Source organism: Sardina pilchardus, chromosome 3 (genome assembly GCF_963854185.1).
Source record: "Sardina pilchardus chromosome 3, fSarPil1.1, whole genome shotgun sequence".
Taxonomy (NCBI): Eukaryota; Metazoa; Chordata; class Actinopteri; order Clupeiformes; family Clupeidae; genus Sardina; species Sardina pilchardus.
Genome location: NC_084996.1, coordinates 8372174 through 8443622, shown reverse-complemented (window position 1 = coordinate 8443622; position 71449 = coordinate 8372174). Strand labels below are relative to the sequence as shown.

General features: G+C 41.4%; 4 protein-coding genes across 6 annotated transcripts; 2 read left to right on the top strand and 2 right to left on the bottom strand.

Moving 5' to 3' along the window:
• The first annotated feature begins 19278 nt into the window (after positions 1 to 19278).
• On the top strand, positions 19279 to 33772 carry LOC134075830 (uncharacterized). Its single transcript, XM_062530890.1, has 19 exons — positions 19279 to 19536; positions 21110 to 21272; positions 21385 to 21534; positions 21661 to 21821; positions 22135 to 22311; positions 22984 to 23125; positions 23802 to 23989; positions 24159 to 24300; positions 24837 to 25007; positions 26370 to 26416; positions 26531 to 26845; positions 28655 to 28817; positions 28942 to 29091; positions 29206 to 29366; positions 29714 to 29890; positions 30283 to 30424; positions 31381 to 31568; positions 31743 to 31884; positions 32689 to 33772. The coding sequence occupies exons 1-19, from the start codon at positions 19342 to 19344 to the stop codon at positions 32862 to 32864; spliced, it is 3150 nt and encodes a 1049-aa protein (XP_062386874.1). The 5' UTR covers positions 19279 to 19341; the 3' UTR covers positions 32865 to 33772.
• Positions 33773 to 41034: 7262 nt separating this feature from the next.
• On the top strand, positions 41035 to 41945 carry tac4 (tachykinin precursor 4). Its single transcript, XM_062530888.1, has 5 exons — positions 41035 to 41145; positions 41368 to 41461; positions 41575 to 41607; positions 41732 to 41785; positions 41905 to 41945. The coding sequence occupies exons 1-5, from the start codon at positions 41035 to 41037 to the stop codon at positions 41943 to 41945; spliced, it is 333 nt and encodes a 110-aa protein (XP_062386872.1).
• A 2030-nt stretch (positions 41946 to 43975) lies between these two features.
• On the bottom strand, positions 43976 to 56769 carry LOC134076530 (histone acetyltransferase KAT7-like). 3 transcript variants are annotated; one of them, XM_062531638.1, is made up of 15 exons: positions 56562 to 56769; positions 55377 to 55524; positions 54376 to 54579; positions 52883 to 53122; positions 51823 to 51905; positions 51472 to 51555; positions 50916 to 51014; positions 50571 to 50681; positions 49583 to 49774; positions 49215 to 49304; positions 48851 to 48991; positions 48320 to 48413; positions 47677 to 47823; positions 46488 to 46594; positions 43976 to 46211 (listed from the first exon to the last, which is right to left on the bottom strand). In XM_062531638.1, the coding sequence occupies exons 1-15, from the start codon at positions 56574 to 56576 to the stop codon at positions 46113 to 46115; spliced, it is 1854 nt and encodes a 617-aa protein (XP_062387622.1). In that variant the 5' UTR covers positions 56577 to 56769; the 3' UTR covers positions 43976 to 46112. The 3 variants fall into 3 exon arrangements, with proteins under 3 accessions (XP_062387622.1, XP_062387623.1, XP_062387624.1); XM_062531639.1 differs by having other exon boundaries at positions 50592 to 50681; XM_062531640.1 differs by lacking the exon at positions 54376 to 54579.
• Positions 56770 to 57274: 505 nt separating this feature from the next.
• Positions 57275 to 62335, bottom strand: LOC134076531 (glucose-6-phosphatase catalytic subunit 1-like). Its single transcript, XM_062531641.1, has 5 exons — positions 61992 to 62335; positions 61658 to 61767; positions 61202 to 61307; positions 60252 to 60367; positions 57275 to 58436 (listed from the first exon to the last, which is right to left on the bottom strand). The coding sequence occupies exons 1-5, from the start codon at positions 62231 to 62233 to the stop codon at positions 57904 to 57906; spliced, it is 1107 nt and encodes a 368-aa protein (XP_062387625.1). The 5' UTR covers positions 62234 to 62335; the 3' UTR covers positions 57275 to 57903.
• Positions 62336 to 71449: the final 9114 nt, after the last annotated feature.

Sequence of the window (71449 nt, the reverse complement as noted above, 5' to 3'; positions counted from 1 at the left end):
AGAATCTTATATTCCCAGTGAGATTCATCACTGGATTATACGATCTGTTCATTTCTCCCAACGCCCAAAAAAGATTTTGTTTTATTTTTCGTGCATGTCTGGTTGTCCCTTACATCATAGCAGTAAAGTCATATCATATTGCCCTTTAAATCTTAAGTCCAGTAGAGAGACCATGGACTTGACCACATATTATTTCAGAACAAATACAACTTTGTCATACAACTTTGTGATGCATATTGGCTTTGTTGTTTGATGTTTAGAATTAGGCAATTGTGTGTCATGTTTCTGAAATGACAATGTTGGTCTTTCAGCCATGCTGATCCAAGGCTGCTATAAGAAGACGGACTGTGAGGAACTGCTGAAGAGCCGTAGGGTGGATGGCATGTGCTGCGACACCGACTTCTGTAACTAATGAGGGGAAATGAGAGAAACATCCTCATTCACACACAGCTACAGAAAAGGGGGCTGTTCATCCCATAAATCAAGTATCTGGTGACCGTGACAACAAAGACATCCTGTTTACCAACCAGATGAACAGTGATAGGCATTATTAATGAGGCATAAAAATGCTTGTTACCGCCTTTCGATGTGAAGAGAACCGTAATCAGACGCTCAAATAAAGTGTAAAAAAAAGCCATCTTGAGTTTCGGACCTATTCTTCACTTAACACGATCGAATAACTACTGGGGAGATTTTTCACTTTTATATATGCGAGTCTGTTAACCTGAGAAAGCCTTTCACTCGTGTACTGATCCGGGGAGAAACAGCTGGAGGAAGGGGAGAGGTCTCTGGGGATGTTTTGTGTGTCAGACAGTGGCGGTTTGTAGAGCGCACGGCTTCCCCCCCCCCCCCCCATCCTACAGACAGCACCAGACTCCAGTTTCTCATATCATCCATATCATCATCATGGGGCTTGGCACTCTTTGGTTTCAGAGCCATCAGTGTGAAGACAAGAAGCAGTTTTTTCGAGAGTGAGTGTGTGTGTGTGTGTGTGTGTGTGCGTGCATGCGTGCGTGTGTGTGTGTGTGTGTGTGTGTGTGTGTGCGTACCTATGAGTATGTGTGCACTTGTACAGCACTGTTGTTGTTTAAATGTGCTATATAAATAATTTGACACTGACATTGTCTGGGATATGCTCGATATTGATATGCAGACTTGTTGAACAGAACTGTGAGGGATTTGTATAACTCCAACATGTGTCTAACTCAGTCACCTCATCAACATCTTAAATGGCATTTTCAACAACGGCGAAAATCTTGAAAATGTTCAAGGTCAGTTTATCAGAGTGACTAGTTGCATCTCTGGCACAATTAGCCATGGCCACACAGCTGGGCTATTCACACCCTGTGTAATGCATGACAGCAAATGTGTTGTGCAAAAACATGGCGACATTCGTCAGCTGAAAGTGAAGAATTCTGAAAGGTTTCGGCACTAATATTTGTTCTGAGGAATTTTCTGGTGGAAAAGTGTTTTATGTACATAATCTTTGTTCAGTGAACACATACAAATGTCTGTCAGTTGACAGAAATGTTGTGACTATGACGCTCGGGCCTAACTATAAGTTTACCAGCAAACTCCTAACAGGATAGCTAAGTGGTTAGCGTAATGGTTCAATACGAGTCTGAGGTTTGATTTCTGTGTAAAGCGTTTTGGCAAATAATTTGAAGAAGAAAGCATTTCTCAAACAGAACTTTTGATAGCAACCATAGTTCACACACCAAAGTGTAAATAGCACACATTACATACACCAGCATACAAATAGCATCCACTTGAAATTATACAGTGATGCAAAAAGTGTACGTTATTTGTACCAGGGTGAAAATAGTCTGTGACTGTTTGCACCCATGGTGGTAAAATTACCCTTGGCCACACAATGTGATATGTGACAACAAATGTCTTGCACATGCACAAAAACATTATTTTTTTTTTATGAAAGAAAGTGGAGAGTTGTGAAATGTTTCGGCACTGTTATCTGTTCTGATGAAGTTTCTGGTGGTGTGTTACTTTCATAATCTTTGTTCAGTTAGTTAAACTGTCAGTTTGTTAATAATAATAATAATATTAATAATACATTTTATTTATATTGCACTTTACTTCAAACCAATGATCTCAAAGTGCTACAATGCGCACGCGCGCACACACACACACACACACACACACACACACAGACACACACAGACACACACACACACACACACACACACACACACACACACACACACACACACACACACACACACACTAGTTAGTTAACAGCAATCTCATGATCAGGATAATGGTCAGGTAAACTCTAATGGAAACAAGTTGCTTGCAATCAGCTGCAAAGACACATCTGATGGTTTTAGAGGTAGTTAGTGGTGTGTGTGTGTGTGTGTGTGTGTGTGTGTGTGTGTGTCTGTGTGTGTCTGTGTGTGTGTGTGTGTGTGCGCGTGCGCATTGTAGCACTTTGAGATCATTGGTTTGAAGTAAAGTGCAATATAAATAAAATGTATTATTAATATTATTATTATTATTAACAAACTGACAGTTTAACTAACTGAACAAAGATTATGAAAGTAACACACCACCAGAACACAAACACACACACACACAAACATTCATATTCCAGAGAACTTTTCAGCTGTGATAACCCAGGATTGTAGGGTGCTGGGGACACAGAATTCTCTCATTTGTCTTATCCTGCCACCTATAGGTACCAGAGAGAAATCATCACTGTGACAACTGTGACATAAGTAATCAATGTTGTCCATAGTCATTTCCCTAGTTCTATCTGTCCAGCGTAAAATAGTCCATTCTCTCCTGTACAGTTCTTTATGTAGACATGCGACCAGTTGGTTAATCATGCCTGAAGGTTTGGAGGTTGTGAGCGCCACCCCCTGTTAGATAGTAGTCAGTAGAATTACTAAATTAATCTTTCCGCTCATTCTCTCTGTCTCTCTCTGTCTCTCTCTCTCTCTCTCTCTCTCTCTCTCTCTCTCTCTCTCTCTATTACTGTGTTTTTTGTGTTCCTCTGTTTCTCAATTCTAAATTGCACAGCTTTTACAGTAAACAACAAGACCAGTAAACAGTCACCTTTTCCCTGACTGAGCTGATAGTGTTCATACAGAGTTCTCACTCCCTTACTCTAAATTCCCACCATCCCTCGTCTCCTTCTAGTCCTCCTGTGTCTGCATTCTGTCTTGGTCTCTCCCATATTGCCCTCTACCTTAAACTGAGCTCTGGCGGCCACCCTTCCCCACCTCTCCGAGCATCACTGTAGCAAGGCAGCTCACTGCTCCGAGTGTGTGCTTCATCCCACTGTGTGTTCACTGTGTGCTGTGTGTTTGTCTTCTATTGACCAGGCTGTGCTGTGCTGTGCTGTGCTGTGCTGTGCTGTGCTGTGCTGTGCTGTGCTGTGCTGTGCTGTGCTGTGCTGTGCTGTGCCGTGCTGTGCTGTGCCGTGCTGTGCTAGATTACATGTCTTCTATTGACCAGGCTGTGCTGTGCTGTGCTGTGCTGTGCCGTGCTGTGCTAGATTACATGTCTTCTATTGGCCAGGCTGTGCTGTGCTGTGCTGTGCCGTGCTGTGCTAGATTACATGTCTTCTATTGGCCAGGCTGTGCTGTGCTGTGCTGTGCTGTGCTGTGCTGTGCCGTGCTGTGCTAGATTACATGTCTTCTATTGGCCAGGCTGTGCTGTGCTGTGCTGTGCTGTGCTGTGCTGTGCTGTGCTGTGCCGTGCTGTGCTAGATTACATGTCTTCTATTGGCCAGGCTGTGCTGTGCTGTGCTGTGCTAGATTACATGGGGCTCAGCTGTATTGTACTTTAACATAATTTCCAAACTATTAACTGGAGTTCATATCTTGATTTTGCTAGATGTCTTCAGCTCTGTCGGCCACCCTTACCCAACTACGCCCATGCTCACATCCACTGCTGAAATGCCCTTGAGCAAGGCACCTAACCCCTGCTTGCTCTCCGAGCTCACTGCTCCGGGTTAGTGTGTGCTTCACCCCACTGTGTGTTCACTGTGTGCTGTGTGTGTTCACAAATTCACGGATGGGATAAATGCAGAGACCCAATTCCTTGTGTACGCAAGCATACTTGGCCATAGAAACCTGATTTACTGATTTACTAATCACGACCCCCACCACAACCGCCTGCTGTCTTCCTTCCCGGTCCTTACAGCGCCCGCCCCTGATGGGCTCTCCACTGCGCGAGTCTCTCTCCGCGTCTGCTCCGTAGATGCCGCAGATCCTGCTGTGGACTGGGACTGTGTGCTGGCTCAGCAGCAGGCAGCTCTATAGCGAGCGTGCTGTCACTTGCCGAAACCCCTCCCGCTCTCTGCTCTGGCGTGCGTCGCTCTGAGCGAGGCGTGGGGAGGGGAGGGAGGGAGGGAGGGAGGGAGGGGAGGGAGGGCCAGACGGACGCCCAGCCCGACCACAGACACCCTGCGCAGACTGGGACTTGTTGGATGACGTCGGCAGCGCCACCTAAATGCCATGTGTCAGTCATCCTGTGGCGTGGGGGAGCCCAGGGGCAGAGCAGAGCAGAGCAGAGCAGAGCAGGGGCGGGCACAACAGGAATGCTTTTGTTTAGGAGGTGTGGATGGACAGTCGTGCGTGCGTGCGTGTGTGTGTGTGTGTGTGTGTGTGTGTGTGTGTGTGTGTGCAAGTGCACATGCAATTATTTGTGTAGGTATGCATGTCATCTCGGGAAACTGTGTCTGTGATAAGGGTGTGTGTGTGTGTGTGTGTGTGTGTGGTGGGGTGTTTTTTATTGCATGCCTTTGTCTAGGTTTATATGAGGTTTGTCTGCATGCTTTTCTGTACATGTGTGAGTGGTATACGATATGTGCAAGCGGCTGAGCTTAGTTTGTGTGTGTGTGTGTGTGTGTATGTGTGTGTGTGTGTGTGTGTACGTGCGTGTGTTTGTGTGTTAATAAAAAGGGTCACATGGTTCACAAGATGACGAAGCAGAAAAATGAAATTATTTGCACCAATAATATTCTGTGAATATGTTCATAATTGCTGCTGACTCAGATGGAGGCCTGGCCCCTGATTTGGCAGACTCACACAATTTTGAATGACCAATCAGCTACTTTCTCTAGTATGAGAAGAGAAAACAATGATCCAGAGGTTTGCATGTTAGCTTCATATCTCAACAACAGAGCTTTTTGAAATTAGGTAAAAACTGTTTCCTCACATTCTGTTGATGCATCTAGGTCATTTTTAAACAAAACACAAAAAATAAGCATAGTGCCTGTAATGAATATAGAGCACTATTAACAATAAGCTGTCTAAACGTGTTCCAGAGCACAGGGCCTGAACGCCATACAGCAGGGAAGGGTGACAAACTCCCTCCTAACAGGACGGAGCATTGAGCATTACCCAGCTATTTCAGGTTGAAGAGTGAAATTTCCTGACTCATTCAAAAGTTTAGTTTAGTTTATTCTCTCTTAAAAAGCAATACATTCCCCAAGATGATGTGGGTCAAGCCTGAAATTCAAGAAAAAATCCTTCCTTGTCTTTACAGTATATTCTTATATGTGTCTCATTCCAACTTATAGTCTTGTCTATTCCAAAAAGTATTTTTATACAGTAGGAGGCCAAGTCTATAATTTAGAAGGAGCAACAACTCACAGGGATATAAAAGTAGTCTTCTATTTAGATCCTGACATATAGAGAGAGGGGAGACAAAGTCTCCATCAGTGTTGATACCTTTCATCCTCACCGTGAATACATGCTCATATTCAGACAACAAAAACTAGGAAACGCAAAAATATATGAAGAGCAACAATGAAGAGCAACATGTTGAACCAGCTTGAAATGGCCGAAAGAGTTTTATAGAATGTGCCCTTCATGTCAGAGAGTTTAGACTGTGCCCTTCATGTCATAGAGTTTAGACTGTGCCCTTCATGTCATAGAGTTTTCTAGACTGTGCCCTTTATGTCAGAGAGCTCTAGGCTGTGCCCTTTATGTCAAAGAGTGGGATGTTTTCTTTGATGTTTTCTTTATGCTGCTACACTAAGGGGTTCATATACAGTAAGCCATTAATTGTCAGTACTGTATGCATTTTGGGTCTTCTCATCTTTTCTTCTATATTGATGTACTTTTACACACAGCTTCACATGACCTGGTCCTAGGGCTGAGTTGTGTTTCTCAAGTGACTTAAAATTACTTAGAGGGCCTGAAATGTGGTTTGTTCAAAGATGGTTGTGACACAGTAGAAAGAAAAAGCAATATTCTTCTAGCCTCTGTAACTCTGTGCCAGTGCATCACACACTAATTCTGATTATTTCCAGGAAACGACAGGGCCCAAGAAACTGCTGCTTTCTAAAGAGGTCGATTGGATTTTTGATGGTAGACCAAAACAGGTGGGAGCAGTGCCCCCTGAAGTAGGCACAGTGCAATATCAGGGGGAGGCCGAACTGACCCATCCCAGATGAAGTTAAATATTTATTCTATTCTATTTATTCTGTACAATCCAGAATTATGTGTACAGCATGCAGATAATTATATCTACAAACTGGGAAATGTATTGGATGGGAGGAGAAGGACAAGTGAGCGTGGTTTTAGAACTACTTAAAATATGTCAGTGAAACAACAACCTGTATACAGTAGGCCTGTTCTCAAACTCGGTCTTAAAGGATATGAATGAAAACATCCATGAATGAAAAGCCAGTAAAGATGGAGAAGTGCTGGAAGATCGCCATTCCAAAATCCCACAAGTGGACGTGAGGCATCACAACAGCTTATCATTAGGCGAGTCAATCCTCGTTAGGAAAGTCAGTGAGGGTATGTCACCATCCTCTTTAATCAATACCAGACTGCAGTCTTTTTCATTTATTTAACAGAGAGCTTTCTATAGCTTTTTAATTTCTTATTCAAATAAACATAACAATGAAGGCCTTATCCAATGCAATAAACGTCCTCACGTGGTTTTCACTCCTCATAGTTCCTTGTTTGGTAATATCTACGTAGCCTATGTAAATGCGAGGACATCTCTAAAGTCTCCAGACAGGTTTATGGTTCAAAGTCAGCGTTTACAGCCTGGCAGCTCTTGAGGCATGGCGGAGGCTTTGCGGGTCGCAGTAATGACAGGCTGAGCGGACGACCACCCATAGGTTTGGTGAGAGGCTGTGGGCGGACCCACCCAGCCACACTTAGAGGACAGAGCTGCCATCTGTAAACACTGCTCTGGGGTTTGCTGACTGGCTGCGCAGGGTGCATGTTCTAGAAAGCATCCGTCTGACTGCACTGAGATACCAAACCAAGGGGGGAAAATTAGGGAGAAGATGGCAATGCATGCGTACGCGTGTGTGTGTGAGTGTGTGTGTGTGTGTGTATGTGTGTGTGTGTGTGTGTGTGTGTGTGTGTGTGTGTGTGTGTGTGTGTGTGTGTGACAGTGAGAGTGTGTGTGTGTATGTGTGTGTGTGTGTATGTGTGTGTGAAAGTGAGAGTGTGTGTGTGTGTGTGTGTGTGAACGCAACCTTCACAACCTCATCTAGAGGCGCCACTGACTCATCTTAGTCCCAGCCAGTGATGGGGTCATCTGGTTGGTCTATACAGGCACGACAGACACCATCAGCTCGCGGTTGGCTCCAGAGTTGCAGATGTCTGCACCACGCTCATTTTCCATGAACACTATCTCTTAAAAGAGTTCACATAAACAATCCAGGTAATTTGAAGTTACTTCTTCAAACATTACTTACTTTTAACCTCACTATACTGTAGGTATTGTAAGTAATTATGTTACAAACAAATACTCAGAATAAGTCATCAAGCGTAAAGTCAAATAGAAATGTAAAAATGGGTGATCCAGAAAGCCCCAAGCCTGAGATATGTGCCTTTCTCTCCCCCCTCTGGCCGTCACGTTACTTCTTACTGTGAGTCACATTCCCACAACTCAATTACAATGACCAAAATAAATAAGGACTGGTAAAAGGCAACTGTAAAAGTATTGACCAAAAACTGCGGTGAGTGCTGGAATTCACTAGCTGTCGGGAAAACAGCCTCTTTACAACAGTGACCAATTTAAAACTCAGCTCCTCTTCTGCATGTGAGAGACCTATACAACTAGGCCCGAAAAGGCCAACTGTGTTGGAGCGAACATGGTGAGTGAGCCAAAGCTTTGGAGCTTTCCGTCTGGGGGAATAAAAACAATGTCCCAGACTGAGCAGAGAAACTGTTGCGACAGGGCCTGACCGAGAGAGAGAGAGAGAGAGAGAGAGAGAGAGAGAGAGAGAGAGAGAGAGAGAGAGAGAGAGAGAGAGAGAGAGAGAGAGAGAGAGAGAGAGAGAGAGAGAAAGAGAAGAAGAAGAAGTAGAGCATATATATTCTTAAGCCACCCACGCAAAGCACTAGCGGAAGAAAGCTGTGGTGTGTGGTGTGTGTGTGTGTGTGTGTGTGTGTGTGTGTGTTTGCGTGTATATTTGTGTGACTGAGTGTATACTATGTACGTATGTGTGTGTGTGTGTGTGTGTGTGTGTGTGTGTGTGTGTGTGTGTGTGTGTGTGTGTGTGTGTGTGTGAGAGAGAGAGAGAGACATTTCAGGGCCTCTACTGGCTGAACTGGCTGTGGTGTTTTTGTCTTAATCCCTCCCTCCCTTCATCCTGCTCCCTCCCAGCTCTGAGAGATGTCATCTCTGACCACAAACACGGAGGTGGGAAGACACTCAGGCGCTACTGTCGCCTCAGGCTGTCTGGCACCGGAGAGAGAGAGAGAGAGAGAGAGAGAGAGAGAGAGAGAGAGAGAGAGAGAGAAAGAGAGAGCGAGAGAGAGACGAGGGAGAAAGAAAAAAGAAAGAAAGAGAGAGGTTTTACCGGTGGAACAAAATATTTATGTGTGTGCATGTTCCACTGCATGACAAAAGGAGTATCTACTAGAGACACAGTCCTCCGAAATAATCTTTTGAGTTTTGTCTTTTGTCATGTCTTTTCTGAACATGTTGGGTATTGGTCTAATCTCAGGCTTTAATGGGCCAGCACACTTGTTTGCCCAAACAGTACACAAATATTCAGGACATGGCCTCGACCTGCCGCCAAGGCTTTGTTGTTTCTTCACATTTCCTCAGTAATACCTTTAACATCAAATACGCAGCAATCCTTTACCTGTGAAGCCTGTAAAGACAGGCTCAGAATAGGTTTTTTTAAAAAAAAAAAAAAAACATCAAAGCAAGGATTTAAAGAATCGTTTTCAATCAAAGTCGTTAATCATTTTACCCTTATTCATGCTAAGAATAATAGGTGAACTGTAAACGTTTATACTCAATGTAGCAGGAAACAATGTAGCAAGAAGTTCTAACTTTCAGAAATGGAAAAACTCAACTAGAACAAGGGGGCCCTCTGGTGGTAAATTAAGGAAGTGCAATTTAACTTCTTGGTGGAGATGTTGATGTAGTGGTTCTACATCAAATTTTTTCTGCCATTCCCCACTTTGGAGGTGGGGGATTTTCAATCCCCACCTGACCCCATTACCCCGGCAAAATGGTAACGTTAAAATGTTATTTTCACATTGTGTTTCCACATTACTTTTCCCATCTCAATCTGTTGAATCTAATTTGCTGTTATAATCCATAACGCCTGTCTGTAATATGTCCATATGTTTGTGTGTGGCCTTGTCAAAAAAAAAGAGAAAGGCAGAGAAAGAGAAAGATTGCCATTTAAAAAAAACGAATTTCCTCCTTTTCATCGTGTTTCTATTCCCCACTAGTGGGGCCCACCTTTGAGAACCCCTGATATGAATGGGTATGAATTCTTCATTTAAACCTACATAGAGGCTCGAGTGTGTCAGCTGCATTGATCCAACATGTCTGCATAGGTTTTTTAAATATTGTGACAATATTTGACTGATGCTGGGGGTCGATGGATTGCTTGCATGTAATGTCTGTAAGTTGGATTCATACACATTCAAACAATTAAGTTCATCCTATTTTCTGTAGACCTAAAATAACTAACACAGTAGGCCTATCCCTAAAAAGTGATTTAGTGATTCAGATTCCTTAACTCCCCAATGGCTGATTTAAACAAGGGTAGGCCTAGGAATGACATGGGCTACTTGAAGTGACAGCCCCCTTTACGCTGAGGGTGTTCTCAGTTTGACTTTAATTGGGCACTACCGCCTCTGTCTCCCGTGGACTCTGATGAAGATGTAACAACATCAAAACATTTGCCTTATAGACTCATTCAATATTTGTTAGCATCCAAATCTTAGATGGGATCAGAAAAAATGGAGCAACTAGACCTGGGCCTGGTTTCCCAGATTCGTTAAGAAGCTCTTAAGTATAAGAACTTCTTAGGAGCGCTCTAAGAAGCATGTCACAAACCAGAATCATTTTCATGAGAAACCCCATATTGCCCATTTTCACTGTGACTAGTTTACGTAAACCAGATCTATCATGTGCTATGCCCACAATACAGATCTGCCCATGAGAAAACTCATAACTGTTCATTTTCACTGGTTTATATCAAATCTGTTATATGTGGTACACATTATAAAGCTATGTCATTTAAGAAAATGTTATATTTGGCCACAATGGCCAGTGCCTAGATACCTTCCTCTATTCCTCTGATGGCAGACAAGAGTCTGCAAAACAGTCCTTGTGACGACCTAAGGTTAGCCCACCTTAGCCCCTATTCCATGGTTCCCTTCCTCCTAATGTGGCATTGGGTATCATCACCAAGTGGGGACAAACTGAGAGGCTCTCTGTACCGGCCTGTAATGTATTGGATGACTAGCTTGTACCTGACAAATAAATTGTTATGTTCTGATCCCCGTCATCTCGGACTCTCCACGACGAGGGCTGATGATCAGCTAAGGAAGAGCAGAACTGACCACTGCCCTCTTTCACGGCCGATAGTTTTCTAATTAAAGGGATGCAGAACTGCTTCTGCCGAAGTTGGTTTGTGACTATGCTTCAAAAGGGAAAACCTCCCATTTAGTTCCCCACTTGTAATCCTGAACCCTAGCCTAGAAATCTAGACGCACCCTAGCGGCCAAAAATATTTTTGCCTAGCGGGATGGTCTAGGATCGCACCGTTGAGGCCAAGCCTGCGCTAGGCTCCAGGCCAGCCTAGCCAATCAGAACGCTCGACGAGTTGGGTGTGAGACCATGTTGCACAACCATAGAGAAAAACGAAAGATGGATGAGGCTAACGAAGCGCGCTCGTTTTAATCGCATTTGGAAGAGTTAGACGTGGGCTTTTCTTTGAAGGTTGAGCAGAAAGAAGCACTCAAGTCATTCGTTTTAAAGAAGGATGTATTTGCCGTTTTGCCGACCGGCTACGATTGGTCATAAATGCTGGCCTATTATAACCTGACTCTCGCCAGATCCTTGTAGTTCGCTGTCTGCTTCACACAAGGATCTGGGACTTCTCGATAGGAGACGTATTTCTGAAGGCGGGTCCTTGTAAAACATCCTTGCATGTGATTTGATAAACCACTTGCCTGTTATCTTGAATGAGGTGCTAGGCTTCTTCAAGCTCTTGCCAAACCCGGTCGGAAGAAGAGTAAAAACATCCTTGCCACCAATAAATGTCTTCAAAACCATTCTCTGTTCATCTTTTAAAGAATGAATACTCAATAGATTCGACAAGACGGTTGAAATAGCAGAATCAATGTCAGCACAAGACTCCTCGCTGCGTGCCGCCATTGTTGTTTGAATCAAACACTCGCTTCGGCGCTCCTGATTGGTTCATAATTTTTTGCTCCCTGGAAGGAGTTTGGATTGCCCTCGAGTCCAGACCCTTGTGTGGCTCAGCAAAACGCCTCTGGTGGAGCATGGCAGAACTACAAGGGTCTGGCGAGAGTCAGGCTATATAGGCCTATTACGTGCAGAGGCAGTTTGAAAGACAACTGTTCATCCCACCCACAGGCTTCGATTCTGTGAATGGTCCAACCCCAGACTATACATTTCTGTGTAGTTTGGCTTGCCAGGCTACCTGAACCCCACATCAGGCAAAGGAACCATGGAATAGAGACTCTGGTGGAGAAAAGCTACCAGCTAGTCCCCACTTGTTGACCCCCAAACCCCAGATTAAGGATTTTGGTTCAAATAGAGATAGCCTCTCCTTTGTATCAACCCTTTTGTACATCCCAAACCTGTCAAAAAGGGTCCCTCACAACAGACACACACACTGATAAATGCTTCCTGAGAGCCTCACAGACCTAAGACAAGCACGCACACACACACACACACACACACACAAACACATATAGCCTACACAGGAGTAGCGACCTCAACTGTTATACTACAGTGGAAGTCCTGTAAACACATGACTGTTGTGTAGAGTGGACACAAAACACAACAACATGTACTATCATTGTCACCCAAGGACCGCAAACCATACCGTAATAAATTGGTATTAGCTAATGGCGACTGTTTGCCTGATCCTGAGCTGAAAATAGAGTTGGGCAAGTGGCCAGAGATTTATTAGCATGACATACTGCTATCTGGTTGACAAGTGTGTATGCAGTATGCACAAAAAAAGTAGTATAGGCCTACATATGTGGCCATTTTTCTTGATGTTTCAGTCAATTCACACAAACACACAATTTAATGGGATAGAAAGTTTTATGACCCCGATATGCGTACACCTTTACTGAGATGTGAACTGTGAAGGTGTCTATAGCTAAGTCTGGATGGAGAAAATGGGTCACAACATGACAAGTCATTTGCTGTACTGTACCTTTCTGAAATAAAAAGGTATAAACATCATACATCTGTTTGCTCTGGTGATTCCTTCATGTTCACTACATTACATTACATTACATTACATTACATTTGGCTGACATTTTTTAACCAAAGCAACTTATAACATGGCAAAAACATTTTTAAGCTTTTAAGAGCAATTCTAACAACAATTTTAACAAGAACCACAATAAGTGCATCAATGAGTGCAATAAGTGCATCATGAATTCAGTGGTATTAACTGTCCCAATGCTTTTGTCCATATAGAGACTACATATCGGAGAGAACGATAAACATCCACCATAAGAATTCCATATCAGTTATGAGTAAATGTGGGAGATATGTATGGAAGCCCGTTTCCGCCACTTGGTGGAAAAAAACTGGCAGATACTAAGTCATAATTATGAGATGCAAAGTCGTAATTATGAGATAGAAAGTCATAATTATGAGATAAAAAGTCATAATTATGAGATGCAAAGTCATAATTATGAGATAAAAAGTCATATTTATTAGATAGAAAGTCATAATTATGAGATAAAAAGTCATAATTATGAGATAAAAAGTCGAAATTATGAGATAGAAAGTCATAATTATGATATAAAAAGTCATAATTATGAGATAGTAAAGTCGAAATTATGAGATAAAAAGTCATAATTATGAGATAAAAAGTCATAATTATGAGATAGAAAGTCATAATTATGAGATAAAAAGTCATAATTATGCGATAAAAAGTCGAAATTATGAGATAGAAAGTCATAATTATGAGATAAAAAGTCGAAATTATGAGATACTTTCTCATAATTATGAGATGGTAAGTCATAATTATGAGATTATAATAAAGTCGTAATTAAGATTATAAAGTCAAAATTTTGACTTTATTGGTTGGTAGCCTGCCTTGACCTCGCATCACTTCCTTCCCGTTCAAAACTGTTGCCGGCAGTGTTGCGCACGTTCACACTCTTCAGTAGCCGGCCTACCTAAATCTAACAAGTTAGGATTATTAAGTCAAGTCAAGTCAAGTCAAATTTTATTTATATAGCACATTTAAAAGCAACAGCATTGCACCAAAGTGCTTTACATAGAACAAATAAATAACAATAATAATAATAATCAATAATAATAACAATAATAATAATAATAATACAATATTAGTAGGCAAAAGGATGGGCATTGTGATAATATTAATGAAACATAGAAACTAAAAATAAAAACAAATAAGAAATTAAAGAAAAGTTAAGAAGTTAACACAACAGTGGAGATAAACAAAAAGGAAACATTTGAGGGAGAGGTGGAGAGGTCAGGGAGTGTTAAAAGCTAGGGAGAAGAGGTAAGTCTTTAAGTTGGATTTAAAGCTAGTAATAGTGGGGCAAGATTTGACAGTATCAGGAAGGCTATTCCAGAGTTGGGGGGCATAGACAGAAAAAGCTCTGTCACCTTTGGATTTAAGTGAAGCAGAGGGAATAGAAAGAAGACATTGTGAGGAAGAACGAAGAGGTCTAGGAGGACAGTAAGGAATTAAGAGATCACAGATGTATTGAGGTGCTAAGTCATGTAAGGCTTTATAAACAAAGAGCAGAATTTTAAAATTAATTCTTTGTTCAACAGGGAGCCAGTGAAGTTTAGCCAACACAGGTGTAATGTGGTCATGTTTCTTAGATCCAGTTAGCAATCTTGCTGCAGCATTTTGGACAATCTGGAGTCTGTGCAGGGTTGACTTAGTTAAACCTACATACAGTGAGTTGCAGTAATCAAGTCTAGATGATATGAAGGCATGTATAAGGACTTCTAAATCACTGTAGGAAAGACAGGACTTAAGTTTGGCTATTAATCGAAGCTGGAAAAAACTCCCTTTGACCACACTGTTGACTTGCTTGTTAAAAGTCAAAGCAGAGTCTAGGAAAACACCTAGGTTTTTAACAACACTGTGGTGGTTAACAGACAGAGGGCCAAGAGCCTTGCTAAGAGTGTTGACAGAGTTTGATGGTCCAAAAATGATCACTTCTGTTTTATTTTCATTAAGCTGTAAAAAATTATTAGCCATCCAATTCTTAATGTCACTGAGACAAAGAAAAAGGTTGCTCAATGAACAGGATTTTTCAGGTGCCACTGGTATATAAAATTGGGTATCATCCGCATAGCAGTGGTAACGAATATTGTGACGGTTAAAAATGGACCCCAGGGGAAGCATATATAAAGAAAATAACAGAGGCCCTAAAATAGAACCCTGGGGGACACCACACTTAATGGGAGCAGATGAGGACAAAGCATTACCTAAATGCACTGAAAAAGATCTATCAGTTAGATAGGATCTGAACCAAGTTAATACAGTGCCTTGCAGACCGACTTCAACATCCAGGCGTTTTAAAAGGATATTGTGGTCAATAGTGTCAAAAGCAGCACTAAGATCTAATAGGACCAGAAGGGCACAGGAACCAGAGTCAACAGAGAGCATTAAATCATTATGGACCTTAAGTAATGCAGACTCTGTACTATGAAGTGGTCTAAAACCAGATTGAAACTTGTCGAGGATATTTGAAGTGTTTAAATAGGAAGAGACCTGAGACAGAACAACTTTTTCTAAGATCTTTGATAGAAAGGGCAATTTAGATATGGGCCTATAATTTTTCAAATCAATAGGATCAAGGCTAGGTTTTTTCAGGAGAGGTTGTACAATAGCATGTTTAAAGCCAGAGGGTACCACTCCATTAGCCAGAGAGCTGTTAATGGTACTCAAAACAAAAGGGCAAATGGCTGCAAAAACTTCCTTGAAAAGGTGAGATGGAAGAATATCAGAGTGGCAAGAAGAGGGCTTCATATGAGAGACCACATCAGACAGCTGTGAGGAGGAGACTGGTTGGAACTGTTGGAGGCGGTTAATAACAGACTGGCACAGAGCAGGATCAGAAGTTGAGGGTGAGATGTGAGATTTTATGATGTCAATTTTGTCAATAAAGAAATTGAGAAACATCTCACAGGTTTCTGTTGTAGCAGGCAGAGAGGATATGGTGGAAGGAGGATTAATGATAGAATTAATTGTGTTAAACAACACTTTAGGTCTGTGGGCATTTTTGTTAATAAGCTTAGCATAGAAATCTGCCTTCGCTGCTTTGACTGTGTTTTGATAAGCCTTAAGAGAATCTCTAAATATATTGTAGGAAACCTGTAGTTTATCTTTTTTCCATTTCCGCTCTGCTTTCCTGCAAGCCTTTCTGAGCGAACGGGTAGTGGAATTAAGCCAAGGAGTAGTTGACCTATTGGGTTTACACTGCTTTTGTTTTAAAGGAGCTACAGAATCAAGAGTGGCAAGACAGGAAGTATTAAAAAGAGTAAGTAGATCCTCAGTGTCTGTGCAGGAGGAAAGCGAATCTAAGACAGCAGGTGAAAGAGAGAGCATGAAACTATTAGAGAAATGTGAAGCTGTGGTGGAATTAATAGCTCTGACAAGGGAGTAGGATGAAGGGGAGGGAGGGGTGGGACAAAACAGAGCAGATTCAAATAAAATCATAAAATGATCAGACACACCAGTATCAACGATATTAACATTGGAAACTGAGAAACCAGAGGACAATACTAGGTCTAGTATGTGACCCTTCTGATGTGTAGGGGCCATAACTGACTGCACAAGGTTAAAAGAGTCAACAAGGCCTAAAAACTCATTGACCAAAGGTTTAGATGGGCAGCATATGTGGATGTTAAAGTCACCCAAGATTAATAACTTATCAGCATGAGAGGCCATATAAGATAGAAGATTAGCAAATTCTTGAATGAATTTACAATTAATTTTTGGTGGACGGTAAACTAAGGCACAAAGTACAGATGCGTTAATCTTAAACAGCTGTAGTTCAAAAGTAGAAAACACATCAGTAGGTACAAATCTACATTTGAAACTGTTCCTAAACACTGTAATTAGCCCACCACCACGACCACAGAGCCTAGGCGAGTTTAAGAAGCTGCACTGAGGAGGGCAAAGGTCACCAAGTGCAATGATGTCATCACCAGAGAGCCAAGACTCAGTGATAAATAAAAAGTCTAGATGGTGGGAGGTAAAACGGTCATTAAGAATAAATGCTTTGTTTGAAATAGAGCGAGCATTTAAAACAGCAAATCTAACCAGAGAAGAGTCCTGCTCATGACGGTCTTGCAATGAGCCACAGCTAGGAAGGTTTACCCGGCTGTGCGAGACCTCCTCACCGGAGTCAGTGGTAGCAGCGTCGGGTACAGCAGTGGCAACAGCAGAGGCAGCAGCAGGCACAGTCCGTATGGTGATGAGATGTTCGTGGAGGACTTTCTTTCGGAGTGCAGAGTTGCCAACTGGATTGAAACGCCCAGGAGAGCCGCATCGAGACTGCAGAGTCGGGATGGCATCCTCCGTCGCTCGATGGATGGTAAAGGAGCGGCGTGACCCTCTGTGCGTGTAGCGCTTCCTCCGAAGGATCCCTGAAGCCTTGCAAAGGTGGAGCACATCTGCATCGATGGAAGAGGTGGCAATAGAGGTGGCAATGGAGAAGGCGTGCTGTCGAAGTTCCTCCGCGGTGTAAAGAAATCCACCCATGTACAGTAGTCTACACAGACTATGTGAGCTGTTGATGTGAGCTATAGATGGGCGCGCAACAACGCAGGCAGACACAGCACAAAGCCTCGATCTCCCAGGACAAGCTAGTCAACCGACTAACACGGCAATCTCAGCGATCCGCCGGAAGGATGGAGAGGGAGAGAGACACTGTGTAGCCAAAGTTTCGAAACCGCGCAAGCTCCAATGCAGCGCAACTCGCAGTGAGTAGGCCTAGCTGGTCAGTCCAGGGCCAGGTGTTAGCGGTATTCCTTCAAGGACAGGACGTGCGGGATCCACAGAGACCAGGCAGGCAGATGAGGCAGGCAGGCAGACAGGTAGGCGGCACAGCAGTAGCTTTCTTGCCTCGCTGATGACCGAGCAGTGGTAGCAGAGCCAATTAAAACAATATTTGAGATGGGAAAGTGCTAAATTTCCATAAACTTTATTCAGTGAACGGGTAAAGCCGTCCGTTTGTAAGCAAAATCAAGAAATACGATCTTTTAGTTCTGTTTACCGTTACCTAGCAACCCCAACAACAAGTGAGTAAATAATTAGTATTCTTCTACTTTATCACAGTAGGGCATAGTGCAGCGGATTAATAACAGGTTTATCATGTCTGAGATGTGGGGTTCGAATCCCAGTAGACCTCCCTTTTTTTGCATATCAAAGTACGATCGATTACTTCTTTTTTCTTAGATGACGTTACCTCGCGGCAAATAAGAGTTTGTGCTTTTTGAACCTATAATAAATATATATATATATATTTGACAGGTTCAAAAAGCACAAACTCTTATTTGCCGCGAGGTAACGTCATCTAAGAAAAAAGAAGTAATCGATCGTACTTTGACATGCAAAAATCGGCAGGTTTACTGGGATTCGAACCCTACACCTCAGTCATGTTAACCCGATCATTAACCCACTGTACTACACCCTGCTAAGATGGAATTGAAGAATACTAATTATTTATTCACTTGTTGTTGGGGTTGCTAGGTAACGGTAAACAGCACTAAAAGATCGTATTTCTTGATTTTGCTTACAAACGGACGGCTTTACCCGTTCACTGAATAAAGTTTATGGAAATTTAGCACCACTTTCCCATCTCAAATATTGTTTTAATAATCCTAACTTGTTAGATTTAGGTAGGCCGGCTACTGAAGAGTGTGAACGTGCGCAACACTGCCGGCAACAGTTTTGAACGGGAAGGAAGTGATGCGAGGTCAAGGCAGGCTACCAACCAATAAAGTCAAAATTTTGACTTTATAATCTTAATTACGACTTTATTATAATCTCATAATTATGACTTACCATCTCATAATTATGAGAAAGTATCTCATAATTTCGACTTTTTATCTCATAATTATGACTTTTTATCTCATAATTTCGACTTTTTATCTCATAATTATGACTTTTTATCTCATAATTATGACTTTCTATCTCAAAATTTCGACTTTTTATCTCATAATTATGACTTTCTATCTCATAATTATGACTTTTTATCTCATAATTATGACTTTTTATCTCATAATTTCGACTTTCCTATCTCATAATTATGACTTTTTATCTCATAATTATGACTTTCTATCTCATAAATATGACTTTTTATCTCATAATTATGACTTTCTATCTCATAATTACGACTTTGCATCTCATAATTATGACTTAGTATCTGCCAGTTCTTTTCCACCAAGTGGCGGAAACGGGCTTCCATAGATATGTGATATTTTCTGGAAAATTAAAACAATTCTGCAATTATTATACTTATTATTATTATTATTATTAGCCTATTATGCCATGATTATATTTTCTTCATAAATCCACCCATAAAGATGACATGAAGGAAAAAACTTATCCTTATCCTTAAATATCCTTATCAACCAAATGTAATAAGTAGGCTATACTGTATGTTCTTTCAAAACTCATTGAATGTTCTAACAGAACAAATAAAATACAAAAGATACAACAAAAACCGGATGTCTCAGCAATCTATATTGTTATTTCATCATTTCCTATCTTTTTGCTCTCTGTTGCATGAGAATTTACGATTTGAGCAGCAGTCACTCCCTCTGACGTCAGGTAAACAATAAAACGAGCCTACCATCCAGGGCAAAGAGCTACAGATCAAAATGACAGCAATATTTCATATTTTTGAACTGTTTGACATTAAGGGTTTTCTGCTTTTTGTCTCCATTTTCCTACTGGTGTTTGATTACATCAAAACCAAACGACCTAAGAATTTTCCTCCAGGACCGTGGTCATTGCCCTTTATTGGAGACTTGCATCACATCGACTTCAAGAAATTCCACCTGCAGTGTGCCACGGTAAGTCACATGTCAAGTCCAAGTTAACGCGACCGTATTTTTGGCCTTTTTGACTAGGCTATCGATTAATATCGAAACTTGGATAGAGAATGGCAATGCATGGGAGTTACTAATGTCAACAAACCTGAACATCTGACACCTTCGATATGTTTATGTTCTAAAGACGTCAAATAGTAGCCCATAATTACATATTGAGTGAGCGCACATGGGTGGCTATAAAAACGGTGCTTTCACTTTACAACTAAACACGGCAGAGTAGCCTACTTGTGTAATCCTTGAACCAGCTCCTTACGTGATTGCATTGACGATGAGGCACGCATGTTGTTATTTGCACCTCTAACAACTAGCCTACTTGGTTATCCCCTCAAACCGCTTTGAAATGCCCGAATGATTGTGTCAAAGAATGGACATGACAAGGACTGAAATCAACGGAACAGATTAATGAATAGCACAGAAGGGGTAATTTGCTCTAGGGGTCATGCAAGGCTATGGTTGTTTTTCTGTGTGTGTGTGTGTGTGTGTGTGTGTGTGTGTGTGTGTGTGTGTGTGTGTGTGTGTGTGTGTGTGTGTGTGTGTGTGTGTGTGTGTGTGTGTGTGTGTGTGTGTGTGACCAGATAGCAAGAGAGGGCCACTGTCTGCTCACTGGGGGCAAATCTGACTGTCCGCTGGTGGATTGCCGACAAATGCCCCAGTATTTTGCAACTATTGGTTTAAAATCGTTTTAATTGATTCACTTGTACTTCATCCATCAATTTAATAACATGTATTTTTGTAATATTCATGCCAAGTTAAAGTGATAGTGGCAACAGTCCAACACCAGCCGTGTCTCTGCCAATCTCATTATGCTATCTGATCTGTGTAGCCTACATGTTTGCGTGTGAAAGGTGGAGGTATGCATATCTAGATCAGAGTCTAGTCAGACCAATCCAACTCTACAAATTACACAAAGCTGAAAGGATCTACAGTAGATGTCTGTGGCACTTCTAAACTATAGGCTAGTTGTTGCATTCTACCACCTCAGTATTTTACAGAAAACCTAGAGACACAGGCTCTTGTTCTATATTTTATGCAGTATGTGATCAGAACTTTTTTCCTTAACCAAAAGTCCTGGATGAGAAACTTAAGGAACAAAAACTATTCTGATCATCATCATTTTTGTCCAGGCTAAGGGTGCCAACAGTTTCAGCCACAGCTGTATATTCAGTCCATAATGAGATAATTAATACCTTGGCCAAACTCACTTGAATTTATTGACAGAAAAGGATGACTGCCAGTAAGCCAGGTGGCCCACATTTGCATTTTGTCCTGACAGGTTATTATAGCGTGTGTTCAGAATCATGACGGATATTTTTGTTTCCTATAGTCATCAAATACTGTTACTGAATAACACATTAAGAAAAAAATCACTGGCAACATTTGGTTTACATGTAAACCCTTCATTCCCCTATTTGAGCTTTATTTTAAATAATCCCAAAATGTCATCAAATCCAGATTTGGTTTTCAAAGCTCCTTTGTGACTGCTGCATTTGGTATATTCTGTCTGTAACACCTGCAGTAATATTGTGTCTTCCAGTTTGCTGAAAAATATGGCCCTATTTTCAGTATTCGTTTTTTTGGACCAAGGATTGTTGTTCTCAATGGACAGAAGCTAGTGAGAGAAGCATTGGTACACCAAGGAGAAAACTTTGTTGATCGGCCATCCTTACCAATATTTGCTGATGTTTTGGGTGACAAAGGTAATTTTGCACCAAAGATCCCAAAGATCCCAATTTGACTACTTTGTACACACATTATCATGCTTATACTGTTCTGTTATTTCCATCTTTTTCGTCTGGTTTCTCTGCTTAGGGGTGGTTGTGTCCAACGGATATGCTTGGAAACAGCAGAGAAGGTTTGCTCTTCACACCCTGAGAAACTTTGGGTTAGGAAAGAGAAGTCTTGAACCCTCCATTCTTCAAGAATGTAGATATCTAAATGAAGCGTTTGTTGATGAGCACGGTAATTGGTTAAGAAAAAGATATATAATTATTTAAACTTGATACCTAGTCTGTGTTTATATTCTTTGTTGTTACATACAGTACATTGGATAGACGCCCATACCTTCTTTTTGCTTTGATTTTGCAGGTAAATCCTTTGACCCACAATGGCTCATTAACAATGCTGTGTCTAACATCATTTGTGTGCTGGTGTTCGGGGACCGTTTTGAGTACTCCAACAGTGAATTCCAGTCTCTCCTGAAGAACATCAATGAGGTTGTCTTCCTGGAGGGAGGTGTTTGGGCTCAGGTGATCTTCTCCTCAAACTCTCAGCTCTTAATATTTTAAAGGTGCAGTCAGCTGCCCATTCTGTAAAAAAAAGGGGGTAAAAAAAACTGTCCCTGATAATACTGAAGGGAGGGGCGGGCTATCTCTCTGGTTTGGTTTGTTTTGTTTGGTCATTGGTTAAAATATCATGTGCAGAGTGTAGAAATGTAAATATGAACATAAAGATGAACAAATACATCATGCGCAACCAGTGACAGCACCTATAAGGAAATGAAACGTGAAGACTATTGATGCTCTCGGTCATGAAATAAACCTTTCCTTTCTTTCTTCTCAGTTGTACAACATGTTCCCATGGCTACTGCGCAGAGTGCCTGGCCCACATAGGAAAATATTTTCTCTTTGGGATGAAGTGATTTCCTTTGTAAGGAAAAGAATTGAGGACCACCGAGCAAACTATGATCCCTCAAACCATAGGGACTACATTGATTGTTTCCTTGGAGAAATGGAAAAGGTGAGTTTAATCACCCCAACAATTATGAAGAGATTGTTTTGCTTTTCAAAAAAAATGCGGTATACTATTAGATTCAGGATCTGAATCCACTCAACAATCACTCTTGAAATACAGTATGCAGCCATATGTCTGATTTGTTTAATCTCGCTCCCTCACCCCAGAGCTTTTAATGATCTCTCTGTCACACATATCCTCTTCACTAGTTCACATTCCGAAATTTGCACAAAGACATAAAAGCATAATAGAAGAGCATGTTTGGCAAAGTCTCTGGCCAGGGTCCTGAAGTGCTTCGCGGAATCACGCCGGAGTCAACTGCGCAGGCAGGAGTCGGGCAGGATTCCGCCATGCACCCCTTTATTCTTTACCTATGGAAGACGGGAGGTGAAAGGGGAGGTGGTGGGTTGCGAGCGGAGTAACGCCGTTGCTGAAGCTTCAGCAGGTAGACTGAATAAGTAGCCTGACTGATTGAAGATGGAGGCGTGGCAAATTCCGTCATGCTCCCGTTAGTGAACGCCATTTCGTCCATCTGCCCCTCTATCAACACACTTGTTCTAGTTTTAACATCCCCCTTGTCCCCAATCACACTTTACCTCTATCTATCTCTTGCCTTTCTCTCAATACATTCTCTCTCTCTCTCTCTCTCTCTGTCTCTCTCTCTCTCTCTCTCTCTAGTGGAATGATGATGAAGCAGCAGGCTTTAATTTGGACAACTTGTGCTTCTGCACTATGGACCTGTTTGTAGCAGGCACTGAGACCACATCTACTACTTTGTACTGGGGGCTCCTGTACATGATCAAATATCCTGAGATACAGCGTGAGTATTTGTGTCATTCAAGATCACACTTACTAAAACAGAGATGCGCTGCTCAGTGCGCAGATTTGAAGGAAAAGCCAGGGTCTTAAAAACAATCTCTAGGGTCTATGTTTGGATGATAATGTGTGTAAACTTTCACTGGGGATCTAAATAACGTTAATCAAAGTAGTTTTGAGTTTGACCAGAATATATTATGCCTCTGTACGGAAAGAGCATACAGCAACAGCCTTGGGGGCAAGTTCGTTACATCAAAGTATATTGTTACTTTAAGCCACTGACAAGGCTCAACATATCATTACACTTCTACTGTATGATACCGTGGAGAGGGTCTATGAATCATTTTTGACTAAGTAAGTATATAGAAAGGGTATAAAAAAGGATTGTTTGTGCAGTCAGTTCATTTATTACCTTGCTGTTTTTCTGGTCACCACCATCTTATGAGAAGAAAGTCTGTACAAATTGATTACCGAACACTCCATTTGAGTCCATTGACAGCAGCTTGTGTTGCATTCGGTAATGAACTTGTATGGACTTCTAACAAGATGGCAACGACCAGAATAAAAATTCAGGTTGTGCATTAACTGCACAAAAAGTCCTTTTTTTATTATCTGCACTTTTTTTCTGCAGATTTGTAAAACATAGTTGAATAGAACGTTTTCTCGTGTGTCATCTTTAGGAAAAGTGCAAGAGGAGATCGACCACGTGGTTGGACCCTCTCGTCAGCCTTCCACGGCTGACAGGGAGAGCATGCCTTATACTGATGCTGTGATCCACGAGACCCAGAGATTTGGAAACATCTTGCCTTTAAACGTGGGCAGATCTGCTACCAAAGACACCCAAGTTGGCGACTACATCATTCCCAAGGTGATCTATAGGCACATTGTGCTGCATATAAAATGGTGTCCTGTCAAATGACTTCCAATAAATCCACATTTATTTAGAGTGGATATTTATTTTGAAACTAGTGAATGGCCGAAGTGTGATAAAGCCCAGACATGCCTTTTATTACCATGAGGTTTTGCATTGTTTGCAGGGCACAATGGTTACAGGCAATCTGACTTCTGTTCTGTTTGATGAGACTGAATGGGAGACTCCTCACACCTTCAACCCAGAACACTTCCTGGATACAGAGGGGAAGTTCAGGAGGAGGGAGGCCTTCTTGCCTTTCTCTATGGGTGTGTATTGAGCTCAACGCATCAGATATGAGCCAAAAACCACTGTAGACTTAAGGCAGTAATAATGACACGTAAGCTCATGATATTATTGTATTATTACAATATTATTTACCTCCGCCAAGGAGGTATATGTTTTTTATTCGGGACCGCCGTCTGTCTGTCTGTCTGTCTGTCTGTCTGTCTGTCTGTTAGCAAAACTCAAAAAGCGATGGATGGATTTCAATGACATTTTCAGGGAAGGTCAGACATGACCCAAGTAAGAAACGAATACATTTCGGGAGTGATCCGTAATTCCGTCGGGATTCCGGAGGCGTTTATGTATTTAGCTTAGTGGTGTAATGGCATGGTATGGCCACGTGGTGGTGATCTGAATAGTTTAGGTTCAAATGTATGACAACCTAGGAAGAACAATGCAGGCGGAGGTCTGCGCTCTCTGAGTGCTTTTCTAGTTGTTGTTGTTGTTGTTACTGTATCCTCCGCATGTTTGTTGATCGTTTGTTGATGTTTGTTGTGATTCTCTGTGTTCCTGTTCTCAGGGAAGAGAGTGTGCCTGGGAGAGCAGCTGGCCAAAATGGAGCTGTTCCTGTTCTTCACCTCGATGCTCCAACGGTTCTCCTTCTCAGCACCAGAGGGAGTAGAACCCAGTCTGGAGTTTCGGCTCGGAGCCACTCACAGTCCTCAGCCCTATCGACTCTGTGCTGTTCCTCGCTGAGATGATCCGCTTAATCCGACCTGTATTTTCATGACTTGAATGAGATTGTAATATATCATAGGCCTACATGCTATTGATACTTCAGTAATAAACATGAACATGTAATACGTGTGTGAGTGTGTGTGTGTGTGTGTGTGTGTGTGTGTGTGTGTGTGTGTGTGTGTGCCTACCTGATTAAGATCGCTACAACTAACTCAGAATGCTGCAGCACATCTAGTCTTCAATCAGCCAAAGAGGACACATGTAACTCCTCTCTTAGTTACTCTCCACGGGCCCTAGCCTAGAAATCTAGACGCACCCTAGCGGCCAAAAAAGTTTGGCTTGCCAGGCTACTGGCTCCCTATATGGTGTCCAGAATTAAATTCAAATATCTCAGTTTAGCCTATAGGACATTGACTGGATCTGCTCCCTCCTACTTGAATTCAATGATCAAGGTTTATATTTTTTTCATCACTGGTTCCATGTTGGTGGAATGGGTTGCCCAGTGCTCTTTCCAATAGTAGTTTTGAATCTTTCAAGAGGAGTCTTAAGGCATATATTCAATATGCACTTATGCGTTTCTTATGATTATGGTTTGTATTTTATAGCGTTGTTTTGTTTCCATTAGGCCACTGATTAAATTGACATGCATTGTTTATATTATTGATTACTATTCCATAGTTATTGTTATTATATAACTGACTGAATGACTGTATTGTTTACTTACTATTCTCCCATTTAGTTATTGTTTATTTTCATAAGCTTTGCTTATATTGATACTGTTTATTGTTTATGTTGCTATTCTCTTTAGTCGACACTACATGAATGAATATTTATTATACGATGTGTCAACAAAATAGGCATGAACTTTACGAAAGTTGACAGACGAGGGAACGTTTCTCGCGTATCGGGCCTTCCACCTGCCTCTTCTGCCTTCGGTCTTGCGTCCTCTGGCTGCAAATAGATTAATGAAATGTCCTCGATGACGTTACTGTGTCAGTATCCCTGCATCTTCATGGACACCTGCTGGACATTTTGTGTTTGTGCCCATGTGCTTCTGTTTGTTTTGGGGTGGTGACTCCGCCCCCAACTGTCGGCCATTTTGTAATCACCTGCGCATTGTTTGCTTATCATTAAGCCTGTCTGTTTTGTGTTAAGTCCTAATGATTAGGCCTACTTATTCTGTGCTCTGTCAACCCCAGTTTGTCAGATTGTTCTTTCAAGTTCGTGTGTGACTCTGCCTGTCTGGATTTACTCTGACTCTGCCTGTCTGGATTTACTCTGACTCGGCCTGTTTGGATTTACTCTGCCTTTTGGATTTTTCCTTGGACTGCGCTCTGGTTTGTCATCTTTTCCTTGCTCCGTTTTTGTGGCCCAGGGCCTGCAATTTTGTTCAGTTTTTCGCCGTTTGACGGGACGCTCTCTGTTGGACTACTTTGTGATTTTCTCTGAATTAAAAACCCTTGAACTTATTTCTGCATCTGGGTCCAAACTTCTTACAATACCTGACATACTGTGGGCTTTGAATGATTTCCGGAGTACGAGCTGGAGGACCGAGGGCTGAGGGCTGAGGAGAGACGGTTGAGAGGAGAGCTAATAGGCAGCCAGCCGTACCCCACATCCAGGAAGGTCAACAACACAGACCTTCGGGTTAGAAAAATGACAGTAATATTTCATATTCTTGAACTGTTTGACATCAAGAGCTTTTTGCTTTTTCTCTTCATTTTCCTATTGGTGTTTGACTACATCAAGACCAAACGACCTAAGAATTTTCCTCCAGGACCGTGGTCATTGCCTTTTATTGGAGACATGCATCACATTGACCACAAGAAATTCCACCTACAGTGCGCCACAGTAAGTCTCAAGTTTTTCACATCAATTTCATTGTTTAATTCTCCATAGGCTATAGGCTATAGGGTAGTTTAGAGCAAATGTCATTACTCCCAATCCAAGGTGTCAGTAGGCCTATTCTTTCACACGAACTTAGATCTACGTCACAGACCACTTGTAAGGGCAAACAATATCGGATTTTTGGTTGATTTGACCATCAATTGACTTTCAAATAGGCACTTTAGGATAGACCTAGCAATACATTATAGAAATGACTAACGTCAACTAACCTGGACTGGAGTAAGTCAACAGGCACCTTCGATATGTTTAGTGTTCTAAAGACTTCAAATAACCCGTTACCATAGCCTATATAGAAGCAAGAAGTGCACACACACCAATGGCTATAAAACGGTGCTTTTATTATATAATTGAATATGACACTGACAATACTTTTACTGTATAACGCCATCAAATGCCTACAAATGCCCGTATGATTGTGTGAAGGAATGGACAGAGCAAGGACTGAAATCAAGGGAACAGATTAATGAATAATGGAAAGCACAGAAGGGGTCATCGAAGGCTATGACTGTTTTCAGGTGTGTGTGTGTGTGTGTGTGTGTGTGTGTGTGTGTGTGTGTGTGCGTGCGCGCGCGTGCGTGCGTGCGTGTGTAGATATACACACATCTGTTGATCTGCTGACATTTTGTGTGTGTGTGTGTGTGTGTGTGTGTGTGTGTGTGTGTGTGTGTGTGCATCTTTGTGTGTTAAAGATGGAGATTACAGTAGAGTCTAGTCAGACCAGTCCAACTCTACAAACTACCCAAAGCTGAAATTATCTAGATGTCTAGTTGTTGCACTTCTACCGCCTGAGCATTTTGCGGAAAACCTAGACACAGGCTTTTATGTAAAAATATTTTATGCAGCACAGCACATAACAGAAATACTGTATGTTCAGAATCAGAATTACAAATTTAGCTAACTTTGTTGGTAGAAATGTCCTTTGGACCGATTAAATTATTGCATCATCATGCTCACACATGAAAAACCTAGGCTATCCAAAGCAAGAAAACACTTGTGTCGTTTGTTATTTTATTGTGTCTGGTCAATACAAGTGCAGTTTCAGTGACAAGTCATGGATCTTCCAGTAGGACAATCACCCAAAACACATACTGTATCTAAAAGCACCCAAGAGTGGTTATGGAAAAAAACTACTATTCTGAAGGGCCTTCTGTGAGTCCAGGACTCCAGGCCTAAATGTCATTGAACATCACCCTTCAGACTCAAGTCAGCTAGATCAGTTTAGTCAGGAAGAGCCGGCAAAACTACTCATTGGGAGATGCAATGGTCTCATTCAGAGCCGCAGAAAGTAATTTTTGGGGGGAAGTGATTGTCTTTAGCAGCGCACTATTAGTTGAAGGGGTGCCATCATTTTTGTCAATACCAAGGGTGCTAAGAGTTGTATACTACATGACAATGGGATAATTAATACCATGGCCAAACTCACTTGAATTTATTTACAGAAAAAGCTACCTGCCAGTAAGCTATGTGGCCCACACTTGCCTTTTGTCCTGACAGGTTATCTTAGAACCATGACTGATATTTTTGTTTCCTCACTAGACATCAAATACTGTTACTGAATAATAAATGAAGAAACAATTCACTGGCCACATTTGGTTTACATCCAAACCATTCTATAATGTCATTCCTCTGAGCTTTATTTAAAATAATCCCACAAATGTCACCATATTCGGATTTGGTATTCAAAGATGCTTTGTGACGGCTGTATTTGGTTAATTCTGTCTGTTATACCTGCAGTGATATTGTGTCTTCCAGTTTGCTGAAAAGTATGGCCCTATTTTCAGTCTTCGAATTATTGGACCAAGGATTGTTATTTTCAATGGACAGAAGCTACTAAGAGAAGCATATGTCCACCAAGGAGAGAATTTCGTTGATCGGCCATCCCTACCTATATTTGCTGATGTTGTGGGAGACAAAGGTGATTTTCCACCGAAGAAGTACTGTTGATTGATGAAGATCCCGTTACGACTACTCTGTGTGCACACTATCATGGTTATACTGTTCTGCTATTTCCGTCGTTTTTGTCTGGTTTCTCTACTCAGGCGTGATTATGTCTAACGGATATGCTTGGAAACAGCAGAGAAGGTTTGCTCTTCACACCCTGAGAAACTTTGGATTAGGAAAGAGAAGTCTTGAACCCTCCATTCTTCAAGAATGTCGATATCTAAATGAAGCGTTTGTTGATGAGCAAGGTCATTAATTAAGATATATAATCATTTAAAACTGATGTTAATATTCTTTGTCATTAAATACAGTGAATTATTTTGGATAGATGCCCTTACATTCTTTTTACTTTGGTTTTGCAGGTAAATCCTTTGACCCACAATGGCTCATTAACAATGCTGTGTCTAACATCATTTGTGTGCTGGTGTTCGGGGACCGTTTTGAGTACTCCAACAGTGAATTCCAGTCTCTCCTGAAGAACATCAACGAGATTTTCTTTCTAGAGGGAGGAGTTTGGGCTCAGGTGATCTTCTCCTCACTCTCTCCGCTCTTAATATTTTAAAGGTGCAGTCAACTGCCCATTCCGTGAGTACACTGTAAAAACAAACTGTCCCCCAAGCAAAAACAAAACTCTCTGTGTGGTGTTTCTATGGAAATACTGAAGCGAGGGGCAGGCTACAGTATCTCTCTGGTGTGTTTTATTTGGTCATTGGTTAAAACATAATGTGCAGAGTGTAGAAATGTAAATATGAACATAAAGATGAACAAATACATCATGCGCAACCAGTGACAGCACCTATAAGGAAATGAAACGTGAAGACTATTGATGCTCTCGGTCATGAAATAAACCTTTCCTTTCTTTCTTCTCAGTTGTACAACATGTTCCCATGGCTACTGCGCAGAGTGCCTGGCCCACATAGGAAAATATTTTCTCTTTGGGATGAAGTGATTTCCTTTGTACGGAAAAGAATTGAGGACCACCGAGCCAACTATGATCCCTCAAACCATAGGGACTACATTGATTGTTTCCTTGGAGAAATGGAAAAGGTGTTTAATCACCCCAACAATTCTGAAGAGATCACATGTTTTTCAAAAAAAAAAAAAAAAAAACTATATATACTGTACTATCAGATTCAGTATCTGAAACCTCTCAACAATCATACTGGAAATACTGTACTGTATACATCCATACATATATCTGATTTACATGTAATGATCTCTCTATCACACATATCCTATTCATCTACCCATTTTCCCCTCTATCTCATTAAACTTTACCCATTTATCTCTGGCCTCTCTCTCTCTCCCTCTCTCTCTCTCTCTCTCTCTCTCTCTCTCTCTCTCTCTCTCTCTCTCTCTCTCTCTCTCTCTCTCTCTCTCTCTCTCTCTCTCCCTCTCTCCCTCTCTCTCTCTCTCTGTCTCTCTCTGTCTCTCTCTAGTGGAATGATGATGAAGCAGCAGGCTTTAATTTGGACAACTTGTGCTTCTGCACTATGGACCTGTTTGTAGCAGGCACTGAGACCACATCTACTACTTTGTACTGGGGGCTCCTGTACATGATCAAATATCCTGAGATACAGCGTGAGTATTTGTGTCATTCAGTACTTATTAAATATAGATTAAATAGAAGAAAAAGTCAGGTCTAAAAGCAACCTATAGGGTGTATGTTTGGATTAGTCTGGCTATCACCATACTAAGCCCAGTATTTTAAGATTGAACATTAGTATGGGGAGGCTGCACTTTATTTTTACTGCACAAGAGGCGTGCTCTCTCGGAGGAGGGGCGAGACTGTCGAGCTCTATCGGCATCGTTCAAATCAAGTTAAAGTTTATTATGGCCATTTCAACAATATAAAAATATAGTTGATAGGAATGTGTTTTGGTATGCTCACATTTAACACACATAATGACAACACAACATCACAAGACTGAAGACAAAACAGGCCCATAAAAAGCAGGGGTAACAACACTTAATACACATAGAAAAAGTGCATGGTTTACAGAAAAAGCAGCAGTAAGGTTCAGTTGTGCAAAGTGCAAAGAGAGGTAAACCGGGTTATGAAGTAACCCATTAAGTGCATGTTCAGGTGGGGAATAGCTTGTGGATAGGTACTGTTTTTTGTGGGGCGCCAGTGTTCAGGGTGTGACATATCATTACACTTCTATGATACTGTGAACTGCACTGTAAACAAACTGAAGCATTTTTGACTAAATAAGTGTAGAAAGGGTGTGAATAATGATTGTGGATTCAGTTCTGGTCACCACCATCTTATGAGAAGAAAGTCTGTCCAAGTTGATAACCGAACTCTCCTCCTTTTGAGTCCATTGACAGCAGCTTGTGCTGCATTCGGTAATTAACTTGTACGGACTTCTCCTAACAAGATGGCGACAACCGGAATAAGAATTCAGGAAGTGCATTACCTGCATAAAAAGTCCTTTTTTATAACCTGTCAAGTGGCTTTTTTGAGTTACTGTCTCTTTTTCAGCAGATTTGTAAAACATAGTTGAATAGAACGTTTTCTCGTGTGTCATTTTTAGGCAAAGTGCAAGAGGAGATCGACCACGTGGTTGGACCCTCTCGTCAGCCTTCCACGGCTGACAGGGAGAGCATGCCTTATACTGATGCTGTGATCCACGAGACCCAGAGATTTGGAAACATCTTGCCTTTAAACGTGGGCAGATCTGCTACCAAAGACACCCAAGTTGGCGACTACATCATTCCCAAGGTGATCTATAGGCACATTGTGCTGCATATAAAATGGTGTCCTGTCAAACAACTTCCAATAAATTCATATTTTTAGAGAGGAGTTTTACCACAAAAAACTAGTGAATGGCCAAAGTGTGATAACGTAAAGCCCAGACATGCCTTTTATTACCATGAGGTTTTGCATTGTTTGCAGGGCACAATGGTTACAGGCAATCTGACTTCTGTTCTATTTGATGAGACTGAATGGGGGACTCCTCACACCTTCAACCCAGAACACTTCCTGGACACAGAGGGGAAGTTCAGGAGGAGGGAGGCCTTCTTGCCTTTCTCTATGGGTGTGTAGTATTGAACGCAAAGCATCAGAATGAGCGTAGACTATTAGACTTAGGTCAATAATAAGGACACACATGAGCTAATGAAATTATTTTGTTTGAATTAGAGTGTTTTGCTTTGTTGCTATTGGTTATGGTTATGGTTATGGTTATGGTTATTTAGCAGACGCCTTTGTCCAAAGCGACATACAAATAAATAATAACAATACAAATTAAATTAACAGTGAACAATTACAAAATAGGGAGAATAGCAATATTATCAATAAAACAATCATTTTAAGCACTAACCTAATGAGAAATAAAACAATGAAATGAGAATAGCAATCAAATAAGTCACTCAATTAATTATAAAATAACAATAACTATAGCATGGTATGGCTAAATCTAAGGACAATAGCAAAATAAATGTCAAATTCTATCAATGGACAAATCATAACAAAACAATACTATTATACAAACCATAACACATAACAAACGCTCAAAAAACTAAGTGCATATTAAACAAATATGCCTTAAGACCCCTCTTAAAAGATCCAAAACTGTTGCTGGAACGGAGAGCACTGGGCAACTCATTCCACCAACACGGAACCACTGAAGAATAGGATCTACACTTTGACCTAGCATGTATGGTTGGTCGACATAACAGACGCTCCTCAGAAGATCGCAATGGGCGGTTGGGAATGTACATCGTGATTAAAGAACTGAAGTAGCTGGGAGCAGATCCAGTCAGTGTCCTATTGTATCCCCCCGCATGTTTGTTGATCGTTTGTTGTTGTTTGTTGTGATTCTCTGTGTTCCTGTTCTCAGGGAAGAGAGTGTGCCTGGGAGAGCAGCTGGCCAAAATGGAGCTGTTCCTGTTCTTCACCTCGCTGCTCCAACGGTTCTCCTTCTCAGCACCAGAGGGAGTAGAACCCAGTCTGGAGTTTCGGCTCGGAGCCACTCACAGTCCCCAGCCCTATCGACTCTGTGCTGTTCCTCGCTGAGATGATCCGCTAAAAATGCTGTGCTCCTTAAATCTGACCTGCATGGTTATGACTCCAGAGATTGTAATTTATTATACATGCTATTGATACTTCAGTAATGCAATAATCAACTAATCAAGTCCATTTTAAACTCTCTAAACTCTAAACTCATTTTAAAAAGTGAAATATGAAATGTGGATCCACAAAACAATTAGTTTTTCCATGATTACTATTATTAAGATAAGGCTTTTGCCACATGTATTCCATTTAGACAATGCACATAACTCTAAAGTAGGGTTCAGACCAAAGATTCCCGACGAGGCGAGATGAGACGCGACGTTCTAAAACCTTGCGACTGGGACTCAACGTGTTTACGTAATGCTCTGCGACGGTTTGCAACTACGTGCAACTTCTAGTTCACACCGCTGCAACTCAGTCTCGTCGCGTCGGGAATCTTTGGTGTGAATTGGGCTTAATGGCTATTTCAACAGTTACTATTTGAGTGCCCAGATCATGCCACTGATGCCAGTTAATCACTGTATGCAATAACTTTGTTCATTTTTGCACTTCTTGCACTCCCTACCTGCCTTCCCTCCCCTGTGTGTGTGTGTGTGTGTGTGTGTGTGTGCGTGTGTGTGTGTGTGTGTGTGTGTGTGTGTGTGTGTGTGTGTGTGTGTGTGTGTGCGTGTGTGTGTGTGTGTGTGTGTGTGTGTGTCTGTGTGTATCTGTGTGTGTGTGTGTGTAGGTTTTCTCATCACACTATTTTCTCTAGTCATAAATCAAGATTTGTCATAGATTTGATTAAATTGACACTGCCATGGTTAGTTCTGGGTCTTTTGGTTGTGGAGGAGAAAAGAAAAGAGTAGAAACTGTTATCAGATCCCGGCACCCAGAGGCAAAACACCACCAGGATTAAAAGGAATAAAGGAGAGAAAGAAAGCCTCCAGACCAAAGCACTTCATTAATTAAAATGTCTCTTGACAACTGTATTGCACACTACTTTTTGGAACTGAGTATGCCAGCGACCTTTGTCTCAAGTAACTTTAGCAGGATTGTATCTACTTATGGAATACCTGATTTCCATTCTTTACACTGTGCTTCTTGGTAACTAGATGTACTGCAAAGCGGTACAAAATGTCCTGCACATTCTCTCCTCAAATTAATCACGCTTGTCAATTTGTTTCCATATCCTACTTCATTCTCTGTAGCAACTTTTATAAATGAGCGTGTGGATGTGTATGCTTGCTTTTGTGTATGTGTGCTTCTATGTCTGAGTTTTCGCTTGTGAGTGTGTGTGTAGTGGGGGTAATGGGATATGTGTGTGTGTGTGTGTGTGCGCGGGTCTGCTCGCCTGCATTTGTGTGTGTGTATACTCCCTGACTGGAAGAGTTCAAATTGTCAAGTTTGTCAAGTTTGTCAAGTTCTCTTCTCAAAATCATTCAACTTTAAATTCTAATTGAGCCTGGACAGTAACTGATACTGATACTGTTCTGTAGATCTGGACCTGCTACTGAAAACCTGCTCTCACAAAAAGCAACAAATGGCTGCTAGTAGGCCTACATGATATAACTCCATTGAGGAGTGATACGTTTTAACCGAATGTAGTTCACAGATACGGCTATTTTCCTGCATAGCTATTTCAGGCCCGGGCTGAGAGTTCAGTTCTTCCTCTGCAGACAGGAAACATTTGAAAAGCCCAAAGGTGTCACTGCTTGAGTCACACTGTGGGGAGCAACACCTCCTTTCTCCTGCTGACTTTTGCCTACACAAGCAGTATGTGGCTGACGGCAAGGTTCACTCATCAGCCCCGAGGTACAGCCTTCTTAACCCTGCGTCAGGGGCGTGGATAAAACTCGTTTAGAAAACTCTCAGCATTGATTGGAAAGTCAGATTAGGTGGTGTGTAAGTAACATTTAAGTGACTGGTATTTAGCAGCACTATTTAGACAGCATTTTCCCCAAAGTGACACAGATTTGAATCTGCTGGTCTGTTTTCAGGTTGCATTGCTACTACTGCTCCTTTTCAACCTTCATCATACAGTTTTACATTGACCTTAAAAAGAGGCAAACACAACAATCGATGGTTGTAAGGATTTTGTCTTGTCTTGTCTTCTTCCCTGTCTAGTGTTTTTTCAATCATGTCTGCTCCTTGTGTGTCTTCCTGTTGTCTTTGTTGCTTCCTGTGCCATGTGCTCCTTTGTTTTTGTGCCATGTGTTCCCTGTGCCTGTGTCTCCGCCCCTCACCTGATCCTCGTTAGTTTAATAATGGGTTCCAGCTCTGTGTCCACCTGTCTCTTGTGTTACCTTGTTCCTCGTACACCTGTGTCCTGTTAACCTTGTTACCCCTGTGTATGCCCCCCCCCCCCCCCCCCCCCCTCCGTCTACGTCGGTCATTTGTGTAGTTCAGTGGTGTATGTTGGCTTGTATAAATGTGTTGTTGGTCCTCTGAATTCGGTGGAAGTCAAAATTCCTGGTCTAACTCATCTTGTCTCGTCTTGCCCTCTCCCAGCATACAACTGTGACAGATGGTAACAAAAAGGACTAGTAGAATTCAGGATGGTGTCTATTCATTCTGTGTCCTGGGTTTTAAGGAGCTTACGTCTTTCTCTCTCCTGTAGGCATACTGTAGGGTGCCTCTCATTCAGCGTTTATACGTCCTCCCTCGCTCCTCGGCCCTCGATCCTCGCTGATCTACATAAAGAAAGATAGAAGAAGGGATAGACTATCCCATTGTTGCCGCCCCATCATTTTTTATGTACATCAGTGAGGATCGAGGCCTGAGGAGCGAGGGAGGATGTACAGTATAAACGCTGAATGAGAGGCACCTATAGTCTAGGGATACTGCCGCACTGACGCTGTCCATGGTACTAAATCCCTCTTGTGTGGCACATTTTCAAATCACAGAGAACATGCGATTGCAAACACTATCGGACTCAACGCTTCAACTCTTTCAAACTTTCATAGCAATAAGAAAAAGGCATGTTACATAAGATGTTTTTAGTTTCAATATATACTTTATGTAGCCCTATATTTGATCATTAAAGCTTGATCAGTCTTTCTGGGAATGAGCTCACCAGCCACTGTGGCTTTTGTCCTCTCATTCTGCCTCTCCTGCTGTCATTTATAATCACAAATTTAATTAAGGTGATTTCACTTGAAAAGGCAACATAAATTGACCAGAACAATTAGAGAGAAGGCAAGTCATTAGGTGAAGAGAGTGAAGAGAGTCAGCACAAATTGAGTTCATTAGGCCTGTTACTTTTTCTGGAGCCTCTTCCCTTACATACACTGCTCTTTGAGTGACGTGCACTACATCCAGACATGAAAGGTATGGAGTTGTTCTCAGCACTTTGTGTAGTTTCATCATTACAGGATGTTTAGCGTTCCCTAGTTTGCTTTAATGTAAAGCCATTTTCAAGTGAACTATAATGAAATCAAATTATGTTGGTTCTTAAAACCTGCTGTGACTAGTATTGCACTGAGCCCTGCATGACTACCATAGCTTTGTGATAAATGACATCAAATAAAAACAAAACAGTAAACACAATACATCTCTTAGCTATACTTGCTTTCCCTGTTGGAATGCTCCCTGTGAAGCGGAGTTATAAATTTACCAAGACTCCTGGGTTCTGGTGAGAAACAAATAAGAGTAGCAAAGCCTGTTTAAATATTCATGAATGGTACTGTACAGCTGTATTGACATCTCAACACCAGATTTTAATATAGCTCTTTAAATAATGCAAAGGTCTTAAATGTATTCTGACCTTGAATCCAGGGATCACCTCTTAAACATGATGTGTGTGTGTGTTGTAATTTACTTAATTTTCTATAGCAAAGGAAATCCTCTTGGTCAGTCCAGAGAGTTTTCTTGACCGCATTAATACATGTCTGTAGGTGGTCTGTGGTTCCATTTACATTACCCCCAGTACTACAATTTAGGGTTGACAGTGTTTTCACATGCCATCCTTATAGCATTGTGCATTCACCATGGGGACTGCTTTGGTCCAAGAGAACTGGTTTCCAAGACATTCACTAGCCCCCAGGAAACATGTACTCGGTGTAATCACAATGGAGATATAAAAAGAATTTATCAGAACATGGCTACGAAACATACACGAGTGAGCTCTCTGACGACATGGTCAATAAACCTTGACAAGGGGAATGATTAGACTGATTTCAAACATCTCAAAGATCTGCCATTGCCAACACAACATTGTGGACTGAACTCTATCGCTGCTGGTTTGGTGTGCTCAACAAAATAAACACCCTCCATCCTCCATATCTTCCACACACATCCAGGTATGGTTATCGGTGAGATAGTGGGCATTGATGCACAGTCATGAATAGAGCTAATGACAGGATGAAAACCCCATCAACAACACACCAACGGGTGACACCGGGAGAAACTGATTCTCTTCACACCACCGACCTTTTACCAAAGATCCATCTTCTTTTTCGGGTTGGCACAGTGGGCGTTAAGTCTCTGGCAGGCGTCAACAGCAGGTGGTGAGAAAGTCCTCCATCTGCACATGTTAGTACCCAACTACAACGTGGCTGACGGGGGGAAAAGTATTCCTGACGATCCTAACTTCACAGACTAGAGGCAAAACCAGGATCAAGGTTGTGGAGACGGTTCGCTGAGAAACCTATATGACAAAAGAAATGTCTGTGCACTTACATTAAATTAAAAAAATGTTGCATTGCATTACATACTGTACATTACATTACATTTGGCTGACGCTTTTCAACCAAAGCGACTCACAACATGGTTAACATTTTAAGTCACACTTAAATCAGATTGAGCAAAGTGCAAATATTTAAACCTAATGTACTTACTAACTGGTGTAATACAGAAATTATGGGTCAAAAACATATAGGACAACAAACACAACCTCACATATACCTACCCTCTTCATACTTTGCACGTTACACCACAATTACATGTCTGGCGGGCAAGAACACCATTCTTCAGCAAGGAAGCCCAGTAAACTAATCAAGCTATCATTTGCCGCCAGGCAAGGTGTACATATTCAGATGAGGACGTCATCATACGCCTGAACAGATGTCATTTGTGTAGCTGTAACTGTATAGCAGTAGTCAATTTTGTCCGCATTTCCTGCTCACTGTGTCAGTCGCATGACTGCAAAGTATGAATTCCCCTTGCCCTCAAAAAGCCATGACTGATAGGGGTAGGATGAGGGTTGAGGCGGTTAGGGTTAGGACTAGGGTAAAGGTGCCTTTTAGGCTGTGCTGCCTGGAAGGTGCAGTTGGGGGCAAAAAACACCATTGAGCTGACTGAAGCTGCACAATACCGATCACCCAGTTCATTTGCTCAAATGGCTCCTTTGACAATGGGGCATTGTAGTTAAAAATGCATTAGGCATACATTAAAACATTTCTTGTGTTGTTTTCTTTTAATTGAACCTCTTCATCACTAACAGCTACAGCAACAACAACAACAACAACAAAAAAACAATTGTAGAACGCTTTTAAGTTCATGTGATTGTGTTTGTGGCTGTGATGGTACTGTATGAGAGCACTTCCCCATGAATGGGACTCACATGCATATTTAGCACATATCAAACATATGTGTAAGATGCAGATCCTGGATCCAATAGAGGACAGGCATTCATTTGCAGGTGACAGCACTCTCTGTCGTGACATGCGAGTCCGTCAGTCTCGGGGGGATGAAATTGGTCCGGAGGAGGAGGACAGAGGGTGTGGGTTGGGGGGACGGTTTGAACTGATTGAGGTGATGATCCAAACTGTGGTTTGAATCTTTGCTGTCGCCACAACTCCAAATCAGGCGGCATCAATCACGATGATTCAATTTCAAGCCATAAGAAGAGAGAACTCAAAATCCTGAGCGATAAAAAAGGCAATGCCCCTCTTTCCCGACTTCCCAACATTGGTCATTTATCTTCAGAAAGCACGGTCATAAAAGGATACAACTATGTGTGGCATGCACTAGACTCATAGAACACAATTACATATAATAAGGGGAGACCAATTGAAGCTGTGACTAGCATTCTTTCGATAAAATCTCAATCCTCAGGACAGAGACAGGACAGGGAAAAGCAGTCAGGACAAGATGAACACCAAAGATTCACCACAAACTAATTGCAATTTTTGCAAAATTTTTATTGTTTATATTTATATGTACTTTACATAGCCCAGCGCGTGAGCCCCTAGAACAAGCACTAAAGAGACCGCAAAGCCAATAGCTTGATCCCCTACAGCAAGCGCAGATGTACCCTAACAGCTACAGTGTGGCACTATCCTCTGCACATTCTGAAGCCTAGTGCTGATTTTTTGTCTATATGTACAAATCAAACGGCTCCAGATTAAACTGTTTATTGCCACATAATTACTGAATGAATACAGGCCCACAACGTTAAACATTATACCTACACATTGTGATTATAAAAGCATTTTATTACTGATGAATTGAACATGAGTGTCAGTCCTTAATAGAGAAATGGCAAGCTCTGACTTCTGTTCCTGGCATCCCACATGCTTTTGACACCTGTAACCTCTACTCCTGTGGATATTGACAGTTTGAAACAGAAAATGACATTCGGTTCAGAGATATTGGCTGACAGACAAGATGCATGCACCAGAAGGTGACTGCATGATAGGATTCAGTGTGAGCTCCTGAGGTGTCACATGAGAGAGAGAGAGAGAGAGAGAGAGAGAGAGAGAGAGAAACAGACTATGTGTGTCTGTGTGTCTCTCTCTCTCTCTCTCTCTCTCTCTGTGTGTGTGTGTGTGTGTGTGTGTGTGTGTGTGTGTGTGTGTGTGTGTGTGTGTGTGAATTTGACTGAAATGGTTGAACTGAACAAGTTGTTCCAAAATTAAGAAAATTTGAGGAAGTTAATTAAATGAAGTGGATAAATACATGACTAATGCTTTTAAATAACAAACAAAAATGCAGAGCTGAGAAATAATTAGCCTATCTATGCTTTTATGTGGCCTGTATTAGAAAGCATGCTTGTGAAAATGAATTGCTTAAATTATGTGTATTGCAGTAGATTAAGGCCACAAAACTTAAAACGGTCTGCAAATGAACCTTTTGGGTTTCATTAAGGCAAATGAAAAGAGACAATCTTGATTGATGACATGTCTTTTTAACAGTCTTTTATGACATTATGCAGTCAAAACTTGATGCTGGGTCAGTAGATGTCACGCCACTGGTTCATTTTATGTTTTTGGTCATTCCTCATGCACTTGAGATTTGAAGCTTATAGACCTATTAGCTGAAATTGTGTGTTTGTGTGGAGGGGGGAGGGTTACCAATTAAGACTGGAGATGAAGAGAGCTCATCCTATGACGCCAACAGGTGTACTATATGTAGGCTACAGGCTTGGCTGGAAGCCAGCTTTTGAATCGGAATACCCGATAGTGAGTGAACTGTCCCTCAGCTGAAAGTAGAGCTCCGAGTCTAACCGCCGCGGATTGAGGTCCACAGCAGGGTATTCCAATCTGCCCCGGTGTAATCAGAATATCAATGTCCATGTCTAGTGAGTTGCAGACCCTTCGTGCTCAACGAATAGAGCGACAACGTCAGAGCAGCTTCAAAATTCGAGGACGCTAAGCAGAAAAGTCGTCTATCATGTCTGCTGAATTAATGCGATTTACGATACATTTATCTATGATAGTTAGGGCTACATGATAACGACAAAATAAGTGATAACGCGACGTGGAAGTGTTTCACATGTTGCAGTCTTTGACGACTGTCATGCGCTATGTTGACACAAAGAAGAGATAGGCCTATTACTCCAGTATGGCCCACAGTCTGCAGTGACAATAATAGAGTCAACCACCTGTTGTAACAATCCCATATCATTTGATGACAGATTAATTGACTACGACTGGGAAAGAGTCATATGGAACTATTTAATCGGACATGATACTATTTGTTTTGTCGATCCCTAAAAATGAAACAATCTTTAAATCCATCGCCCACACTTCTCCATCTGACTGAGAACCAATTAACGATTCAAGGGGAGGTCTGACGGCGTCCTAGTGGTCTGTATAAAAATGCCAGCTCTCCCTCGCTTTGAATCAGAGTGGGTCTTCGATCTGAAGATCAGTCAGACAATTCTAGTGCCACGATTAGGTTACTTTGTTTTTCAGTGAATCTAAAAACTCGTGTAATCTCATTTTGATACAGAATAGTCATCATGCTGAATATGGAATTAGTCAGATTTGCAATCTTCGCAGTCATTCTGTACGTTCAGGTCTACGGGTCATCTGGGTCTCCGGAGGATGACCGGGATATCTGGTCTGTGGAAAACTGGCAGGTAATATAGCCCACTGATTTCTACTTCCTAGAGATGAATTTAGTATTTGAGTTGCTATACTTACTCTTCCTTAATATTCGTGCGTCTGGCTAAAACGCTTACGCGTTTTCCCGATGCTCAACAGGAGTAAGTTCAGTTTGACGGGGAAGGCTGTCTTAAAACACCTGCAGTGTCACCATTAATTCACTTTTTTTGTTGTTGAAATTAATACTTTCTCATCAGGACCCGTCGGATAGCGGTATTGCCATTCGCTTTGCTGATCTGATGAAAAGGTCGAAATCACAACAGTTCCATGGATTAATGGGCAGAAGTTCTGGTAATTGGAAATCACAATTTACCTATTCTCAAATCACTTGGCGCATGGTTATTGTCTATATGGGGCTGCTGAAAACGCATAAGATGATACTCTTTGTGTCACACTATTCCTAGGTGTTCCTCAACCTGTGCGTCTTGGACGAAAAAGTAAGTATCCTTGTCTGAAGTATTCACTGCAAAGGCTAAAGTGCTTGGGCTCTTATATTGTTAACTGTGTGTGTGTGTGTGTGTGTGTGTGTGTGTGTGTGTGTGTGTGTGTGTGTGTGAACAGGGAATAAAGGAGAAATGTTTGTCGGACTCATGGGCAGAAGGTCTTCTAGCGGAGGTAATGCCATATTTTGCTTCAACTATGATTTCATGGCTAGACATGTTTTAACATAATTGGATTTTAGCATTATAGGATATGCTATACTAATTTGTATCTATGCATGTATCCACCCACAGAACTACAAGAGGAATGGAACAAACCTCAGACATACTACTAAGCAAAGACGCAAAGGACCTCAATTACTTGAAACTACAGTTCATCCCTTGGCTTTCACTCAAAAATGTATTTCCAGGCCATGCAAATCGGAAGCCTGTTATAAATTAGTATAATACAGTGTCTGTGTTTTGCAGCTGTTTCAGCATTTCATGGGATTAAGCAACCTGTTTAAAGGGCCTTTGAAAAGCATCCCTGAGAGATAGGCCTATACTTGGTGTGCATTGAGGGATTTTTGTGGACATCAAAACCAATTGATCCAGATTGTCATCAAACTTGATGACATGCAGTGAAGAATGGCTTGGTCTGCATTTATGCCGAATACTAACAATACTAATAGGCTACTAGTAATAATCTTAATTATATTTCACTATACAAGAAAGGTTTCTTTAGATTTAAATTTATTTTACACATTGGTCAAATATTTTCTTTTAATATTTAAATTACAGACACATCTTCTCAAATTGTTCACGTTTTTTTTTTTTTTTCATCACTGTTGTATCACAAGTTGTTTGATCTCATCAACAGATTGAATACTGTTGTTCCACCAAAATAAAAGCATTTTTTTGTTCTCCATAGTGTTGTTTGTATCGTTATTCATCTGGGATAGGGATGGAAATCACCAATTTGATGCAAGCAATCCAGAACATAAGAGTTCCATACAGAATTGGGGCAACCCACAGATACAGTATTTCACTAGCAGGTTGATGGTAATAATTTCAACACTGCAGCATCTCAGCAATTGGCAAAATAATGTGTGCCTGCAGTATGAAAACCTGAACAGTTTGTTCCTCCCTCCCTGTGCTATTGATTGGCCCCACATTGCAGAGACATGCACGACCAGAAGTTAGCCCTTATTTGTGCACTTTATGGCAATATTCTTTTCAACCAAACCATTACAGCCATTATGTCCTTCCCTACTTTACTGACTATGTGTAGGAGGCTGATCTGCTGGACAATGTTACATCTATTTAAAGAAAGCTTTCAAGCAAGTCTTCTAGTCTAAAAGCAGGAGAAGTTGTAAAACCATGTAAAGGTATGTACCATTATGCAGGCAAGTAAGGAAATTAAGTGGAAAATAAAGTGAAAGAGTATTCTTGCAGATGAAATACAAGTCCTCGTAAGCTTTCAAGCCAATAATGTATTCTGCAGCCTGAGAAAGACCATCATCTTAACAATCAAGTTCTTGAAGTACAGATGATGTTCTACAGTGAAGTGTTCATTAGGGGACTTAAAGGGCACGACCACTGTAGACCAAGTCCACAGAATTCACATTTAAAGTACAATAGACCTCATCTCTCAGAGGTGAATGGCCTCAAAGAAGGTCCAATCATATCTATCTATATTTTTTGAGATCTCTTGCAATGCATAGTTTTATAGTTAAGATAATAACAAGACATTTCAAGACAATCACATCACTGTGACTTTGCAGGAGTGGAGCTAATAATTGTATTTCATTAAGAATCATTTTGGCATGCATTCTGATGCACATGCCCTCTCATGCTTCCTCTGTGCAATGTGAAGTCCTATTTATACTCATGCAGTTACCATGCCTGTGCGTTAACCCTTCAGTTCAAGTCCCCGTTCAAGTAGTGTGATTGAAATTTTAAGAAAAACAAATATTGTCATTTCCCAACTCTATTAGGCATTAACATTGATTTCGCAAAAATTCTTCAGCTTTGTGGTTTATACACAGGAAGTTAGTATGCTATTGATATTGTGTTTCTTTTAACTTGCATAAAACATTGTCCTGCAGCTTTTACACAATGCGGCTAATACACAGGAAATTACTGTACTGTGATGTATCCTGATTTATCCAGTTCCTGTTATATAATAGGCCATACAGCACAGTTATAGTGCTATAGTATGTGAAACATGTTTTTGTTTGAATAACATCACCAAAACCAAAAGTTTCTTTCAGCAGAGGAAAACTAGTCAAAATCCCTCATCTGGGCTTAAAGTGGGAAAAGTTGAAAGTTTCAGTTTTCTGACACTATTTCTAACGAGGTTTAAGGAAAGAAATATGGCAGGCCGTTTGAAATGAAAGGTTTTATTGGATAGGAGGCAATAAGCAGGTGTGCACTCATACAAAAGGGAGATATATTTTGAATAGGCAGGGACATTGTTCACGTTCATGATGACCACTGTTGATTTGTCACTGTCTGGAGAAGAACTGCATAAGTTTCTTTAGCAAAACACAAGCTGCTCAGAGGCCAAGTTCAGCTGTGCACTTTCTATAGCTGCCACCGACACACAAGGCAAACTGCAATCTGGTAAAACAGGGAAAAGACTGGCAGCGGAAAAAAAAGCCAGCCCCAATGCATGCTGGGAAGTTGGTCACTTTGGCAAATATAAGACCATCGGCACACAGTTACATTAGCTACTTCCATTTTTAATTTCAGAGACAAAACAGCATAATGTCCCAGAAGAGGCCTACAGTATATTCTTTGAAAAAAAAAAAGGGTTCATGATGCACTGGAGAACACCAGAGTGGAGAAATTGCTAAATGCATGCTGCTTATGGTAAGAGTTGCTATAGTGACACAAATCAGACTGCTCGGGTTGTTGTGTTGATAGAATTCAGACATGTTTTATAAGATTCACTGTCAACTGAAAGTGGTCAAATGCCTGAACACATGCAATTACAATCTAGATATTAACTCATAAACACTCTGCTATTTACAGTGATGCCACCAAACCCTTTCCTATAGGTAGACCCCATAGGTTTCTTTCCATGTGCACTTCAATAAGAGTGAATAAATATTAAATCAGATTTTTTATATATATAGGTAACAGTCAGGGATTTCATGAGAACCATAAAGCTTCATTTTACTCTGTATCATAAAAATAGAATGGGTACAAATGTTGAGAGATGGTCCCTCTGCTTGTTGAAAAACGTTTAAAATATGTACCCTTATAATAAATGATTTATTCCGATATTTAGATTAAAATGTATTCACTTAAAATATAGGTATTGCCTAAAGTGTGGGCTCTGACAATCATTATTATTTTATAGGTCTTATATGTCATATAAGACATTATTGTCATATATGTTTTATAAAATACTCCATTTAAGAAGACAATAAATTGTACTCTCCATAAATTATTTCAAAAAGGAAAACAAACCCCACAAAATCTTGAAACAGAAACCACAAAATCTAAAGACCTACAGATAAAAACACACAGAAGTAGTCTAAACATGTTAATGACATGTAAAAATATATCTGGCATATAAGAAGAACAAATATAAATAAAGAGGAAGAAGCAAAACTTAAGAATTAAGTAAGACTTTCATAATTGAAAAACGGCTTTTTTTTCAACCGTGACCGTATAAACCACCAGTGGTCCTCCTGTGCCCATCTTCTTTCAAGTCTGTCTAGTGTACATCCTGATATGCACGAGTTTAGCATACAAAAAAGGATGGTATACTAATGCAGTTTTTGAGGGAAAAGGCCTTTCCATTTCCACACAAAATCGTGATAGACTGTTGACATAAAAAGGTGAAGGGTCAATGTGTAAAAAGAACAACAAAAATAAAAATAAAAACAACAACAATGGTTCAGCAGACATGATTATAGGCCTAGTCTTCTGGGAACTTAATGTGTGACATACCCTCATTAATAATACATAATTACAGAATGACATACAATTCACATTTAAATACAGAAGAATAATCAATTAAAAAATGTTAAAAATGTAAAAGAGTGAAGTATGCAAACAAGTATGACACACCTTAAAAAGAAGTAAGGAGTCCAAAAACCAAACCAACCAACCAACCAACCAAACAAACAAACAAAACAAAAACAAGCACCCTCCACCCTGTGATCCCTATGGAGGGGGTGGGGGAGTGGGAAGGGTCTCTGACTGGGTCCACTGGCATCATCTTTATCCTGTGGCAGTTATAACAGCCATACAGCACATCCTTGGAGTTCTCCTACGGCATCACTGTTTTTACTGTGCACAAGAGTCGAGGAAGCTTTAGAAGTCAAGTGAAGCATTAGCATCATCTGTGCCAGCAGGAAGCACCTCTTGTACAACACAATCACCTCTACACACAGTCTACTGCACGAGCGAGGCCTGAAATGAAGGAGCAACTGGTGTAGGAGCTACTTAAACGCTGAGGTCTATTCCTATCTGAAGGGAGAGGGGTTGGGAAGGGGTCCAGTGTTGTCCTAGGTGCCCTTAGGTGGTGTCCATTTTAAGGCAGCGGGGTCAATGGCCTTGCTGTTCCCTCTCTTGGACTCCTTGGCTTTCCAGTCATCAATTAGGTCCTGCACAGGACAAGTGGCAGTTATAGCACTTTAAGGGCAAAAAGACAGTCATGCCATGATTCACCTCTGTCCGTCAAACTGGCTGATTTTATATCTGCAATTTGCTGTGATGAGGACTCTTAGTGTGACAATTGAGGTATCAAAAGTGAAATGATATCATTTCAAGTACTTATAGTTCTGGTCCTGTCCTCTCGCAAACCATTAGTTAGAATTACATCAAGCAAATAGTAGGGAAATGGGGAAATGGTTCACGTTTACCTCCATTCACAGTCATACCTGTCTCTTTAAGACCAAGTGCTTCCCCTTCCAGTATTTCAGCATTTGCAGGGACTGCAAGGTGCTAACTATATCCACTGGGTTCACTGCGGTTTCCTGGCTAATTTCTGCAAAACAAGCCCATACAACAAAACATCCAGTGCACTTAATGTCACATCACCCTGAGAAATGGCAGAACAGTGATTCAAGTCCCTGTTCTTTGAATACGCACGGATGACTCCCAAAGGGCATTATGTGGTATTATTGCTAAGGAGTCAGCCCAGGAAGCGAACCATCTTGGAGCTTACTGCCTCAATTAAGCAGAAGCTAATGGAACCAAGCTTTTCAATATGTGCCAATCTATCTTACATAAAATTGTATCTGAAATCATCAAGCCATGTAGACTTAATTTCCAATCATTTGATTCCAATCATTTGCTGAATCCATTTGTTAGACACATATTTAATTCAACAAATATGGAACATGTCTTTAAATAGGATGACGATGCTAAATATGGTCATCAGAAAAGCACTTAAGATGTCATCATTGCCCTGCTTAATTTCTCTGAAGTGCCATAAAGGTCATAGTTGCTGTCAAAAGTGCTGTACTGCAAGTAATTCACTCAAATATACACTCACAAAAAGTCAGATTGATTTTTCAGGATGAACCTTAAATCCACTATAACCTTCACAGGTGAACTTGAGGTGACCTTCTCCAAGCCAGATATCCATAACTTTTTGTGAGTAGTGTATGCAAGTCACTTTGGACAAAAAGTTAAAGCACCACTAAAGCACTTTTCCTCTGTCGCACACACGCTATTTGTTTATCCAGCAAATAACAGACAAGGTAGAATATGTTGCATGATTTTATGAAAGTATGATGTATTGCGACATCGAAGCAAGTCAAATTTGTAGTTTCTGATGTCTCATTTCATCGAACTACAGATACACTACCCCACCTCGTAAAGTTACATAGTGCCGTTATAGCCGATAGAGGGCCGTGAAGTGAAAGCAGAAGCGCCGTTCACCCTGTTACGAGTTGATGAACCGTAGAAATGATTTTGGAAACATTATTTTAAGGTACGAAAAACTCTTTAGTATTGCTTTAAATGTAATGTAATGTAATGTAAAAATATATAAAACAGTGACTCAATCTTAAATAGCAAGTTGAACAGTAATCTATTGTGCACTGCACATGGTGATTCCCTCACCTTTGATGGAGACCTCTTTGCCCTGGAAATTGTGTAGGTAGCGTAGGAGGACCTCCTTCCAGTAGCTCCGGTAGCTGATGAGGCCCAGGTCAGAGAGGGGCCTCTCTGGGGAACCCACCCTCTCCTCCACCTTGGACAGCAGATAGCCTGTGGAGGAAGCAGGGGAGAGTAAACGCTACAGCAGAGAGAGCCAGCAGACGAGCCAGGCTAAATCAATACTGCAAAAAATAGACAGGCTGAGTCTCGATGTCCCCCCTGAGGTCTAAGCTCTGAACCCTCAAAGAATGAACTGGCATCCGTCATAAGTGACCAAGTTTGCGAGGGTGTAAGGAATCAAAATGCTAATTACAGGAACGGTACAGCACCTGTGACCTATCATTAAATTGACAACACAGAAAACAGGTTGCAAACAAGCTTTCAGCTATTTGGCTAGTTGCGTGATTCACGCCACAATGCTATTAATTGTTGGTAATTCCCTTGAGTAAAGTCTGCATAGATGCCAACTTATAGAAAGGGCACAGGAAGAGTGCCTGTAAGCACGATATATTGGTTTGGATGGGTAAAGCCTGTTTACATCGGCATCCAGTTTGAAGGGAAATGGAAAATGGACAGAGGAAAAAGGAAAAGGAAAAAGTCAACTCACTGAAGTCAATCAGCATCTTGCCAAAACCCTGTCTCATATACTGAGGCATCGTGAGGATACAGGAAACATTGTAGTTCAGGAATGAATTCTTCTCCTGCAGTAGGGAACAGAAAGACATCATTTTGGTGGTGATCAAACTCATACCTGTCCTGTGGTGTGCTATGCCGTTGTTGTTTCCATAACCCCAGCTGGTGTGGGGACATCTTGGGGAAACAAGATACATGGACTCTTCAACTGGCACTGAGTATCTGCTGACTAGAGAGGACTTCAAAACCTGTCTAGGATGCTTAGCAACTTTCACTGTTATTCTGCAGTATGTGGTCATAGCCTACGGCACAGTTACTGTATATTACACTATGAAGTGTTTGTCAATATATTCTTTTCCAGTCCAGTGTTTTCTTTGGGGAAACAGCATGTCTATTTTCACTACAGCTTAGTTCAGTTTAAAAAAAAAACCATGCAGTTGAAAAGTCAAATCTAAGACTAAAGAAGAAGAAAAAAGAGTTGTGAGTATTCTCACAACTTGTCAACCTTGGAGAAGTATCCCACGAGGTGGCAACCAGTGTTGTCTGCTTCAGTCATAACGTAGAAGAGAAAAGGCTCCACATCGTAGTAAAGCGTCTTGTGGTCCAGAAAAAGCTTGGCCAGAAGACACAGGTTCTGGCAATAGATCTGTGATAAGACAACAAATCACTAGGGCATGTTACACTGTTAAAAAACAGCTACATTCAGATAAGTCACAGTGAGACACAAGAACAACCAGTTTGCAGTATCTAAATCATGTAGATACCCAACTGTAGTTACCCAATTATAAATCCACACATATTGAAGCAGCCACATTATCAGGTTTGTGCAATATCCAAATCAATCTCCTGACATCTCATGGCGGTCTTACCTTATTTTTCTTGCCGTCTACCTCGAAGACAGAAATGGTGCCTTTTCTGTAGATCTCATCTCCTGGTGGGTGTTTCCACACACATTTGGCCTGTAAAGGGTGGATGAAACTCTGTTTGAACACCATTCAACACAGATACAGTACAGTACATGCAAGTACAGTACATCTCCAAACAAGTTAGCTAGTTAACAGTTTGATATACTCCAAGTTACTTTAGATATAAGTTTCAGCCAAAAAAACACATGAAAAACGTAAGCTGTTTCAGGCGCTTTGTGGAGGTTTGTTTAAGTTTAAAACATGCTGAAAAACAGAATCTTTCAGGTCCTTTAAGAGACGCCAGGCGTCAGAGCATTGCTGCGCCAGCGTACCATGTGCCTACGCAGGATGGTCTGACTCTTCATGTATTTGAGGCAGAATTCGCACATGTAGAGCCGACCCAGGCGCGCGTACTCCTCCGGGTAGGGAGAGTGGTACCAAGTGTCCAGCTCGTAGCGTCCAAACACGATGGTCTTGATCATGTTGCTGCCCTCAGTGACCTGGCCCTGGAGCCGAAGTTTCTCCTGCTCATGGGGGTGGGGAAAAGAGAGAGGAGCTTTACTGACAGTACTAAGGAGGACATCTATGGGGAATGGGCTTGGAGAAGGTCTCCCACACCCTCTATGGTCTAATATCAATAATAAGCGGGTGCGCACATCTGAATATTTCAAAAAAGGTAGGTGCTGGACTAAAAAAGCAACAGTAAAAAGGACAGAAAAGTCTGCACACTAAAGCTCCAATCTTTTTTCTTTTATTCACCACATGTAACGTTTTCGGGACACACTGCCCTTCCTCAGACATAAAGATAAATATATCAATAATAGTCAGAGCAATCAGGAGAGGCATACCAGAGGAAAACCCATACTGTGACTAGGAAATGAATGACGCATGATGCATGACAGGTATCCCAGCTCTTTCTTTTCTGTCATGATTGTCGTGTAATGATGTGACGGAAATACTGTGACAGTGTAAATAAAGTGATTGCATATATGAAGAACACATATCTGTTTCTTATGGGAAATACGTCGAGGTTATGTGTGGGAATGGAGGCACTTTATGGTATGAGAAAAGCGAAAATAAAATGTTGCTCCTCGCCACCATTTTCATACAAAATGGACACCACTGTAAGGCTCTTGCGCCAACTGAGTTGGTCCACATCCGTGACTGGACAAGACAGTAGGTGAGTGCTTTGGCCCTCATCAGACGATCCTGACGGGCTTTAGAAAAAAGACAGGAGGAGGAAGAGGAGGAAGGCAGCGTGGAGGGCAAAAGGAGGACAAAAAGAAGGTGGAGCATAAGGTGATGAGTTTTCTCTCTTACAAGATCGTCCGAAGCACGTGCCTGGGCTTTTCGAAAGAGCTCCAGGTCGTAATCACTAGTGATGTTCTCCAGAATTGGCTCACGACTGGCGCCATGGCTCTGCCGATGATCCTGAGAGATGGAGAAAGACAGAGAGAGAGAGAGAAAAAGAGAGAGAGAAAACAAAGAGTGACAGAAAGACGAAAGGGATAAGAAATGGACAAACACAAAATAACAGACAGAGACACAGGAGCATATCAGCAGAGCATATCAACATTTGATGTATTTTGTCCACAGCCAGCTTAAGTCTTCACAGGCTTTCCTTTCCAAATCTGCGACAGCAGTGGAGCGCTGCTCTGCACTCACCACATGCTTCTCCTTCTGTTCCTTCGGCAGAGTCGAGTTCCTCTTCTTCCTCATCTCTGTCACCTTCTCCTTGTACTGCATCTGTCTCTCCATGGGGGTCTGATAGGGATGAGGGTATAAACCTTAACGTTCAGGCAGGCAGCAAACTTAAAATAAACCGCCTTCACGACAGGAGACCCACAGGAAGCCTTGCGTACGCTCAATTTAACAGGATATCTAGTCTATTTTTCAATCTTGCTTAAAATACTTCATGGGGACTATCCCGGAACCATCAGAGAAACTAGCCTCCTCCTGAGTAATCTTCTATGTGATTGTGAAGTGGAATTAATGACTTTGGGGATAACAGACGTGGGGTTAGAGGAGGTGTAAAGGCTGGCGCCCACCGGACATGACAAGAAAAGAATTAGAACTCCATTGTTTTTAACGGAGCAAAGCCCACGAGAAAAACGTCTGCCGCGCGGCAGCCACACAGGGGTTAGAAAACTGTTCTAAAATCCTGCGCCTCAAGCCCACACCGCTGAACGCCGTGTCAGGTGGGCGCCGGCCTTAATTGTACCTGGTGGCGGGTGGAATGCCTGTTTTCGTCCTGCCGGTGGGATAGAGTCCTCTCCTCCACCTGTCCGCGAGAGCTGGCTCTCACCTGCACAGTTATGAAGTTATGAAGAGGTCACTGAGCAAGCCCTGACTCATGCAGACAGATCAGAGGAGCAGGGAACAATCTACTAACACACTGACTGTAGTCGTTTCTGTAAAAACTGGAAGCATCATTTGTAGTTAATAAGTAATTTGAAGGTGAAATAAAGTTTAAATGTTTGACTTTGGAAATATACAAGATTTGGTCAAGCCAAATGATAAATGTGTTAGTTACTTAGTTAGTGTTATGGGTGGTCCAGAATAAGAGATTTACCTTGCACTCATCTGCAGACAAGTTATGGTAGAGTGGGCATCCAGATATTGAGAAGTGCCTTTCATGTTTTCCAGTTAAATGACCTGAGGAAAGACCAAAAAATGACATTGCTTTCTCAAATATACACTGATGTGTTGCATTTTTTGTGCTATGGGTAGACACCTTTAAATCAGGCACATTCGGTGTTGAATTAGGCCCACAACACCTCCAGAAGGTTTAACAATGGTGTCTGGCATCCAGCACCGACCCCCCTCCACACATATCATGTCTAAGGCTGCTGAAGACATGCCTATAACTGAGGTGCTCACAGACTATCTGAGGTCGTAATATATCCTGAATTGACTCATTGCTTTATACAATAAAGTGTATCCAGTTTCTGGTTGTGACACGTGCCTTTAGAGGCAATTCAGGTCGTCACGACCCTAGATAGTGTGTAAGTGCCTCAGCCATAGCCATTGGCAGCAGCAACAAACAATTACTTTCCAGTTCATTTAAGTTATCGTCCTCCACAATACAACAGAAGCATTGTGGCTGACTTGGCAGCAAAGAGTCAAACACCTCTAACCACTGGTTTTGTGTGTGTTTACCTGCCTTGTTCCCTTGCTTCTGCTAGCAGTTGTGCATACCTCAACTTCTTCCTTTTAAAAGGCTAGCTCAGTGACATCCTAACCATGCGCACCAAGCGGCATTTCACTTTTGTTATGTTCTTTTCTTCAGCGTTTATTCTAGTCACACTTATACATTCATTCAAACAACATTTTGACCCTTAGATCTTCATCAGGTTCTCTATAAACACTCAAAAGTAACAAAGTATCTCTTATATATCACATCTGTCTTGGGATAGCCCACTAACTCCTCTTCTGATGAAGACCAAATAGTCAGGCAAATACGAATAAATAAAAAAAACAATGGACTGAACAAAATTTTCTCCTCAAGAATTGTCCTGCACTTAGGATATGCAAAATTAACTCTTACTCCTGACTGTCCATTCAAAATGTTTCTAATACTGCTCACAAAAAAAACACACAAAAAAAAACCATTCACAGGAGTAATAAAATACCAAGGGAGTTGCAGCCAGGGGTGGGGCACTTCATGTTGAAGTTGTAGCTTTCGTGGAAGCGGCGTCGTTTTGGGCGGTGCGACAGGTCACTTCCTGCGTCCTTGAGGGCCAGCTCCTTCGCTAGACTCTCATCGTGAGACACGTTGGGGCTGGAAATGTCGATGTCGGACTCAGAGGAAGGGGCGTTGCCTGTGGGTGTCCTCGGCGGGGTGTCGTCCGGATCAACCCCCTGTTTCCGTCCTGCATACAGAGTGACAAACAGAGTGCTTGATGATATCACTTGACACATTTCAAGCAATACAAAGCAAGCTAAATTGTCTATAGTTCTAAGAAGTTACACTTGAGGAAAGGTACAATGTTCTGTCTACGATGCACCTGTAGGTCTTTTTGTAACAACCATAAAATCCATGAGGTCTCTTTTCATGACTTTTTCAAGACTTTCAGCTGTCTATGAAATAATTTTTCAGTATTTATATAGTATTTATATCACTTGATGCCACATTAAGTGGCTCACCTGAAATGTCGACACTTTCATTAATGGCGAAAACATTTTATACACATTCATAAAAGATCCTTAGACATCTCAGAAAAAACAAACATACATCCACTGAAACCGCACTTCCACCGATGACTTAACTGAACTATAAAAATGGAAATAGGAACATTAGAAAATATGTAAAATCATAGAGACACCCAGTCACCTTGTTACTGCGGATGGTAGTTGAACAATGGGACCATCAGTTTGCTCAATCATTTGAAAAACAGTTTTCAACTTACTGTTGAGTAATTGGTTTGTTGTAATAACCACACATACGTTTGAGGAGGCAGCAGAATGTCCAGAGAGGTTTTAAGTGACAACACCAACTAACGCAAAGACTAAAACCTCTCAGTTTCTATACAATGAATTCAATAAATGCAAGAATAACATGCCATTAGATACAACTATAGCTGGTTCAATATCACCATGAAGTTTTAGATTTAACGTTTATTTCATTACAAGCAAACCAAACCATTACCCAAACCAAAATGAAACATGTTGCAATATGAAATAATCATAACTAAATGATGATTCCGGGCACCTATGACATCTGTGAAGAGCAGAGGCAGAGATAATCTCAGAATGTACAATTACTGGACACAGGACACACTACACTGTTGAATGACCACAATAAGGTGCAGCCAGATATATAAGATCTTGGGGCTTCTAAACATGAAATATGATCTTTTGGTTCAAATCAAACTCCTTTGTGAAGATGGCTCCATTGTAAAGACGGCTCACGCTTTATCAAGCAACTCCCTGCTCTATATTTCCATATTCCATTCATACATCAATTTATCTTCTTTCATTATTGGTGACTTTACTTATAATGTTCTGGGCACTGTAAAATGGAATGGACTGAAAGAACTAGATGGGGGGGTTATGTCAGTGGTCATGCTGCTGCTTCCTCCTCCTCCTCCTCCTCCTCCTCCGGTCTCGGCAAACGGCTTCCTACCCCGCTCGGCGGCCTCTGCCGGCTGCTCTGAGTCGGAGCCGGACGAGCGGCTCTGGCGCAGGGGGTAGGTCTTGGAGGCAGCCGCCACCTCCAGCTTCAGGGTCTGATGCCGGTTCTGGCTGCGGGTGACTCTTCGTGGGATGAAGCTCGCCAGCGCCTCCTCAGGGACACGGCTGGTAGGAGCGTTCCCTGTCGGGCTGGAATCTGAAGAGAGAGCCTCAACACTTCACACATGATGCATCTTCACGTAAGGCAAAGAGCTCCGTGAAGGTTAAAGCACCCACTTGTCGCCAAACTTGCCAGGGTTTCATTTCAAGAGTTATCAGAAATACTTAAGAAGCACCATGAAGTTGAAAACAGCCTCGTCAACACTGCCGTCGGGTAGAATATATTTTAGCAGTAAGAGTGTGTGTGTGTGTGTGTGTGTGTGTGTGTGTGTGTGTGTGTGTGTGTGTGTATGTATGTGTGTGTGTGTGTGTGTGTGTGTGTGTGTGTGTGTGTGTGTGTGTGTGTGTGTGTGTGTTTACAGTTACTTTAAACTTCTTTAGTAAATGTTTTGAGAGAAGAGGAGTTATTCACTTTCTGTGGGAAACTGAATCTGATGCTGATGTCTCACTGTATGTAATGAATATTTTCTCATAAGCAAAGATGAACCCATGCAAAGCCACTGATTCAGCTGCCAGATGTACTTCTGTCAGTGGCCATTCAAGTTCGGTGACCTGTGAAGCCTGGTCACAATAGCCATTGTTAAAAGGAGATTTGCTCGAAGTACAGCCTGGTTAGCATGACGGAAAACACCAAATAGCCCATCTAGTGCAAAACTAAAATACTAATTTCAGAATTTAAACAATTCAAATCACAGTCTCAATCAGTCATCCTCACACATGGTAGTTAAACCATAGGCCGGTGAATAGACCTAGAAGGCGAGAGAGAGACTGAGCGACCCTCAACCCAAAAAGCAAAATGTTTATGTGTTTAATCGCTGTATTCATGAATGCTACCTTGGGAACTTTGGCTGAGGCGCGCTGAGGCACGGGTCAGTCGAGTATTCCTGCGCTTTTTCGCGTTGCTCTCAGAACTGTCGTTGTGCTCGAGATCTGCAGAAAAGTCCGAATCCTCCGTGCCGTCAGAACTGCTTCCTGCGTTCCTCTGATAAAATGAGACAGCGCTCAAACGATGAAATCAGACATCACATCAACATTCTAGATAGACATCTTACTAAAAACGTCATTTCATTTCGTGTAGCCTATGCATGCATAACCATAACGGATCGACATGGCCAATCCTGACGCATTATCCTGATGCCTGGGGTGCACTGGTCCCCTGGAATGTTAAAGGCCCAATGGACAATGCAGCTTTATAAAAATGACCACGCAAGTGTCAGTATCTGTTGCTTGACCAAGTAATGAATGGAACAGGGCAAACATGCAAGGTTATTGCGACATTTAATGAAGTAAAAAGGTGTTACAGCAAATTACCCACAAATGGAGCACACAGAACCAGAATAGGCCTACAACCGCGGGGAGAAAATGTCACTCGCTCAGGATGTTTTGCGGATTTTACAGCATGAACAGAAATTTTGAGGATTAGGCGTTCGAGAATCTTCCTGTTGTGGCACCAGTGTCCAATTGAAAAGCTGAAACAAAACGAGTAGGAGGGATCAAGGAGAAGACACGAATGAGAGAACGCCTTCAAACTGACTTAACCAATCCTAGAACGGTACCAGCCTCTCAGGCCCACGTACAGCTTTGCAGTTTGTTCCGCTACACTTAAATGGAGTTTTCCACTGACATAGCATCACGTAATGTAATGTTGTTTTCCAATGGTATGAATTATTGTAGATTACCCTAAAATCGACCCGGAACTACTGGACGGATCAAAAAGAAAAGTATGACAATGTTACTATAAATGTCATTCTTTGAAGCACAGACCGCAACCTGAACCTGTAGGCTACCATGTCACGAATTGAATGTTAGCTTCTTGATGGCTACAAAAGCATGAACTCTAACAGAAGCTCTTTTTATGTGATGAGCAAGTATATAAACTATTCCAATTACATTGTAATTAAACATGCCGTTCTTGCATGTTAAAAACCGCATTGCATGGGTGCTCTCGAACTTCAGTTCTGGCGAGCTAGACAGAAATAGTAGAATGTTGTTGACAGGTTAGCATGCTAGTCCCCTTACCTTTCTCCGAGGCATATTTACGCAAATATGGCCTCAGCTGCCTAGAGGATTGTGTCAGTAATGTCCAGTTCTAATTCCTGCTGTCTCATGCAATCTTTTAGGGTTGTTCAAATTGCATTCAAATTTACAGCCAGCAGTGACACACTGACATAAGCTTGCCATTCCCAATATCTGCCTCTGTTATTATGCTTTTTCTCTCCCCTTCTGACTTCCGGGGAGGGGGCGCTATTGGCCAGGTGGGGGCAGAGCTATAGATAGCCGTCTCTAACCTGGTCCTGGGTGGGGGTCTAAACTGCCTCTGATTTGACCGCCAAAGTAGGCTAGTCATATATCTTTTTTTTATTATTATTATTCAAGTCGATTCTAGTTGCATAATAGGTCTACCATCCATCAAAAATCCACCGATGACCTCAAACATGCAGAAAAGCTAGAATTATTCCTGTTAGCCTATCTACTGTCTGTTGTCCAATTGTCTAGGCCTACATAAATCAGAACCAACAAAAGAAAATATCAAAGTACCATTAGGCTTAGTATTTTAATTGACGAAGAAATGTCACGCAATCAGAATTGATTGATTCGTTATGAAAGGAGTATTATGGCCAGCAGGTGGCATCCCATCGCCATTAAAACTCCTGATTTTGTATCATTGAGATTCACATGAAATTCCTAAGTAGACCTAGTGAAAACTTGAGAGAGGGACACTACAAGAGGGCCTGTGACGCATCTGACTGACAGACATCTTTATTTAATGTCCTTCATGTGTCAGAACCAGAAACATTTATTCAGACAATATTAAATCCAATTGTGGTGTCACATTTTCACAATTTTACCATCCATACAGACATTGAACAGCAAAAGAGGGAGAACACTCTCCTGGTACAGATCTGGGAAATCAGATGTAGGCCTAGCCTAAAAGTGAATTTGATGCATTTTGAAGATAATCTGACAAAACAGTTTATGTTGCAAAGCAAGCAGATGGGAGCTGTCCTCCACTACCAAGGTTCATGTTTTTCATGGAAAACATTACTGTGGTCCTGTTATACATTCTCTGGCCCATGCATTTCTGCATGAAATGAGGTAGTTAGTTAATGTTTTGTCTAAATGTATTGTGTGTGTGAAAGTAATGAACTGTTTTGACACCTTATTGGTACGGCACAACAAGGTCAATGTCACATTCAGTGTACTTTTCTGGTTTGCTTCAGCACCAAACGAGTAAAGCATTGTGCACTGCCAGTCACAATCCAGCACTCAGCTTCAGCTTTCATTTCTCACACTTTTCCAATCCTGTTTGGTGGGCTCTCTCTCTCTCTCTCTCTCTTAGGTGCAGCGCCATTTTACACTCTCAGTTTTGTCCTCCTTTCCAGGCAACAGCTTTCATTGCCCTGGCTACACAGTAGGGTACAATGGTAACAGTCGTCAGGGGCACAGTGGCACTCTTACAGAAAGAGAGCAGGTAGAAAAGTGGATAGCTGTGAACCGGAGGCCCAATAGCATCCAACGCGTTCAAGAGCAAGATGGCTGCACTTGCACAGGTCAGTCTGAAGGGGGCACCACTCATCCGTCCACACTTAACACTCTTCCACCCGACGGCCGTATCCCACACGGGCAGGTGCAGGGCCGTGCCCAGCCCAAAGAGGATGCCGGTGTTACGGAGGAGGCTGGCGAACGGCGTGGTCTCGAGACGCACCCACGCCGCCTTGGCGCACCACCGCTGGGCCTTGGCGAGACTCCAGAGCAGGTCTACGGCGACAGCGTTGAGCAGGACGTAGAGGCCCAGTGCAAAGGCCAGCAGGAAGACAGTGAGACGGGCGTAGCCTCTGAAGCTGACACAAAGGATCCAGTGGGCTCGGCTCAAGCCCTCAGCCACAGCAATACCTGGGGAGAGACATACAGACTGAGGTCACTCTCACTCTCACTCTCGGAGGTCACTCGGAGATCATGTGTCCTCAGGGGGCTGTCAGAGGCAGTTTAAACATCTGGGCAGGAAAGGCAAATGCTATCCCATAAAAGAGTGCGTGTGGTGTGCAACCCCCATTAAATTAATTAACAAAGTTAATCAAAAAGTAGTTTGGTAGAGAGTTATTTTGTCTGGTTTGCCAGCTCTGTCAGGTTGTATTAATGTTGAAAAGAAAGAAAACACCATGCTGTGTTTCTCAACAACTCCATTTTTCATCCACTTGAATTGTCCTCCTCTTGGATTTAATCCAGTTCTATGCGGGTCCGTGTAACGCTTTGCAGTGCTTTGTTCTATTTACAGATTTCACATGAAAAAATGAAAAAATGTTTTCAAATTTCAATTATTCATTTTTCAGACTACTTGGTAAATTGATGACTGTTGCGTGTTTTATTTTTTTGCATTGAGTGTTCTTGGGATTTTCTCCTTAGAAGTTCGAAAGTCAAACATTGACTTATATTCTAACTTTGTGTTTTTGCGCTTGGGGTTGGACTGAACCATGAACGCTGGGGGTTACCGGAGAGTTGCGTTGTGGCCCAGAGGTTTCACTTCACCCGATGTCTGCTTGGGTTAAGAATGGGATGTTATTAATGGGCTTAGCCTACTCTTGTCAACTTGTTGTTTAACAGCTTCTGTAGGCATGTTGGTGGAGAGGTTTTTGTTCATGGGTAGGGTTGCTCACATTTATTCAAACCGTCAACAACCGTGAACAAATGTATTGTATACGATATGTCCCCCCCCCCCCAACACACACACACACACACAAACACACACACACACACACACACACACACACACACACACACACACACACACACACCATCAGCAGAGATTGCAACAAGTGCATGTGACAAGTTACTGTAGGCTATCTGAAGGTCTGTGAAGTCTAACCATCGAGGGCGCAGGTGAGGGAATGATCAGTCGGTCTGGTAGATAGGCCTACGTCTCGAGCTCACTTGGCATGAATTTGACTTGATAACTCGATCTGTAGCCTATCATTTATAGCCTATCTCTACAACAAGCCAGAGGCGCCATCCGTACATCCCTAGGCGCGTTTGGTTCAGTCCAACCACGATGCAGAAATGGAAAATGGGAAAATGGACTCAATTTTACTTTTGTTTCAAATTCATTATTTGCCGTTTCAAAAACCACACTCGAAAGTTCAAAATAGCATCAATTGTCCATTTGCTGAGTAGTCTGACATATGGATAATGAAAGTTTTGAACCCATTTTCTATTTTTTCATGTGAATTCTGCAAATAGAACAAAGCACTGCAAAGCGTTACACGGACCTATGCGCAGTAAGATTTTACTTTCCTCTATCAGTCTGTATTTTTATATCTCTCCCTCTCCTACTTGCACGGAATGCACGCATACATTATAGTCCGCGAGCCAAGAAGCCAAGAGGCCAAGACATAAATTCTCATCAGCCACAGTGGTGCACTCTGTCTGCACTCACACAGCTAGTTGAAATACATGACAAATTACATCATGCAATGTTGTTTACTTATTTCAACTAAAAGATAAAAAACGGACTTTACAAATGTCTAAACAAATGCAGACAATTTATGTTTTTTACTTACAGTGCATTCTTGTTTGCAGGTTATGTGTGCTTGTTTGCAATGTAGCAAACTTTTGACCTTTTCATACCAAGATTTTAAACTAAACAACCGAGAGGCCCTTCCAAAAGCTGGCAGTTTATAAACAAGGTTCCACAGAGAGTTGATGTTCTCTTACCGACAACAACTCCAATGGCTACTTGATGGGGGAAGTGCGCGCCGATGTATACTCTGGACAGACAAACACAGATCTGCATGACCCAGAAGACTGTCCACACAAGTATTTTTGTGCACCTAACAGAGGGGAAACAACACATTTTAAACTTTTAAGACAAGGCATTTGAAAATGTATCTTGCTTCATCTAATTTATTAAATAAACACTTATATTTTTATTAAAAATATAAGTATAGTATAGTAATATAAGTTATAAAACATTTTTATTTTATTATACAGTATATCCCTTTCACCTGGAAACACATTTTGTTTTTTTGTTTTTTGTATTTTTTCATTAAAAAAGCAACATAAATAATATTACTTGCTGGCACAAGATTTGTGCACAAACAATTTGACCATAAATCACCAACAAGGGTTTGTTTATGTGTCTTTCTTTCAGCAGACACTGACCATACATCCAAGAGGACTAGTCACAGCCCAACACAGAATAACAGACGCCCAAATGAGGCCCATAAAAGCAGACAGATAGATGGGAATGACTACAAGTGAGCATAGGCCTAGAGGTTTCAGCCCAGCAGCCTTTTGGAATGTGACCTGTGTTGTTATCAGAGCACTAGTCATTGTAGGCGTCTGGTTTGTTTAAAAACCTGAATTTCAAAGATTTCTTTGCTGTGCTGATCATGGCGGTAAACATCCTGCTTAATAGTACAGGCAGAGCTACCATGAAGTGGAGAGGGAGGACATACATGAATTGTCTCCAGGAAGAAGAAGAAGAGGAGGAAGTCATAGATTGCCATGTACATTATATAATATGTATCAGGTTATTCATAATTTATTAAATAATAATAACAAGAAGCCATGTAAATTGCCATGTACATCAGAATATGTATCTTCATGAGGTTATTTATCATTTCTTCAAGAAAAAGAAGAAGAAGCCACTAATCAGCACTCACCAGCTCTTTGCTGGACTGCCACAGTGCTGGAGGAAGGCGTTGAGGACAGAGGTGATCAGAGCATAGTAGACTCCTGCAGCCCCCATAGCATGACCAGAGGGACTGCCTGGCAGAGAGGAGACAGGAACCAAGTCAGAAAGCGGTGCACACAAATACTGTACACACATATTGTATGGGCACATTCATTTGTGTGTACACAAACTGCTAAATAATCTATTTTGTGAAAATTGATTATTATATATGAAAAATTACAATCCCAGGTTGTGCTTTGCGGCAGCAGATGTAGTATAAACATATTACACGTGTTGCATTGCAACTGCACCATTATCCAGATTGTTTAAACAGATATGCATGTACAAATTAGATAAATCCTAGCAAACTGATTTCCTTGTACATATTGCAGTGTGATTGTTGGCTTGTGTCCAGGAAACATGATCAAGTGGCCTGTTTACTCACCTGGGCCAGTTTCACAGGTCATGGGGAACTGTTTGATTTGTGGTATAGTGGAGTTGCCATAAAAGGATGTCTCCTGAACCCACCAGTAGGGACGTTCTCCAAACAGCAGCCTGGCAAAAATGAAGTGAAAACCACTTACATTAAGCCTGCTCAGTTTGTTGTTTACAATATTATTGGTACAAAACATATAACCAAACAGTGTAGCCTGTTATGACTTCAGCAGCAATTACCAGAGCTCCTGATGTTGTTAAATGTCATAAACCTTGGAACTAGGAGCTCCCATCCATACGGAAATGTATGGCCACAGACAGAGACAGCTTCTTGACATACTCACCACTTACAGACCAGATTGAGCCAGTCCCCCAAGACAGCCACCCACACGAGCTTGACCCCCGTGGCAGGATGAAGGTGGAACAGGAGAGGGAAGAGGATAAGGAAGGCTGTGCGCAAGTCCGCAGCTGACGACACAAAGAGGAACCATCCCTGTGCGTCGGCGTAATTCTCCTGCAGGTACTGCGTGCTTCTCACACCGAAGTTGTGGATGGTGTCCATGTCTGCTTCCTTCAAAGCGTGCATGATAGGAAGACCGCTCCTGTTTACAGGGGCTAAAGGGAACTGCAGATACAATGGAGCTGTCTGATAACTCCCTGCAGCATCAGCCTAACAGAGAGGAGGCAATGGGTGTCTCTGCAGTCCTATTACTTGACCAGGTATGCTGTACGCTGTCCCTTTTATACACGTGCTCTGTTAACATCCGGTCATCTGTCCCTTGGCGCCCAGTCTGTGGACGCATGGGGGGAGATCCAAGTGGAAAAGTGAGTGCACGCGTTACTGTGGCTGGCGGTGGTGAGTGGCTGTGTCATGCTCATGTGTGTGGAACAGGGAGTGATAGCGGAGAGAGAACAGGGACCACATGCCACCTTGCTCTTATCTCTCTGTCTGGATATGAGCTGCATAAACAACTCCAGGCAAAACAGCACTCATAAACAGCACTCTACTTTATGAGGTTGTGTTTGCAACATATTAAAAAGTATGCCACCCCATACAAAAAAACTCAACAGGCCTAGAATGTGATCACTGATCACGTTTCAGATTTCACTGAAAAAAAGTATAAATAGCGAGGAATAGTAGAAATACCGAGGAAATTCTCCAGGTGTAAACTCAGGCCTACAGGCATAATGATTGCTACAGACTTGACTAATGATTGCCACTGACAGAGTATTTCGCCAGCACCAAGTATCATATTCAAGAATAAGGACATTTTATACCCTCATTCAGGTACAGGTCATCTGGATCATAGGTTTCCCCTATGGCGTCCATAAAACTGCAGGTGTTTGTTTCCTCCGAAAGGGATGTGCAACCTGTCTTTATGGAAAAACACCGCCATCACAGATCTGACTAGATGGACCCGGCTGCTACTCTCTGGGTGGATGCAAGTAAACAGAAGCCACGTGGGAGGTGGCGGCGGATGGGCTTAGGAGTGGGGCCTGTTGTGGTGCACCTGGCAACTGTTTCCAGGGCAGCAGAGAAGGACACTTTCCCGTCAGAAAATGATCACCGTCCGAGAACATGGCCTGCTTTCTGTTTTTCCCTTTCCCCACTTTGGACAGGGTCTAAAAATAGCCTGAGCACGCTCAGTTGGCCTCTATGCCATGTCACGCACGGACGCCCCTTCCCACTATCGCATGAGCTACAGGTCCACACACTGCTGCACGTGCCAACCGGAGAGGACAAGTGCCACGCCAAGGCAAACCCACATGAGTTGTTCCTTTTGAAAGGTATAGGGGATCATTTTCTGGAGAGAGGGAAAGGGCTTCTCAAAAGCAGACAAACGTGCAGATAGGATATAGGCAGACTGTGTGAACTTCTGTAAGGACATGGTAAACAATAGAGCTAATTAGCCCATGAGGGCCGTGACCCTGCCCTTGTCATTATTCCAATGATCAAAGAACATCCAGTCCAGACGTCCAGTGGAGTGGAGAGAGCGCAACTGATTCAGGGTTCATCTATGTGTAAATTATGAACATTTATTACCCTCTGAACAGAAAAAAACAAGTGGTTTGTTTGTATTGTTTTGTATTTTGTATGTTGGATAAGGGTGAATTCAAGACACTTTTAATATTGTTTATGCAGGGTTTTCCAGGTTTGTCATTATTACAGTTATAATTACAGTTGTGCACATGAATTGTCAATAGAATAACACTAGAATACACTCATGCAGAACTTGTTGTTTTTCTTTGTGGTTAGAGAAGTTCCCTGCTGTCCATCTAGGGTAAACATGACAGAAATCAACAGGAAGAACTTTCCCACAGCCTCCGACCACAGCAACACAGCTGTTTTGACACTGCCCGTTTCACGTGTCTTGTAGCTAAATATTAGTTTAGTATTTAATCTAATGTCTTCTTGAAAATTGTTGTAGGCCTACTTTACTTGTGAATCTCATCATGAGGCCTGAATAGGACACAGGCAGCCTTGCATAACCCACACTTAATTACGACCTATAAACTTGATCAACATGACATGTTTTTTTGCCAAATTGTTTGATGTCCAGTTTGAGTTCAGTCAACCATGATCAGATTCACTGGGACAGTTTCAAACTCAGTTCTTTGGATTTGGCAACACCTATTAGTGGAGTGGAGTGAGTGGTTAAAAAATGGGATCAGACAATATCTGATTAAATGTATGAACTGTATGAAAGTAAAAAATACTTTTTGAATGCTTCTTTTCCAACATTTGTTTCAGGAAATTTGATCTGCCAGCATTCAACAATGGGTCTGTCACAGCAGGGTGCAGTTTGGGGGAAAAGGAAATAGACACCCCTGCCCCTTTACCTCCCCTAAAAGTGCATGAGGTAAAACACAACAGCTGTTACATCCTGTTTAACACACAATTGCGTTCATCTACGGTCCTGCTGAAAAGGGATTTTAGTTTCTCAAACCAGCAACTCTAAGCTGAATGCTTACTGAGTAGCCAAATTCATTGTGCAGCCTTCCTACTTTTGTAAAACATACCTTTGAAAGAAGGGTTTGCATGAGATTGATTTTTTTTTTTTTTTTTTAAACAGAGCTTTCTATAGTTATATAAAATGCTGGTGCCTGGTGGGAAAACTCCACAGCATTATATCACACATGCTATTCAGGGTTTGGCCATTGCTGGAATCTTGACTGCCAGCCAAGGAACAGGATTCTTTGGGAGTTTCGAGGAAACTGCCCTTGTGGAGAGCATAACAGAACACAACATTCTACAAAAGTGGAGAGGCTCTCATCCCTCTCTAGGACATAATCAAGTGCATCTGTAAATCTTCAAGATAGAGGATGAATGTGGAGAGGGTTGTGAAACCGCAGATACTTTCCAGGCTCACACTGCTAAGTTAGGGTTGATGGAGCTAACGTTTTAATTGCATTTGTAGACCTTTGAAAAAGTCAGGAAGAGTTCGCACTCTGAAACAAATAGTAGACAAAGTCTTTGCTGAAGAAGATTTTGTGGTGAGCAGACGTTTCAGCCATTAGGCTATTCTCAACGCTCACACTTTGTCTACTATTTTGTAGAGTGTGAACCCCTCCTGACTTTATCTTTTGGTTTGACGCATCTGTTTAAAAAGACTTTCATCTAGAGTGTAACAGTACCCCACCTTCTCATTTGTAGACCTTTAACATGTATTTCAATGAACATACTATTCATCTGAAATAGTGCACTGAAAAACTGTTTTTGTACAGAGTTGTGCATACTGCATTTGGATTACCAGAATTGTGCACAAAATAGCTCAACAACAGCAACAGCAACAGCAACAACATCTCTCAGGACTCTAGTGCCAGTGACAGCTCCTATCACCATGACACCAGCCTCTTTGAACACCCCCCCCACACACACACACACACACACATACACACACACACACACACACACACACACACACACACACACACACACACACACACACACACACACATCCTGAATCCAAGAGTAGCATTACTTTACTCCAGTGACCTGACAGCCCACTCAGATTCTGACACCATACAAAGGCATGTATGCAGAACAAGAGACTTCACATAGCAAGAATTTGTTTGTTCTAAGTGGCTCTGTCGTGTCACTGGTTGAGCCATTGTTGTGTATTGTGTGTACATTTGAAACGTGTTCTGGTGTGTGTTTTTGTCAGCATTCGGCTTTGAAGTAGTACAGTCTGACTGAGGATTGATTATGGACAACAGCACCTGGTGAACTGTGAGAGCTACAGCGAACAATTATAAACGTCACTGTGAAATTTTAATATAGCACGCACAACTTGTTTACTCAGGCAAGGGAGGAGTTTTGGCATCTGGTCAAAGGATGGAGAGACCATCAGCAGATGGTTTCTTGGAACGTACTCTCACACTCAACTTATTCTGACTTGTCAGAAAACGCTACAGCCCATTTAGAGCTATTTGATTCTATTTAAGTTTCTGTTGTAATGCCAAGAAAGAGTGGTTGGGTACTTCTGAATGAAGATGTGACTTTGCACTGAATTGATACATTTAGACTTTTGAAAGATCATACGTAAAAAGTAGACATTTGTAATTAGATTAAACACGCACACATACACACATGAGAGCGCACCCACACACACACGCACACACACACACACATGCACACTCTTGTCAAGCTTTGATTCTTATCTGTCTGCTTGTCTTAAATTAGCCAGAACAACAATTGTGCAACCCGCTATGAATGGGAAGCAGACTGTTTTCCAGTCATCCGTCTATGCCTGTGTCTGTGCATGTTCCCATGCATGCGTGGTTAAGTCTGTAGCACAGTGTGTGCGCATTGCAATATCTTCCAATCACAATGAGGATCTTCAGCAACACTGCCACAATTAATCAGTGTAAATGATACAGGGTCAAAGGTCAAGGGGTCATGGTTCATATGAAATATTGTTCAAACCAGGGGGTCAGGATTTGACTGATTAACTTCGCCGACTCGTCGCCATTTTCCAGAAATACATCATGTCCGGCGCCGTTTCTCCTCATGCTGATCAGATGCTGATTGGTGGCTGTTCCACTCTCAGTTCATGCACGAGCTCTCCTTCTGTACCTTACGTCAATCAGTAACCTGCCACTTAATTGGCTAAGCAAAACGGCACCGGAAACAAGCCCCTTGAAACGCCATGTTGAAGCCTGAAAAAATCGTTCAATTTTGGCATTTTTCATTAGCCTAGCATTCCCATTGAAATGAATGGGGGCTGGACTTTTTCACTTTCTCCCGTTCTTATAATACCTCCATGGTTCAAACCAAAGCCATCCATATCTCAAAGTTGCAACACTACCATTGACTCCCGTGTACAAACAATGGCGGCACATCCGGTATGTCATGGTCGTTGAAAGGAACTATTCTCATCGAGAATGAATGAATATCTCAGGTGTTATAATAAGACTTTTCTACATGACTTATGGTCGTGTGCATAATAATGCATTTTCATTGAGTAATATATGCAGTTTAAAATGCAGTTTATAGTAATTTTCATTGAGTATTTACCGTAAATATTAATGCGATCGCTGCTGTCAATCCCGTAGTAAACCAGGGACCAAGGGAACTACTGAGGCTACCCACTAACCACGTGACTGCTCTAATCTGGCTTTAACATGGAAGTCAACGGCTGTCGCAACTTTGAGATATCAATGGCTTTGGTTCAACATGCTATTGTTGTGATATCTCCCAAACCCATTAGCCTAAAGGATATTCATAAAATCTGGCCTACTGTAGTTCATAACTAAAAGCTAGATTAGCCTACTCTAGCTGATTACTCGAGACGTCGAAGGTTATGTTTGGAAACGATCTGAAGAGAAAGCGCAAAAGTGGCGTTGCGTTCTCCCTTTTTATTCCTCATTTAGATGGGCGTTTTGGTGGGGAGCGTAAGCGTTGTCGTGTAAACAGTTGATTGACATTTTGGGGAGAGTGGGGTTAGATCTCGCATGGATAAAATGTCACGTTTGTCATACTGTATCTCAGCCACTAGATGGCTGGTCAAAACCATTGGTACCATAACCTTGAGGTGAGATAACTTTAACTGTTTTTCAGGTACATTATGAGACATGCATTCTACTTCTAGCTCATTACACAATGGGATATCAACAACATAATTAGTACCATTTAAAATCATAAAGAGAGGGATACCATTTAGTAAGCTTTCTTCTTAGCTATGCTAAAAGATTTGCTTGCTAGCAGTGAAAAGAGCTAGCTATGTCATTTGGGGTAGGTTGTCACATTGCTGGAGGGGTTGGGTGTCACGTATGATAACTAACCCCATTCTTGGTACATGCATAGCCTACATATGACGATATATAGCTGGTCCTATTATTCTTTTTAGACTGTTCCTACTAGCATTATGGCAGTGCAGTGTGCCTCTTTTGCAAATTGGGCTGGAAGGTGCTGTTGCGCTCTTGATGAAATTATTTTTAGTGAGGTGCGTTAAACCAAAAGATATCAGGAAATGGTAGTGAGGGTTCGCACTCTGAAAAAATATAGACAAAGTCTTTGCTGAAGAAAAGACTCTTTTACTGGGTGAGTGGCAAAATTGGGCTGGCACAGATTGGTTTTCTGCATTTCTAAAGAGACACCAGTCTCTTTCGATCAGAACACCAGAGGCCACCAGCTTAGTCCATGGCAGTGCCTTGTTCTTCGATAATCTTGAGAAATGAGACGATACAAATTTCAGCCCCAGTCGATATGGAACATGGATGAAACTGGCATAACAGTACACAAGCCAAATAAAGTGGTAGCCAGGAGAGGTTATAAACAAGTGGGATCATTGACCTCTGCCGAGAGGGGAACCCTCTCATGACCCTTTCCTGTGCAGTCTCATAACAGGAGCAGGTAAAAGTTAGCAGCGGGTTTGATATTCGCTGGATATTCGTTTTTGAAAGACATTTTCTCATTCTGATTGCTGACATTTTCTCATTCTGATTGCTGTAGTAGTTGCCAATGGTAGTCTGCTACTTACTACAGGTAAAGTTTTGCTGATATCTGACATTATGGTGAAACAGTACACATTTAAAGTTTTATAATAGGCACCAAAAATTTGCAAAAATATATTTTCTCATTCTGATTGCTGTAGTAGTTGCCAATGGTAGTCTGCTACTTACTACAGGTGAGGTTTTGCTGATACCTGCCATTGTGGTGACACAGTATGCATTTAAATGTTTCAAATATGCACCAAAAATCAATGAAAATATATTTGCTCATTCTAATTGCTGTAGTAGTTGCCATTGGTAGTCTGCTACTTACTACAGGTGAGGTTTTGCTGATACCTGCCATTGTGGTGACACAGTATGCATTTAAATGTTTAAAATATTCACCATAAATCATCAAAAAGCTGTTTTCTCATTGTGATTGCTGTAGTAGTTGCCAATGGCAGCCTGCTACTTACTACAGGTAAAGTTTTGCTGATATCTGACATTATGGTGAAACAGTACACATTTAAAGTTTTATAATAGGCACCAAAAATTTGCAAAAATATATTTTCTCATTTTGATTGCTGTAGTAGTTGCCATTGGTAGTCTGCTACTTACTACAGGTCAAGTTTTGATGATATCTGCATGACATTATGGTGAAACATGCATTTAAATGATTAAAATATTCATCATAAATCAACAAAAAGCTATTTTCCCATTCTGATTGCTGTAGTAGTTGCCAGTGGTAGTCTACTACTTACTACAGGTCAAGTTTTGCTGATATCTGACATTATGGTGAAACAGTACGCATTTAAATGTTTAAAATATGCACCAAAAATCAATAAATATATATTTTCTCATTCTGATTGCTGTAGTAGTTGCCAATGGTAGTCTGCTACTTACTACAGGTGAGGTTTTGCTGATACCTGCCATTGTGGTGACACAGTACCCATTTAAATGTTTCAAATATGCACCAAAAACCAACAGCAATTGGTTGCTGACTGATTGCTGACTACTACAGCAATCAGAAAGAGACAATATATATTTATTGATTTTTGGTGCATATTTTAAACATTTAAATGCGTACTGTTTCAGCATAATGTCAGATATCAGCAAAACTTGACCTGTAGTAAGTAGCAGACTACCACTGGCAACTACTACAGCAATCAGAATGGGAAAATAGCTTTTTGTTGATTTATGATGAATATTTTAACCATTTAAATGTATACTGTTTCACCATAATGTCAGATATCATCAAAACTTGACCTGTAGTAAGTAGCAGACTACCAATGGCAACTACTACAGCAATCAGAATGAGAAAATATATGTTTGCTAATTTTTGGTGCCTATTATAAAACTTTAAATGTGTACTGTTTCACCATAATGTCAGATGTTAGCAAAACTTTACCTGTAGTAAGTAGCAGACTACCATTGGCAACTACTACAGCAATCAGAATGGGAAAATAGCTTTTTGTTGATTTATGATGAATATTTTAATCATTTAAATGCATACTGTTTCACCATAATGTCAGATATCAGCAAAACTTTACCTGTAGTAAGTAGCAGACTACCATTGGCAACTACTACAGCAATCAGAATGAGGAAAATATATATGTACTGATTTTTGGTGCATATTTTAAACATTTAAATGTGTACTGTTTCACCATAATGTCCGATATCAGCAAAATTTGACCTGTAGTAAGTAGCAGACTACCACTAGCAACTACTACATCAATCAGAATGAGAAAATAGGTTTTTGTTGATTTATGATGAATATTGTAATCATTTAAATGCATACTGTTTCACCATAATGTCAGATATCAGCAAAACTTGACCTGTAGTAAGTAGCAGACTACCAATGGCAACTACAGCAATCAGAATGAGAACATATATATTTATCGATTCTTGGTGCATATTTCAAACATTTAAATGTGTACTGTTTCACCATAATGGCAGGTATCAGCAAAGCCTCACCTGTAGTAAGTAGCAGACTACCAATGGCAACTACTACAGCAATCAGAATGAGAAAATATTTATTTATTGATTTTTGGTGCATATTTTAAACATTTAAATGCATACTGTGTCACCACAATGGCAGGTATCAGCAAAACCTCACCTGTAGTAAGTAGCAGACTACCATTGGCAACTACTACAGCAATAAGAATTGAGAAAATATATGTTCATTGATTTTTAGTGCATTTTTTATATTTCTTGATTTTTGGTGCATATTTTAAACATTTAAATGCATACTGTGTCACCACAATGGCAGGTATCAGTAAAACCTCACCTGTAGTAAGCAGACTACCATTGGCAACGACTACAGCAATCAGAATGAGAAAATATATATATGTATTGATTTTTGGTGCTTATTTTAAACATTTAAATGTGTATTGTGTCATCATAATGTCAGATATCAGCAAAACCTCACCTGTAGTAAGTAGCAGACTACCATTGGCAACTACTACAGCAATCAGAATGAGGAAAATATATATGTACTGATTTTTGGTGCATATTTTAAACATTTAAATGTGTACTGTTTCACCATAATGTCCGATATCAGCAAAACTTGACCTGTAGTAAGTAGCAGACTACCACTAGCAACTACTACATCAATCAGAATGAGAAAATAGGTTTTTGTTGATTTATGATGAATATTGTAATCATTTAAATGCATACTGTTTCACCATAATGTCAGATATCAGCAAAACGTGACCTGTAGTAAGTAGCAGACTACCAATGGCAACTACAGCAATCAGAATGAGAACATATATATTTATTGATTCTTGGTGCATATTTCAAACATTTAAATGTGTACTGTTTCACCATAATGGCAGGTATCAGCAAAGCCTCACCTGTAGTAAGTAGCAGA

What these genes read in the sequence shown, in the direction of transcription:
- LOC134075830 (XM_062530890.1), top strand. Translation starts at nt 19,342, where the DNA reads ATGACAGCAATATTTCATATTTTTGAACTGTTTGACATTAAGGGTTTT. An exon ending in TCCTTGGAGAAATGGAAAAG is followed by an intron (nt 22,312 to 22,983) that starts GTGAGTTTAATC and finishes CTCTCTCTCTAG; the next exon opens with TGGAATGATGATGAAGCAGC. An exon ending in CGTTTGACGGGACGCTCTCT is followed by an intron (nt 26,417 to 26,530) that starts GTTGGACTACTT and finishes TGATTTCCGGAG; the next exon opens with TACGAGCTGGAGGACCGAGG.
- tac4 (XM_062530888.1), top strand. Translation starts at nt 41,035, where the DNA reads ATGGAATTAGTCAGATTTGCAATCTTCGCAGTCATTCTGTACGTTCAG. An exon ending in GGTCTGTGGAAAACTGGCAG is followed by an intron (nt 41,146 to 41,367) that starts GTAATATAGCCC and finishes CTTTCTCATCAG; the next exon opens with GACCCGTCGGATAGCGGTAT. An exon ending in CAGAAGGTCTTCTAGCGGAG is followed by an intron (nt 41,786 to 41,904) that starts GTAATGCCATAT and finishes ATCCACCCACAG; the next exon opens with AACTACAAGAGGAATGGAAC.
- LOC134076530 (XM_062531638.1), bottom strand. An exon ending in AACAGAAGGAGAAGCATGTG is followed by an intron (nt 50,682 to 50,915) that starts GTGAGTGCAGAG and finishes TCCATCTCTCAG; the next exon opens with GATCATCGGCAGAGCCATGG. An exon ending in CACGTGCTTCGGACGATCTT is followed by an intron (nt 49,775 to 50,570) that starts GTAAGAGAGAAA and finishes CCCCATGAGCAG; the next exon opens with GAGAAACTTCGGCTCCAGGG.
- LOC134076531 (XM_062531641.1), bottom strand. Translation starts at nt 62,233, where the DNA reads ATGCACGCTTTGAAGGAAGCAGACATGGACACCATCCACAACTTCGGT. An exon ending in CTCAATCTGGTCTGTAAGTG is followed by an intron (nt 61,768 to 61,991) that starts GTGAGTATGTCA and finishes CATTTTTGCCAG; the next exon opens with GCTGCTGTTTGGAGAACGTC. An exon ending in GACCTGTGAAACTGGCCCAG is followed by an intron (nt 61,308 to 61,657) that starts GTGAGTAAACAG and finishes CCTCTCTGCCAG; the next exon opens with GCAGTCCCTCTGGTCATGCT.